The sequence below is a fragment of the Vanellus vanellus genome (assembly GCF_965231255.1).
Source record: "Vanellus vanellus genome assembly, contig: HAP1_SCAFFOLD_45, whole genome shotgun sequence".
In the NCBI taxonomy this organism is placed as follows: domain Eukaryota; kingdom Metazoa; phylum Chordata; class Aves; order Charadriiformes; family Charadriidae; genus Vanellus; species Vanellus vanellus.
Genome location: NW_028128545.1, coordinates 1,124,976 through 1,195,306, shown reverse-complemented (window position 1 = coordinate 1,195,306; position 70,331 = coordinate 1,124,976). Strand labels below are relative to the sequence as shown.

General features: G+C 52.2%; 4 protein-coding genes across 4 annotated transcripts; 3 read left to right on the top strand and 1 right to left on the bottom strand.

Moving 5' to 3' along the window:
• Positions 1 to 7,954: 7,954 nt before the first annotated feature.
• On the bottom strand, positions 7,955 to 8,890 carry LOC309684230 (olfactory receptor 14A16-like; the record flags this gene model as incomplete). The annotated part of the gene is made up of 1 exon (XM_082500169.1): positions 7,955 to 8,890. One exon carries the CDS (start codon positions 8,888 to 8,890, stop codon positions 7,955 to 7,957), a length of 936 nt encoding a protein of 311 aa, XP_082356295.1.
• A 27,083-nt stretch (positions 8,891 to 35,973) lies between these two features.
• On the top strand, positions 35,974 to 49,013 carry LOC309684229 (olfactory receptor 2B2-like; the record flags this gene model as incomplete). Its single annotated transcript, XM_082500168.1, has 2 exons — positions 35,974 to 36,885; positions 48,066 to 49,013. The coding sequence occupies 2 exons, from the start codon at positions 35,974 to 35,976 to the stop codon at positions 49,011 to 49,013; spliced, it is 1,860 nt and encodes a 619-aa protein (XP_082356294.1).
• A 7,470-nt stretch (positions 49,014 to 56,483) lies between these two features.
• On the top strand, positions 56,484 to 57,458 carry LOC309684228 (olfactory receptor 14C36-like; the record flags this gene model as incomplete). The annotated part of the gene is made up of 1 exon (XM_082500167.1): positions 56,484 to 57,458. One exon carries the CDS (start codon positions 56,484 to 56,486, stop codon positions 57,456 to 57,458), a length of 975 nt encoding a protein of 324 aa, XP_082356293.1.
• A 7,925-nt stretch (positions 57,459 to 65,383) lies between these two features.
• LOC309684227 (olfactory receptor 14A16-like) lies at positions 65,384 to 66,322 on the top strand (the record flags this gene model as incomplete). Its single annotated transcript, XM_082500166.1, has 1 exon — positions 65,384 to 66,322. The coding sequence occupies one exon, from the start codon at positions 65,384 to 65,386 to the stop codon at positions 66,320 to 66,322; it is 939 nt and encodes a 312-aa protein (XP_082356292.1).
• Between the last annotated feature and the right edge of the window lie 4,009 nt (positions 66,323 to 70,331).

Genomic DNA, 70,331 nt, shown 5'->3' with positions numbered 1-70,331 from the left:
GAAGGTGAAACACCCTCAAAGGTGAAGTCCCTCAAAAGTAAAGCACTGAATTGGGATACCCACAAACAAGTTCCATGGGAGTCAGTGGACACCCAGCAGGAAGAGGGAAGGGACACTGGTGAGATCATAGAATCATAGAATGGTTTTGGTGTGAAAGGACATTTAAGATCATCTAGCTGCAACCCTCTGCCATGGGCAGGGACACCTCCCAGTAGACCAGGTTTCTCAAAGCCTCATCCAGCCTGGTCTTGAACACTTCCAGGGATGGGGCATCCACAAGTTTCCTGTGCCTCACCGCCCTCAGAGTGAAAAATTTCTTCCTAATACCTACACTGTCTCCCGTTTTCTAGTTTGAAGCCAATACACCTCATCCTATCCCCACATGCCCTTGCAAAAATTCCCTCTCCAGCTTTCTTGTAGGCACCCTTCAGATACTGGAAAGCTGCTATAATATGGGATACGAGATACGGGAGCTGCCTGCGGAAGCCCAGGGTGCTCGTGCTCTTCTGCAGAGTTTTGCCAGTGGGGGCAGAAAAGAGGGCATATGCTGTCGGGATTGAGCATCATCTACAATACGAACGTAGTCCCAGCTCTCCCAGGGTCTCCTTGTCCATAATGTGCTCCAGGCCACAACCATCCTTCCGGCCTCTGCAGGACTCGCTTCAGTCTGCCAGAGTCTGTCTTGTGCTGGGGAGCCCCATACTGGGCACAGCAGAGCTGATGCCGTTCTGTGGAGGGTTATCTTTGACCAGCAGCCAGCCAGCCAACCAGCTGCTCACTTGCTCCCCCTCCTCAAAATGATACCAGGAGAAGAAGATGATCCTCTCCTTGATGTAATGTCTTCTACAAATCTTATGAATAAGCACTCTTGACTCCTCTGAGTCATTAAAAACACATTAACCAGTGCAGGTTGTGGTATAGACCCCTGCAGGACCCTACAAGTTACATCCCTCCGTATTCTGTATGTATTTCCAAGCAGAACCTTGATCAACAAAGATGTTGAACAGCACTGGTCCCAGTACCAGCCCCTGAGGAACACCACTCGTAACTGGTCTCCACTTGGACATGGAGCTCTTGACCACTACTCTTTGAGTGTGACTTTGAGAAGTCGTGGCAGTCTGGTGAGGTTCCTGCTGACTGGAAAGGGGGAAACATAACCCCTGTTTTCAAAAAGGGAAAAAAAAGGAAGACCCAGAGGTGAGGTGTATGGTCACAGACAGCAATGGCCAGTGTGTGGGACTGTTGGGACAATTTTCCTGGGGCAGGTTCTCTCGGGTGTCCAAGAAACTGGCACAGACCAGGCCTCTCTCTTTTGCACTCTTTCTTCCTTGCTTCCTTCACCATCTGCCAGCAGATCCAAGACTTTTGTCTTTGCCCCATTGGAGGGTCAGAAGCAGAAGAGCATAGAGCGGTTGCACCTGCGGAGAGGAGCAGAAAGGAGAGGTGTCCTCAAACTGACCATCAGGGTAATCTATCCCATCTGCCTCATGCCCAATATAAAAGCTGAGGGATCAAAGGCTCAGCTCTCTTTCTTCAATGGTTGGTGTCCCAGGAAGACTCTGGCTGTTTGTCTGCCTTTGATCCCGATCTGTACATCCTGAATCCACTTCCCATCCATCACTGAGTTGAGTCTGGGAATTTCCCCATGCCTGCTGGTGATGTGATCATCATCATTCTGGGAGCTTCATCCAGTTTAGTATATATTTATTTTTTTTAAAATACTATTATTTATATTTCATTAAAGTAGTTGAGTTCCTTCTGAATCCATAAGTCTCTTTCTCTCTCCCTCCTCCCCTTAGAGAGAGAGGTGAGGGAGAGCCTCTGTCATTTGCTGCAGTGGCCAGCGTGGTCCAAACCACAGTAAAAATAAGGGAACTGCACTGTTGGACTCAAGGCAGTCCTTGCTCCTGCACACAGAATTCCATCAACAAATAACTCATGTTCATTTAATATTTGGTCTGCTGCCTCGAGGAATTGTCCCCGACACACCCTTGGCTGGACTGCAATAGCGTTTTGTCTGGGAAGCCGTGTGAAGGAACAGCCTCATCCCAACTTCATTGCGTGGTCTGTAAACTGAGGGACAAACCCTGCAGTCAAAGTGGAAGGTTCGTGGGTGATGGTGGCGACTGCAATGACCCACCATGCAGCTTTTTGGTCTGGCTCGCTGGACGCTCCGAACCAACGGAACTCTGAAGGGCAGTAAATCTGGAAATGGAGCTTACAGAAAACAGTGAAAATGCTTTATCTGGTTGGAGCAGCAAAATTTCTGTGAGTGTTTGCCCCTTTAAAGAGAGTATAGGAATTACACGGCATCAAATAGACCGTGCAGATTGAGCGGTGTGAGTAGAATGGTAGAATCATAGACTCACAGAATAGTTTAGATTGGAAAGGAAATTAATGATCCCCTACTTCCAATCCCCCCTGCCCTGGGCAGGGACACCTTCCACTAGACCAGGTTCTCCAAGGCCCATCCAGCCTGGTCTTGAACACCTCCAGGGGTGGGGTAACCACAGCTTCTTGAGGCAACCTGGGCCAGGGGCTCACCACCCTCACAGTGAATTTTTTTTCTTAATATCTATTCTAAATCTCCCCTTTTCCAGTTTAAAGCCTTTCCCCTCGTCCTACCCCTACATGCCATTGTAAAAAGTCCCTCTCCAGCTCTCCTGTAGGCTCCCTTCAGATACTGGAAGGCTGCTATAAGGTCTCCCAAGAGCCTTCTCTTCTCCAGGCTGGATGCTGATAATTCAGGACCAGGCGTCTGGCTGGGCATCTCTGCCACCCACCAGTCTTTTCCTCCATTTTAACAGTTAGAGAGGGAGCAGCCAGAAACAGACAGATAATGCACATGAACTCCAGGCTATGTGGCTGGTGCCATCGTGAGGGTTTTTGCTTTTATGACAATAAAATATGAATATGGCCTTTTAGAGAGGGATGGGATCCACCCTTCTAGAAGAGGCAAGGGAATCTTTGGCAGCAGGCTGGCCAGCTTGGTGTGGTGGGTGTGAAACTGCCACATCCAGCTGGGCAATAACCACAGCCAACCAGAGCAGTGACAAATATTCCTTAGTGGACTCCCAAGGTGATATCCAGAAAGCCACCCACCTCCAGGGTGTGTATGACTGTGATGGATCCTCTTGCTCTCCTCCAGGGAAACCTGCATGGAATAGCTCTCATGACTGGAATGCTGTCACAGATGGCTGTGTACTTTTGCGGAAAGACAGGCCAGCAGGGTGAGGTGGTGGAGTTGCTTTCTACGGGACAGAGCAACTGGAATGTATTGAGCTCTGCCTGAGGGTCGATGAAGTATGTGTTGAGAGCTTATTGTTAAGAATTAAGGGACAGGCTAATCTGGGAGACACTGCTGTGGGTGTTTACTACAGACCACCAGATCAGGAAGAGGAAGGTGATGAGGCCTTCTACAGAGAGCTGGAAATAGCCTCACAATCACAGGCCCTGGTTCTCATGGGGGACCTCAGCCACCCCGATATTTGCTGGAGAAACAACACAGCCAGGCACACACAGTCCCAGAGGTTTCTGCAGAGCAGTGATGAGAACGTTTTGACACAGTTGGTGGGGAAACCAAGGAGGAGAGGTGCCCTGCTGGACATGTTACTGACAAATAAAGGAGGACTAGTTGGGGATGGGAAGGCTGGGGGGAGCCTTGGCTGCAGTGACCGTGAGATGGTGGAGTTCCAGATCCTGCGTGGAAGAAGCAGAGCAAAAAGTAGAATTACAAACCCGGACTTCAGGAGAGCTTTGGCCTCTTCAAAGACATACTTGGAGGAATCCCATGGGCAAAGGCTGTAGAAGGAAGGGGGGTGCAGGAGAGCTGGTTAATAGAAAAGCTCCACTTCCTCCAAGCTCAAGATCGGTGCATCCCTATGAGTAATAAATCATTCAGAGGAGGCAGGAAATCTGCATGGATAAGCAAGGACCTTTTGGAAAATCTCAGGTGCAAGAGGGAAGTTTACAGAATGTGGAAAAAGGGACTGGCCACTTGGGAGGAGTATATAAACGTTGCGAGAGTATGTAGGGATGCAACGAGGAAGGGTAAAGTCCACTTGGAATTAAACCTGGCAAGGGATGTCAAGGACAATAAGAAGGGCTTCTCCAAGTACATCAGTAGTAAAAGGAAGACAAGGGAAAATGCGGGCCTGCTACTGAATGAGGTGGGTGCCCTGGTGACAGAGGATGCAGAGAAGGCGGAGTTACTGAATGCCTTCTTTGCTTCAGTCTTTACTACTAAGGCCGTCCCTCAGCAATCCCAGCCCCTGAAGTGACGAGAAAGAGTCTGTGAAAAGGAGGACTTTCCCTTGGGCAAGGAGGATCGGGTTAGAGATCATTTAGGCAAACTTGACACCCACAAATCCATGGGCCCTGATGGCATGCACTCAGGAGTGTTGAGGGACCTGGCAGATGTTATTGAGAAGGTGCTCTCCATCATCTTTGAAAGATTCCACTTCTAAAGAGGCATTAGCCCATTATCTCTCCACTAGTGCCTCTATAACAGTGTCTAACACTAGGTCAGAACTGAAACTCTCACAGCCTCTCTATAACAAAATGGCATCTCCTTTGTGCTATGGACAAACACTGGTCCTTTCTTCCAAAGCTGGTCTCAGGAGAAGGCTTGAGTGCTTGCATCCCCAAAAGGACTGTTGCTTTTGGGTTCTTTTAGAGCTTGAGGATTGGATTTAGGACTCACTCGTCAGCATGTAGTGATAGTAGAAGCAATGGCTGGTCACTGAGTGGCATAGCCAAGGCTGTCACGTACAAGCCATGACCGACAACTTTATTCTCAAGTGGGAAACTGAGCCGCCTGGAGATCCCCTGGGCTCTCAAAGAGCCGTGTATGTCTGGGGAAGGTACGGAATGGAGCCCCACAAAGTGAGAAATCACCCAAGATGGAGCCACCAAGCTGAGTGGTGCGTTTGACAAGCGTGAGGGACGGGATGCCATCCAGAAGGACCTGGACAAGATGGAGAAGTAGGCCCGTTTGAACCTCATGAAGTTCAACAAGGCCAAGTGCAGGGTCCTGCACATGGGCTGGGGCAGCCTCTGATATCAGTACAGGGTGGGGGATGAAGGGATTGAGAGCAGCCCTGCTGAGGAGGACCCGGGGTAAGGGGCAATGAAAAGCTGGACATGAGCTGACAATGTGCGCTCGCAGCCCAGAAATCCAGCCATGTCCTGGCCTGCCTCAAAAGAAGCATGGCCAGCAGGGAAAGGGAGGTGGTTCTGCCCCTCTACTCTGCTCTCTTGAGACCCCACCTGGAGTGCTGCATCCAGCTCTGGAGTCCTCAGCACAGGTGTCGTGGTTTAACCCCAGCCAGCAGCTAGGGCCATGCAGCCGCTGGTGCAGTTCTCCCCCTACCCCCAGAAGCAAATGGAGAAGAGGGAGAAAAAGAGGGGAAAGGGAAAGAAAACAAACAAACAAAACCACCCCAAACTCGTGTTGTGGTAAAGACAGTTTAATAGAACAGTAACGAAAAAGGAAAACAACAAGAGCAACAACAATACTACTCCTGCTGCTACTAATGACAATACACATCACTCTCTCCACTCAGTGAATCGGTACCTGCCTGAGCAGTCTTTGCGTGTACCCGCCCCCTGGCTGAACCCATCCAAATACTGAGCATGACCTCTGTGGTGTGGAATATTTCACTGCCCATTCCATTGTTCTCTCCAGGCCCCTTTGACCTTCTACAGAAAGCTGAAAATAAAGTCCTTGAAAAATATGAACAACACCTGGCGACAACTAAAACAGTATGGATTACTGACATTCCTTTCCTACCAAATCTGAAACACAGCAGCCACTGGAAAGAAAATGAGAGTTGCGGTCAAGGGCTCCATGTCCTAGTGGCGAGCAGTGATGACTGGCATTCCTCAGAGGTCCGTACTGGGTCTGGTGCTGTTTAACATCTTTGTTGGTGACATGGATGTTGGGATGGAGTGCACCCTCAGTAAGTTTGCCAATGACATCAAGCTGTGTGGAGCAGTCAACACGCTGGACGGGAGGTAACCCATCCAGAGGGACCTGGACAGGCTGGAGAGGTGGGCCTGCACAAATCTCATGAAGGTCAACTACGCCAACAAAAGAAGGACATGGACCTGTTGGAGAGGGTCCAGAGGAGTCCACGAAGATGATCAGAGAGCTGGAGCACCGCTGCTATGAGGACAGGCTGAGAGAGTTTTGGTCCATCAGCCTGGAGAAGAGAAGGCTCCGGGGAGACCTTATAGCAGTCTGTCAGTACCTAACGGGGCCTATGGAAAAGGTGCAGAGGGACTGTTTATGAGGGAGTGTCGTGATAGGACGAGGGGTAATCATTTTAAACTGAAAGTGCACAGATTTAGATTAGATGTTAGGAAGAAATTCTTAATTCTGAGGGTGGTGAGGCACTGGAACAGGTTGCCCAGAGAAGCTGTGGTTTCCCCAACCCTGGTTCAAGGCCAGGTTGTATGGGGCGGTGATCAACCTGGTCTAGTAGGAGGTCTCCTTGCCCAGGGCAGTTGAACTAGATGATAGTTAAGGTCCCTTCTCTCTAACCATTCCATGAGTCTATGATTCTAGCCTTCCAGGGATGCCTCCTTCCACTCACAGCTTTTCCCCAGGATTTCAGTTCTGCTGGGGGGTCACAGCCCCAACAAAGGGGCCATCCTTCCACCTACCTGCCCCCCCTCCCCACAGGCTGTCCTACACTTCCCTATGCCTGTGCCTGTTTCTTTGCAGATTTAAGCCACCACCCCTGCTCCCCACCCCACTCTGGCCCCATGCTCTCACAAGTTTACTGATGACTCTGTCTTCACCAACTATTTCCTCAAAATCAAAGCCATGATTTTCTGAGCTTTTGCCAATGGCTGTGAGTTCCCCATAACCTGTGCAGCTTCTTCCAAAGCTCTGCTAATGCTCCTCAGACACCAAAGACGTCTCAGCCCATAGACTCCTTTGAATCCTCTATTTAGCTCCATGTCCCAGCACTGAACTGCACATCCTCCTTCTGCTGCTGCCTCAAAGTCAAAACTAGACCTATTTCACTTCCGTATGGCACCCTCCTGTTATCCCAAATCTGGGTTCCTTACCCGGTGAGCAAGCCAATAACACACAGAGCAGTGGTATTTCCAAGTTTATTCCATTAATGCGCAGAAATGGGGTGCTCAGCCTGAAACGGGAGCACGCCTTGCTTTCAAAAATCTCCACTTTTATGCATTGGTTATTACATATTCAAACAATTAATACATATTCATTGTTATTCTCTTGAAGGATTGGTCAAGGTTTCTTTGCTTCCCATGTAAATTAGTGCACAAACTCTGTCGTCTTCTTCCAGTGTCCTCTTTTGAATAGGAGTTATCATTTGGTTATGCAGACACTGAGTCGATGGTCGTGATCTCCCCCTGCCGGAATTACCTTTTACCTACTGCTCCTCTCATCTTGGCAGTTCCAAGCGGTTTTCTCGCTTTGCTGAGCAGGCCCACAGTTCATGGCTCTCTTGACAGGAATCCCCTGCTTATCAACAATGCTCCATTGTCTGCTGGTTAGTTCCTTAATTGAATCGTAGATAAATCATGTCTAGTTACTATTTCTCTACTTCAATATGAGGTAAATAATTAAATAGGGCTGGGGTCAGTACAGAGGGCTCGAGCAGCAGCAGGTTTCCTTGGTTGCTTCAATTACAATGATATTTTACATTTCATTTTCCTAGTTTATGTCAATTTTACTGCAACAGAGAGCGCTGCTCTTTTATTACATAGATGCTCCTCAGGAAGGCAGTTCTGATACTGTGATGACACATTTCCAGAAGGCGTCACTATTACTGGGCACAGTAGGGTCATGCCTCTGGAGATGTGGAGTGAATACAAACATTCCTGTACGAACAGGATCATCACAGATGAAAAACAAATAAAGCCTAATCCTGCCCTGAGAAGAGCTACGAACACCCTGTGAGGAGACACGGGCAGCTTACTGCTGCTGAAGGTGAACCCATGGAATCCATTTCTTCAATGCTTCTTTCATCTCCTGGTTCCTCATGCTGTAGTTGAGGGGGTTCACTGCTGGAGGCACCACCGAGTACAGCACTGCCACCATCAGATCCAGGAATGGGGAAGAGATGGAGGGGGGCTTTAGGTAGGCAAATATGCCAGTGCTGACAAAGAGGGAGACCACGGCCAGGTGAGGGAGGCACGTGGAAAAGGCCTTGTGTCGTCCCTGCTCCAAGGGGATCCTCAGAACGGCCCTGAAGATCTGCACATAGGACAGCAGGATGAAAACAAAACACGCAAAGACTAAACACGCACTAACCACAAGAAGCCCAACTTCCCTCAGGTAAGCATCTGTGCAGGAGAGCTTGAGGATGTGGGGGATTTCACAGAAGAACTGGTCCAGGGCATTGCCCTGGCAGAGGGGCAGTGAAAATGTATTGGCTGTGTGCAGGACAGAATAGAGAAACCCACTGCCCCAGACAGCTGCTGCCATGCAAACACAGGTTCTGCTGCCCAGGAGGGTCCCGTAGTGCAGGGGTTGGCAGATGGCAACATAGCGGTCATAGGACATGACAGAGATAAGAATAACCTCTGCTGAAATAAAGAAGACAAACAGAAAGACTTGAGCAGCACATCCTGCATAGGAAATGACCCTGGTGTTCCAGAGGGAATTTGCCATGCCTTTGGGGAGAGTGGTGGAGATGGAGCCCAGGTCTATGAAGGAGAGGTTGAGGAGGAAGAAGTACATGGGTGTGTGGAGGCGGTGGTCGCAGGCGATGGCGATGATGATGAGGCCGTTTCCCAGGAGGGCAGCCAGGTAGATGCCCAGGAAGAGCCAGAAGGTCAAGAGCTGCAGCTCCCGCGTGTCTGTGAATGTCAGGAGGAGGAACTGTGTGATGGAGCTGCTGTTGGACATTTGCTTCCTAGCTGTTATTATTAACAGTGGTTATCTGTTAAGGAGGAAAAGGCAGTACTGAGTCAGACCAGACTTCTACCATCAAACTTTACTGCACATGTCTTTGCAGCCCCACATTCAGACTCTCTGTCCAGGAGCACCTCTCTGCAGCTCCCTCACTTGAGCTCCGGGTTTTGCTGGCTGAGGCTGCCACTGGGAGCCGGGACTGCAATGGGCTCCCAAGAATTACTCCTTACTCTGCCGCAAGAGGGAATTAGGAAAGCAGAGCGATCTCCAATTAAATGTAATCATGTTATATCAAAGAGCTTTTCAGCATCGTTGTCTGAAATTTGCCCAACTGCACAGACAGGCAGAGGGGATTTTGTTTTCTCTATTTTGTTCTGGTTGCACCTGCCCCATTTCTGAGGGGTTTGGGATGGCTGAAATCTCTGACATTTCTAATGCACTCCAGGTGAAGTCTTGTGGGTCCTGAGAAGTAAAGGGACTAAGGGAGCCTTAGTGCAGAGAGAGTAGAGATGTTCTGCCCATCAGCTCTCTTCTCCGCTGCCCTGTGCTGGCAGCTTGCAGCAGGAGGAGGATCCCTCTCGGGTGTTCCCATCAAAAGAAGCAGAACACTGCAGAGAGGAGAGGAATCCAGGTTCAAAGGGCAGATATACAGACTCATGGCCTTTTCTCATCTCTCCCCTCCCAGACTGGGACCAGGACGGGTCATTGCAGCTGCCCACGTACAGCTGCCCAGCAGCATTTCCATGGCCTGAGCACTGAGATGTCTTCTCCATGTGGATCCGAGGGAGCACAGAGAGACTATGGGAGAGCTGTGCCCTTCTGGAGAGCACACTGCTGCCAGGCAGGACTCCCCAGGGAAGTAGTTAATGTCCTGAAGTTGCCTGGAGGAGACCTGGGCGCGTTGCTGCCATAGACATGACTGCAGAGCAGGACCCAAAGGCTCGGCATCTGAACGGGAGCCGAATCTGCCACCCACAACCCCCAACACCCGCACTGACTCAGTTTATCCAACGGTGAGAACAAGGGCAGCTCAGGCAGGAGGGGACCGCAGTGAAGTGCCACAAGGCTCCTGACAAGGGAGGAGGGACATGCAAAGCAGATGGCAATCCGGGGTTCGTCCTTTGCTGGGCTCTGGCTGCTGCAGGGACAATGCGTGCCCGAGACCCCATGGGCTGGAGGGCAGAGCTGTGCCCAGGCTGGGAACTGAGACCAGGCAGGAGCTGCCCAGGGGAAGGTGCCTGTGCTGCTGGGACAGCACAGACGTGCCCACATCCCCCTCGCCAGTGTTTCAGGCAGCAGCTCCCTCTCAATCCCTGCCCGTGTCTCTGCTGCCGGCAGCCGTCTCCCTGTCCCGAGCTCAGCTCCCGCTCAGTGCTCACAAACGCCGTCCCACTGCTGTGCGCCCACCTCTGCCTGCAAACACCTCCCAGGGACGGGGCGCTGCCCAGGGGCATCTCTGAGTGTGCGGGGGCTAAAGACCAGTTCACAGCAAACCTGGTGTGGCTGCAAAGGGGAAGATGCTGCTGAGTTGGTGTGCTGCCCCACAGGTCCTCTGAAAAATGGCATGAGGTAGAGCTGACTTGTGCTGCACTCTCTTGAGAGCAGAAGCACCATGCCCTGACCTGCTCATCCCTACGTTACTGTGCTGGGGGTCACTCCTTCCACCCACAGCTTCTCCCCACAGCGTCGTGGGAGCTCCCCAGGCAGGCACAGAGCTGACCCTGGCAGGCGGCAGAGTCCCTGCCCCGGCACACAGCCCCCAGGGTGCAGGGACCCTGCTGGCAAGGACAGCCCTGCCCACCCCTGCCTGCACACCTATCTTCAAACCTCAGAGCCATCCCTGGGAGAGGCAGCTGACCTTCATTGTCCCTCTGAAGGTGCAGCAGGGCATCCCTGCTCTGAAGCACATATTCCTGCTCCACACCAGAAAAGCCAGGAGAGCCGTCCTGACAGCTCCTATCAGCCATGGCATGTGCCAGGTGTAGGAGACACTGCCAGGAACTCATCTGCATTGCCCCATAGCCACAGACTTACCATGTGAAAGGCTGTGAAGGGTTCTTCCCCGGTGTGCTCTCTCCTGTCCTCCCACCCCAGACCTCCTTTTCCTCTCTCACCCTCCCCTGCTCTGCCCTCGCTGCCTGCAGGCAGTACCCTCAGCTCTGCTGCGCTGTGCAGAGGAGCTGCTCCTGGGCAGAGCTGTCTCTCTGCAGCGCTGCCCGCTTGCCAGGAGCTCCCTTTGGCCCAGCAGCCCGGCCCAGCTCAGCAGCAGAGGACCAGCCCACGGTGGCACCGTCTCTGTCCCCTCTGGGCTCCCTCAGAGATGTCCCTGGGGCTCCAGGGGAACCTGCTGGGAAACAAGCTGAAGTCAGCACTGATCTTTTCTCCCTTTGCTGGGCAGAGAAACTTCTTTCCATCAGTGTCATTTCCCCTGTCAAAGACAGTTAGTTCCAAGAATCCCCTCTTCTTCTCCCCCTTGGAGACAGCACACCCAGGCAGTGAAAGGCAGGAATTTCATGTTCTTCCTGTAGCCATGCAAAGCACAGGTGACACTTGAGGTGCCAGAGGTGCTGCAAGACAGTTTCAGGAAGCTGGTGGAGTAATTAAGACGGACAGGGCAGCAACTGGGGTCATTATTTTGGAGGCTGCTGAAGTGTCAGCAGATGTCCAGCTTTAGGACAATGAAGCCTGATCCTGCTCATGATGTCCAGGGCAGCCTATAGACGTATTCCTCTGAGCCAATGGAGCCATTGCCATCAGGAGAGCTGAGTCTCTCTCCCTTCTCCACCACCTGTCTTTACCACGTCTCCTTTGGCACCCATGGCTGTTTTCTCACAGACACCCCGACAGTGCCTAACCTCCTTCAGGGCTGCTGCTCCACTGCAAGGTTACCTACACCCTGTGGTGCCACGGGAGGTGCCAGGGCTCTCCAGCACAGCCGCAGGCAGCCTGCAGGGACAGCACAAGACCTGCAGGAACACCATCGCCATTCAGAGCAGCCGTGTAACGCACCTCAAAAGAACCTCAGGGACGTTCAGTGCTTTTGTTGAGGCAGCTGCAGTGAGGCAAGTTCTGTCCCATCTCCATCCAGTAGATGTAGGCAGTGCTTCTCCCACAGCCTTCAGTCATCCCTTTGATGATGCAATCAACGAACAGAGCAATGATTTTCCCAGTGTTGTTGGATCATGGGATGTACATTGCTGAGGACATTTTCCAAAGCACCCTGTCCTTCCTGGAGATCAGCTTCCCCTGCACCACAGGCCTTGCAGGGCTGCAAAGATGTCCAAGACAGCAAAGCCTTCTCCTGACAGGGCTGTACAGTCCAGCCCTGCCTCTCCCTGGTCCCGAGGGTTTGCTCTCCTTCGGGTCACCTCATTTCCTCTTTCCATTGCCATCTGCCATCCACCCCTGCATGCTCTGAACAAAACCTTTGCCAAAGGAGGTTACCCCTCTGGCTCCTTTTCTCCAAACAAGACAAGCTGAAGTTTCTTAGCTGCTCTCCATAGGACATTTCTTTCCAGCCCTTTCACCAGCACGCAGTCAAGGGTATTCACATCTTTCACCAATGGTGAGGCCCGTGACTTCACACAATATTCAAGCTGATGCTGCACCAACACTGAATGCAGTGGAACAATCACCTCTCTTGACCGGCTGGTGATACTGTGTTTGATACACCCCAGGATGTGGTTTGCCCTCTTGGCTGCCAGGGCACACTGCTGACTCCTCGTGAGTCTGCTGCCAACCAGCACCCCCCATCCCTTTCCCAGGGCTTCCACTCCTCTCCCAATTTATATTTATGCCCAGCATTACTCCGTCCTATGTGCAGGATCCATCATTTGGACATGTTAAATTCCATCGCATTAATCACTGGACAATGCTCCAGTCTATCTAGGTCTCTCTGGAAAGCATCTTGTCCCTCAAGAAAATCAACAGCACCACCCAGTTTGGGATCATCAGGAAACTTGCTCATGCTGCATTCAACTCCTGCATCCAGATCATTGATAAATATCTTGAACAGAACTGGCCCTAGAATTGAACCCTGAGGAACACTGCTGGTGATCGATCCCCAGCCGGATGTAGCCCCATTCTCTCCAGCCCTTGGAGCTCTGTCCTTCAGCCTGTTCTTTACCCAGTGCACTGTGAACTCGCTCGTCCAGAAGGCTGTGGTGAGGGGCAGTATTAAAAGCCTTACTCAAATCCAGAAAATTGACATCTACCACCTCCTCTTCATCCATCAGGTGGGTAACCTTATCACAGAAGGATATCAGATTAGTTGGGCAGGACTTTCCCTTTGTGAACCCATTTTGACTGTGCCTCATTACCACACTATTCTTTAAATGCCTTTCAATAGTACCCAGTATAATCTTCTCCATAATTTTTCCAGGAACAGAGGTTAGACAACAGGTCTGGAGTTCTCTGGGTCTTCCCTCACACAGTTTTTGCAGATTAGAGTGACCATTGGCTTGCTTCCGCTCAGTAGGGACCTCCCCAGTCTCCCAAGACCTTTGGCAGATGATTGATCCTGCCAGCACATCCGCCAGCTCCTTCAGTACTCTGGGATGAATCCCATCAGGCCCCATGGACTTGTGAACACTCAGCTGATACATCTGCTCCCTGGCGACTTCCTTGCCCACAAAGGGAAAGTCACTCTTCCCACATTTTTCGTCCTCCCATTCAGGGGACCGGGCAGCCCAAGCTCTCGATGCGTGATTAAAGAGTGAGGCAAGAAAAGCATTGCATGCCTCTGCTTTTTCTTCATCCCTGTTAGTCAGATGACCATCTTCAACAAGTATCAGTCCAATGCTTTCTTTAGACATCCTCATTCTATTAACATATTTAAAAAAGGCTTTCTTGTTTTCTGAACCATTGTCCAGTTCCAACTCTAACTGAGCTTTGGCCTTTCCTGTCTTCGCCCTGCATCTATGAACAACAGCTTTGCCATCTTGCTGTGCAGCCTGACCTTGCTTCCAGGGATCATACCATTTCTTACTCCTCCTGAGCTCCAAGAGGAGCTCCCTGTTCAGCCAAGCAGGTCTTCTGCCCCTCCTGCTGGACCAAGAACACAGTGGAATTACCTGCTCCAACACTTCGAAAATGTGTTTCTTCCAGACTGACCAGCACTGCGGGGGAAGAGGGGAGGGTTTGTGCACCACATCACAGAATCACAGAATCACAGAATTTTCAGAGTTGGAAGGGACCTCTAGAGATCATCTAGTCCAACTCCCCTGCTAAAGCAGGATTGCCTAGAGCACATTACTCAGGAATGCATCCAGGCGGGTCTTGAAAATCTCCAGAGAAGGGGACTCCACAACCTCCCTGGGCAGCCTGGGCCAGTGCTCTGTCACCCTCACCGTAAAGAAGTTTTTCCGTGTATTTGAACGGAACTTCCTGTGTACTAACTTGTACCCGTTACCCCTCGTCCTGTCACTTGGAACCATTGAAAAGAGCCTGGCTCCATCCTCCTTCAACCCACCCTTTAGATACTTGTACGCCATAATAAGGTCTCCACTCAGCCTTCTCTTCTCCAGGCTAAAGAGTCCCAGTGCTCTCAGCCCTTCCTCATAAGGGAGATGCTCCATGCCCTTAATCATCTCAGTTGCCCTTCGCTGGACTCTCTCCAGCAGTTCCCTGTCCTTCTTGAACTGGGGAGCCCAGAACTGGACACAGTATTCCAGTTGTGGCCTCACCAGTGCAGAGTAGAGGGGGAGAATGACCTCCCTCGACCGACTGGCCACACTCTTCCCTATGCAGCCCAGGATTCCATTGGCCTTTTTTGCAACAAGGGCACATTGCTGGGCCATGGATAATTTACTGTCTACCACAACCCCCAGATCCTTCTCCTCCGAGCTACTTCCCAGCAGGTCCGCCCCTAACCTATACTGGTGCCTAGCATTCTTCCTCCCCAGGTGCAGGACCTTGCACTTGCATGGGAGTACAGAGAGAACAGTGGGTGTGCAGCATTGTGTGTGTTAAAGGTAGGAAGAAGACCTGAAAGAACATGGCTGAGGTGGGCTAATGTTGAGTTGAACGAGTCTGATGTTTTAATGTGTGGCAGCAGCAGAAGGTGTGTGTGCATTTTTGTGCTGGAATATGGAGTGAAGATTCAAATGAGTCTGGAGGAAATGAAATCTCGGGTGGTACGGGAGCATTAGGAGGGCCTTGGAAGAATGTGGGTGAGTTGTTCGAAACTCGCAGGCACTGGCAAATACTCAGGAAACTTTCTGTTTGAAGACACAGCCAGTGTCTTATGTTCCTTACGTCCCCAGAGCTTCCGTACCTCCTCAGCTCCACAGAGGCCGGGAAGTGGCCCACTGCTGTCCTGCACTCAGCATTGCACAGCCCCACCTCTCCCTGCCCCCAGGAAACGCCCTGAGACTCCCAGGAGGGAAGAATGCCCTTTCACAGGGGACAGGGCTCCGGGTTTGCTCTCTTCATTCATGACATGCAGCAAAGGTTTTCAGAGCCACCTCCACAGTTGCGTTTCTGCCTCGAACCACTGCTTCTGACTTTCTGCTGCACATAGATGGGAATCTTGCCTGTGCATTTCCTCCACTGTCTCTACAGTGACGGCCCTCAGTGGGGTCCGCAAACACCCTAAGAATCTTGGAGCGTTGCTGCTGATTGTTTCTTCTCCAGAGGCTTGGTCAGTCTTTCAGGAGCTGCACGTGGAACGTGGCACCAGAGGGCGCATGAACATGCAAAGCACCCCAACAAGCCAAGGCTCTGGGCAGAGTTTCCCTGAATTCTTCACTTCTTAGGTGGTTTATGAGAGAGATTTCAGATGGGAAAGTATTCCAGTACTAAGCAAGAATAACGAACAATTTCTTCTTTTTCTATTTTTTTCTGTACTTTTTTCTTACACATGAAGGGACATCAGCAATCTCCAGTCAATGTTCATCCTGACTGACTCCTCATGTAGTCTGAAGATAGAAGTCAAGACCCTTTCCCTCAGACCCTGCTCGGGCAGTCTTTGTTCCTGTCCCTACAACCCCACCATTCCTCTCAGCAGGTACCTTGGATTTACAGTAGCCCTCTTCAAGTCTGAATTTTTTCCCAGTAAAATCTGTAGCTGCAAGTTTCAGCTCGCTGGCACCAATTCCCACCTGCTTTACTTGGAGAAAAAGCTGCACCCGGAAACAGGGGGATGTTTCAAAATGCCCACAAAGAAGAACAAAGGGAGGCAGAGTTCAATCAACCATCAAAGACATTCTTCAGCTGTTGATTAAGGCCACATGACCTCCACTGAAATCCACTTCCCACAGTGGAGAGATTTTCACCAACAGAAAACATAGTTCTGTGTCAAGCACAGACCCCAAAGTCTCCCAAAACACTCCCTGCCCCAGAATTTGATTGTTTGTCCGTCGTCCCTCTTTGCGCACGAGTCACACGCTGAAGTCAGAAGCTGCTTTGCTTCACAGAGGGAAGGAAAGAGACAAAGTGAATTAAACTCTTTCTTTTGAATAGCCAAAACTGTGCTAATCCTGATGCATCTGGGTCACTGGACCATCTTCAGGCATGACAACCCACACCGAAGTACACATCCAAAGCAGTTCAGATGAAGGGTGGTCTTGCAAAAGTCACCGGTTGTGTCCCCAGGTGGCATGGACACTGCCAGTTTCCCTCTCCAGGGAGTGGCAGAGGCTGGATCCCCTTCCCAGGACAGTCTCCTTGCCAGGAAGCCACAGGCATGGGGGGAGCTCACCTGGTCCTCACTGGCACTTCCCTCCGCTTTTTTTTGGATCTATTTGGTGCTTTTCTCTGACTGCTTTTTCTGCACAGATGATCCTAAAAAGACAACCATTTCCTAAGAGATGGTCAAACAGGCCCGGTTGTTGCCAGGAAAGCTCACCACGGCCATTTATAAAAATGCACCTGGGAGATCCCAAATACTTAAGAGCTCTTCTGAAGAGTGGCTGGCCTTGAGCAGCACTGAGTGGTTATGTGTAGGCGTGGGAGAGAGGGTCGGGGGATGTCAGTGAGAAACATTGGGATGGCTGATGGCTTTAGCGAAACCTTAAAACTCTGTCTGAAACCAGTGGTGCAAAAGAGTTGATGTCAGAGGAGGGTGGTGGAAGATGAGGATTGTCCTGGGAAGATGGCAGGAAGGAAGACCCCTCCCGTGCAAACCAGGGATGATAACAGACATTTCCATCCTGTGTGCATGGCTCAGCCTGGCAGGGGGCAATGCCCGCTGCTGGGGGTGGCTGTCATCAGTCATGCCCCATGAGCTGACTGTGCTCTTTTCTTCCTGCACTCCCCGCACTTGGATGGGCCTCGGGAAACATCCACGAGCCTGGAGGATGCACAAGCCTCCTGGGCTGAGGTGCCATCACTGCAGGGGAAGTGGAAGGGGTTTTGAAGCACATGGGTGTGCAGGGAGAGAGCAGTTGTCGTGGTTTAGGCCAAAATCCACTACTGGCGACCTGAGGGACCCCAGATGGGACCGACAGATGCTCCCCTCTACCCTTCTTCAAAGAGAGAGGCAGAGGAGGAAAAAGAGACTTATGAGTTTAGAAGGAACTAAACTACTTTAATGAAATGTGAATAATAAAATAAAAAAAAAATAATGAAATATATACAAAACTGTATCAAACTCCTGAGATGACAATAACGTCACTGGCTGACACTGAGGAAGTCCCAGGCTGGACTCAGTGATGGACGGGGACTGGATTACGGATATGCCTTCAGGATCAGGATCACAGGCAGACGAACAGTGTCTTCCCCAGACATCAGCCATTGAAGGAAGAGGGCTGACCCTTTGATCCCTCAGCTTTTAAACTGAGCAAGAGGCAGATGGGATGGAATACCCTGTTGGTCAGTTTTGGATCACCTGTCCTGTCCGCTTCTCCCTGCAGGTGGGACCCCTCTATGCTTTTCCGCTTCCGACCCTCCAACAGGGCAAATAACAAAATTGGTTGGCCTTGGGGCTTGTAGCAATAAGTATAAGCAAGAGGCTCTCTGCATACCATGCCTGGGCATCAGCTGTAAACTATTGGTCTTATCACTCTGAGAGAGTGAACACTGTCTGCACAATATGCAGTTAATTTCAGTAGTTAGAAGAGGCCCAGCTAAGAAGCGAAGTTATTGAACAAAATTGGTTGTGTTTTACTTCAAACCAAGACAGCAGTGTAGGTGTAGCAGTGAGTGCCTTAGAGGCAGGAAGAAGATATGAAATATCAGGGGGAATCAGGCTGAAGTGAGATAGGTTGAGTTTTGATTGTGAGGCAGCAGCAGAAGCAGGAGGTGCCTTCCAGTGCTGGATGGTGCGTTCCAGAGCAGATTCTAGTATGTCTGGGGCTTGGAAATCTTGGGTGATAAATGAGGATTAGCAAGGCTTTGGAAGAATCCCGAGGGGTTGTGGGGAACACACACACATTGGCAAGTCCTCAGGAAACCACAGCTTGGTGTTGGAAGCAAGGCAGCAGGCAGAGCAATAGGGCAGCATGGCTGTGGTCACGAGGGCCAAGGGCCTTGGCAGGACTTTGACCCCCCCAACAGCACTGAGACCCTTGTCTGCTCAGCTATGGCTTCTGTCTCTTCCACTGAGCCCCTTGAGAGGACACCTGATCCTGACAGCTCCCACACCTTGTTGCCTTCGCACCTGTACCCCACAGAGCCTGGACATGTCCTACTGCTGAGCTGCACCTGGCACAACAACTTTTCATATCACATTGGCCCCAGAAAGAGCCCAGAAAATCCCAAGAGGCAAAGGATACCCCTCCCCAGAAGATGGGGAGCTGGGCTCGGCCAACCTACTTGGTGAAACACATCAAGGACTTTCACAGTCATCTCCACATTTCAATTTGTCCCTGTACCAAATCTCTCCAACTTCCTGATTCACCAGTCCCCAGAGACAGCAAACTTGTCTTCTCATTCCCTCCACAGTCTCTTCAGTGAGAGATGTCAGCAGGATGTGCTAACACCCTCAGAAACCTGCTGGTTTGCTTCTTTTACTTCCTCAGAAGCTTGGTCAGTCTTTCAGGAGCTGCAGTTCAGGAACTCGGCCCCAGAGGGCTCATTCCCACATAAAACACCCGAAGGAACCAAGTCTGGGCATAATTTTCCTTTAGTCATCAGTTCTGATGTGACTTAGTAGAGAGATTTCAGGGGTGCAGTCAAAGTGAAAAAATGTCAAAACAGAGGGACAGACAGAATAAAATGCTTGATTTGTAAAAGCCAATTCTGCATTAATCCCCAAGTGTTTGCGTTACAAGAATATCTTCAAGTGGAGGCATTTTTCCTCAGCCGGGTCCATCTCACAACATGCATACAATTTGAATGCTTAGGTCTCATCTCTACAATGCAAAGATGGACTTCTGGCCTTGCCATTTGGTGTCTCTCTAAATGGAGTGACAAAGAACCTCTCTGAGTTGGGTGAGAAGCTGTTGCTGGACATGGAGCTTGTTCTTGGCTAGACCATGGTGGTGGCCCCGGAGCAAATGCCCCAGGGTGTCCCATGGGCATGTTACTCTCCTAGTGAAGTGACCTCATCTGTCACACTCGCCTTCATGGCACCCCCAGGAACAGCTGATGGCATTTATGCTCACCCTTGTCTATCTCCCCACACGCACACGCTGTGCATACTTAGGACGCATCTGTACAATGCAAAGGTGGACTTCTGACCTCCTCATTCGGCGTCCCTCTATCTGAAGGGACAAAGAACCTCTCCGAGCTGGGGTGAAAGGCCATTGCTAGAAATGGAGGTTTTCTTGGCAAGAGCATGATGGCGGCCTTGGGGCAACTTCCCCGGGTTGTCCAGTGTGCACAGGCACAGCCCAGACGCTGCTCTGCTGGTCCGTCATGTCTCTCGCAGGATCCTGGCTGTGCCAGGACACTGCTGTGTGCCCCCAGCCTGCACACTCCCACACGTCAGCTCTTCCCTGGGGTTTCCGTCTCCGGGGCAATTGCCAGCCCTGTAAGCCCAGACCCTCCCTGAATCTGGCCACCTCCTGCCCTCTCCCCAGCCCAGCAGAGCAGAGCCATTGGGACTGGTCCCACAGCAGCACATGGAGGCCACTGAGAATGTCCACCCAGCTGGCATGCTGAGGAGATCTCCTCCCCAGGCAGCTTGCAGACCCAGCTGACAACCTTCCTGCCCAGGGTGGCATGAGAGAATTGGCCCAGGGCATCCTCAGGAAGGTCCTTTTTCCCCAGGGACAGGGCAGCCTGTCCAAGATGCCCCACCACAGCAAAGGGTTTCTCTGTGCATGTCTGCCCTGCTCTGCTCCCGGCACAGCCCATCTCCCTTCAGAGCCTCTTCCTGAGAGAGCTCATCTGTGCTGGCCTGGCCAGCCATTCCTGCACCCCCTCCCCAGGTGTCCCACAGCCCCCAAGGTGTTGGTGTGGCTCTGCAGAGCCGGGGGCTGTGGTGCCCAGGGCCATGCTGGTCAGGCTGGGAGGCAGACCCAGCTCAGGTGGCTCCTTCCCCTTCCACCTCAGCACACAGATGCTGCCCCTGCAGCTCCAGAGAAGATCTCGGAGAAACGATATCTGACAAGCAAGATGGTGCAGGGTCTTTTATTTTGTTTAAACACACTGAGAGAACAGGTCCTTCTTTATAAAAAGTCTCCAGCTCACATAAGACAGTCAGATGCTGACACAGAAATAGGATACAGGGTGACTCTTCTCTTTTGTTTACAGCATTAACAAAACCCAGGAAAGATAAAAAAACAAAGAAAGAAAGGAAAAAACCTAGTCAAGAGAGTCTGGGCCTGTAACGAGTTACATCATGTGTGATCTGTAGAAGAAGATTGGATATTTAATTGCTGCTTCTGAAAAGAAACCAGTCATAAGTTTCCTTAGGGCATCCTTGAGCTCCTGGTTCTTCATGCTGTAGATGAGGGGGTTCACTGCTGGAGGCACCACCGAGTACACAAATGACACCAACAGGTTCAGGGATTTTGAGGAGATGGAGGGGGGCTTCAGGTGGGCAACCATGCCAGTGCTGAGAAAGAGGGAGATCACAGCCAGGTGAGGGAGGCATGTGGAAAAGGCTTTGTGCTGTCCCTGCTTTGAGGGGATTTTCAGCACAGCCCTCAAGATCTGCACATAGGACAGCACAATGAAAACAAAACACCCAGATACAAAACAGGCACTAACCACAAGAAGCCCAGCTTCCCTGAGGTAAGCATCTGTGCAGGAGAGCTTGAGGATGTGGGGGATTTCACAGAAGAACTGGTCCAGGGCATTGCCCTGGCAGAGGAGGAGTGAAAATGTATTGGCCGTGTGCAGGAGAGAATAGAAAAACCCACTGCCCCAGACAGCTACTGCCATGCGGACACAAGCTCTGCCTCCCAGGAGGGTCCCGTAGTGCAGGGGTTGGCAGATGGCAACGTAGCGGTCATAGGCCATGACAGTGAGAAGAAAAACCTCTGCTGAATTGAAGAAGACAAACAGAAAGATTTGAGCAGCACATCCTGCATAGAAAATGACCCTGGTGTTCCAGAGGGAATTGGCCATGGCTTTGGGGAGAGTGGTGGAGATGGAACCCAGGTCCAGGACAGAGAGGTTGAGGAGGAAGAGGTACATGGGTGTGTGGAGCCGGTGGTCGCAGGCGATGGTGGTGATGATGAGGCCATTTCCCAGGAGGGCAGCCAGGTAGATGCCCAGGAAGAACCAGAAGGTCAAGAGCTGCAGTTCCCGTGTGTCTGCGAATGCCAGGAGGAGGAAGTGGGTGATGGAGCTGCTGTTGGACATCTGATCTCTTTGCACATGAGGTTCTGCTAAAGGAGGTAAACCACACTTACAAGTTAGAACTGCTCTGAGCAAATCTCCTCACATTCCCTGTGTCCCATTCCCTTCTATCCTTCTCAAACACACGTTAGCTTCCTCTTTCCTTTCAGGAACTTTTGACTTCCCCAAGTTCCAAGCTCTGCTTTGTGCTGGCCAAACAAGACACAAGGAGGAAGATTCTGCCCATGGGCTAACAAGCAGTCACCCCTGCTCGACAGCAGTGGGCATCTGGGAAAGGTGTGGCAGCTTCCGAAAGTCACCGTTTGCCTCATCGGTAATCCATGTGTCATGAAGACAAGCTGGTCATCATTTTCTATGAGGAGAATGCCAGATAAACTTTCACCTGAACCCCCTTGTCCCCGTAGAGTACGAGGGTAAGAACAAACGCAGCATGAAGAGGAGTGGAAGATGGAGAAACGCTCCTGCTGAGGGAGGAAAGGGACCTATAGACAGTGCTCAGGAGTTTCTCCTCCTTGGTGTGTGGCTGCTGAGGAGGCACCTCTGCCAGAAACCCCACAGCCTTGATGTCAGCAGCTCTGCTGGGTGAGAGAGTAAAACGGGAGTTTTCAGTTGAAGGCGCCCTCATTACAGGAGATGGCAGGAAGGTGCCCGAATCACCCTCCCAAGGCACATGGGAGCTGCTCCCTCTCTCCCTGCCCAGGGCTCTGCTGCCTGGAGCTGTCCCTGCTGGGAGCTCTTTCTCTGGCAGCACGTCTCCTCCCCGGCAGTGCACACAGAACCCATCATAGACGCTGTGTGCTCAGCTCTGCCCCGCAGACAACTCCTGGCAGCAGAAGACTGCCCAGGAGCATCCCTGTGGGTGCAGGCTCTGACAGGAGCATCTGACCTACCCTGATAAGGCTGGAAAGGTGATGCTGGGTGCTGTCTGTAAGCTGTAGGGCATTGATTTTTCTTGATCCCAGAATTATTCCCCTCTCAAATTTGGAGACTCAGTGCCTTCTCAAGAATGGGGAAATGAATCTCTATGTCTCACTCCTCACACAGAAACAGAAAAGCAGAAGACTGAAAGCACAAAATCCTTCCCTTTTCAGGTACCCCTGCCTTGATGTTCTTCTTGAAAAGTGTCCTCTGCCACTGCCCTTGAGCTGTGAGCAGCCCTGACCCACGCAGTTCTCCCTCTCAGAAGCAGAACCCTGCCATGCAAGGAGTTGCTCCTTCCACCCACAGCTTCTCCCCAGAGCGCCGTGGGAGCTCCCCAGGCAGGCGCAGAGCTGACCCTGGCAGGCAGCAGAGTCCCTGCCCCGGCACACAGCCACCGGGGTGCAGGGACCCTGCTGGCAAGGACAGCCCTGCCCACCCCTGCCTGCACACCTATCTTCAAACCCCAGAGCCCTCCCTGGGAGAAGACAACTGACCTTCATTGTGCCTCTGAAGGTGCAGTGGGGCATCTCTGCTCTGAAGCACATCCTCCTGCTCCACACCAGAAAAGCCAGGAGAGCCATCCTGACAGCTCCTATCAGCCATGGCATGTGTGAGGTGTAGGAGACACTGCCAGGAACTCACCTGCATTGCCCCACAGCCAGAGACTTACTATGGGAAAGGCTGTGAAGGGTTCTCCCCCGGTGAGCTCTCTTCTGTCCTCCCACCCCAGACTGCCTTTACCTCTCTGTCCCTTCTCTTGTCTGCCCTCGCTGCCTGCAGGCAGTGCCCTCAGCCCTGCTGCGCTGTGCAGAGGAGCTGCTCCTGGGCAGAGCTGTCTCTCTGCAGCGCTGCCCGCTTGCCAGGAGCTCCCTCCGCCCCAGCAGCCCGGCCCAGATCAGCAGCAGAGGACTAGCCCGTGGTGGCACTGCCTCTATCCCCTCTGGGCTCCCTCAGAGATGTCCCTGGGGCTCCAGGGGAACCTGCTGGGAAACAGGATGAAGTCATCACTGAAGTTTTGTCCATCAGCTGGGGAGAGAATCTTCTATCCAGCATTTTCAATTCTCAGTCAGAGAAAGACTGAGATCCAAAAATACCTTTATTTTGTTGTTGTTTTAGTATTAAGAGAACACCCAGACAATGCCAGGGAGAAATCTCCTTTTCCTGTTAGGAGGGAAGGCATTTAGTTGAGTCAATGGAGGCTTCTCAGCCTGGGTTTGTAGTCCCTGGGGCTACAACAGGAGTTAGCTCCATCCCATGCCCACCACAAACCCCCAGCAGGTGGCATTCCTCTGGCCTCACTTCACAAGGGCACAAAAGCGGCTCCTGCATGTGAGCTCCTGGTCTCAGCTCCCTTGTGAAGTAATGGAGAGGGAGGGCAGGAGGAAGATGTTCGGACACAGACACCTGGGGACATCTTTGGTGTAAGGGGTGACCAAGAGGCATGTTGGGAATGGCAAGCTATAGTGGAGCAGTTCATAGAGACAGGGCAGCATCTGGGGGCATCTTGGTGGAGGCTGGTGGGAAATCCCTTTGGCCAACTTCAATGACACAAGGTGGCCACGTGGAGGACAAGTGCCCCTGTATCTCTTCCTTCTGCCCAGGGCAGCCCATAGAGGGATTCAGCTGACCAAATGGAGTCACGTGGCACAGGCAGAGCTCAGTCTCTCTCTTCTCCATCAGCTGTCTTTTCCACATGTCCCCGGAGTATGATGGCAGTTTTCTCACGTGCATCCCTTCATTGCCTGACCTAATTCAGGGCAGCTGAACCTCAATTTAGTTTACAAATTCTGTCCTGCAGTGCTCAGGGAGGTGCCAGGGCTGTTCAGAAAAATTTCATGCGCCGGACAGGGACAGCAGAGGTCCTGTACAGGAGCCCCGTCCCCACCCAGCCTGGCTGTGTGACAGGCATTACCCAGGGCATCTCAGACAGAGTGGGTGCCTTTGGGCCAGTGACTGAATCCCACCCCTGCAGTGGCACAAGCTCTGTCCCTTCTCTCTCCAGAGACACTGGGCAGCATCTGAACAGCAAGCACATCACACCAGGGCCTCGTATCATGTTCCTTCACTCTCAAACTATGCTGGTTCTTCTCTCCTGAATTTTTTAGCCATCCCCTTGACGATACAATCATGGATCAGGCCAATGATTTTCACAGTGAGCCTGAATCACAGCATGTCCACACCAAGGACATTTTCAACATCATCTTGTTCATCTTGAGACCAGCTTCATCTCCACCACAGAGCTTGCTCCCTTTATGTGCACCTCATTTCTTCTTCACACTGCCATCTGCCACCCACTCCAGCATGTCTCTGCTCTGAAGAAAAGCCTTTGCACAGCTGAGGTCTTGGGGCCTTGGAAGCAGGTTTCCCTCTTGTGAGTCTGTGCTCAGCCCAAGTGTGCTACAGCTGAGGTGCTGCAGCCCAGCCAGGCTGCTGCCCGAGGGCCTTCAGGCTGGGCACAGAGAGGAGGGGCTGGAGCTGTGTGTGCCATCTCTTCATTGCACTTGGAGGGAAGAAGAGCTGAGTGGTGTTTGGACATCTCCCATGACTGTGGTGCTGTGATGGGTGGGTACAGGATGATCCGGAGGGCAGAAATTTTGAGAGAGGCTTGCCCTCGTTGTGAAGGACCTGCTTAGATTTGTGGAGCTCCTCTAGGTGATAAATAAACTGGGTGAACCCCTGTGTGTAAGGGTCAGAAAAGAGACTAGCGAGGGTTACATTGTGATGGGAGACAATGAACATATTTACATCACCTTGTGAACTTTAATTGCCCTGGCATTCACTGGAAGGGGACCATGACTGCATGCAAACTGTCCTGGAGGCTTCTCGAGAATATTGGTCAAGACACAGCTTAGGATCCCAATCTCTATAGCACAGCTGCCAGATTGGCCAACAATGGTAATACTCATCTGCACCTGTTAATTTCATAGAAGGTAGAGCTGGATATGGATGTTACAAGAATGTCAGCTTTGGCTATCGTGTCCATGAAATAGTGCGGTCTGTCTTTGCAAAAGGAAGGAAAAGAATGTAGTTGCTAAACCTCGGAGGAGCAGCCCTTGGCCTAGTCGTGTGACTTTTAGTCGGGGAGCCCATGTGAGCGGCAGAGAAGGGCAGCAGAGCTCAATATACCTCATCTGCAAGGACAGCATCTGTCAAGTAGGAGAGTGTATTCATACCAATAGTCAGAAAAAACAAGCCCAGCTGTCAGGAGAGGAGCTTGAGGAAACAGGAAATTCATGGGGAAGCTCCATAGAGATAATGAAGCATGCGAGATGTGGATGCACATGTCAAAACACAGGAAGAATTCAGAAATATAGTTGGTTTTAGAAAAGCCACAGGTATTATAGAGCTGACGCTTGCATGGAAAGTTCAAGGGCACAAGGATGAGCTGTCACTGCTCCAGGAACTTTTAAAGAAGAATTGAACATAATGTGCGGCCGCTGCTGAATTTGGTAAGAGCATGTGTAGATAGATCTGAGATTTTCTGTGTTCTCTTCTCTCCTCCTTCTTCACCAGCAAGGCCTCCCAGTTCCATGTGACTAAGAGGCAAAACCCCACGCAAAAGCCAGCAGTGGATGGAGATCAAGTCTGGGGGTACTTATCTAAGGTCAACCCTTAGTAGTCCATTGGAGCAGATGGGATGAATCTAAAGATGTTGGGAGAGCAGCCCAATGTCACAAGAGGGCTGCTGTGATACATTTTGGAAGGTCTTCATGACTGAAGAATCCACATGCATTGTAGGGAAGTCACAGGCATTGGCAAAGCCTCAGAAACCCACAGTGCTGGCAGGAAGGAAGCAGGCACAGGCGTAGGAGTGTGTAGCTGTGGTAGGGATGGCCAAGGGCCTTGGTGGGGCTTTGACACCCCAACAGAACTGAGACCCTTGTCTGCTTAGCTATGGCTTCTGTCTCTTCCACTGTGCGCCATGAGAGGACACCAGATTCTGACAGCTCCGGTGCATTTTTTCTCCTCGCCTGCCCTCCACAGAGCCTGGGACATGTACTACTGCTGATCTGCACCTGGTGTTACACAGCCCCACATTGCATTGCCCCCAGGAAGTGCCCAGAGTATTTGGAGAGGCAAAGGATACCCCTCCACAGGGGATGGGGCTTTGGGCTTGACCACTCTGCTTGGTGAAGCACATCAAGGGCTTTCACAGGGGTCTTCACCTTTAAATTTCCTCCTGTACCAAGTGCCTTCAACTTCCTGCTTTACCAGTCCCCAGAGACAGGTGCTTTGTCTGCTCCTTCCCTCATTGGTCTCTTCAGTGAGGGATGTCAGCAGGGCCTGCTAACACCCTCAGAAACCTGCAGGTTTGCTTCTTTTACTTCTTCAGAAGCTTGGGCAGTCTTTCAGGAGCTGCAGTTCAGGAACTCGGCACCAGAGGGCTCATTCCCACACAAAACACCAGAAGGAACCAAGTCTGGGCATAGTTTTCCTTTAGTCTTCAGTTCTGACGTGGCTTATTAGAGAGATTTCAGACATGCAGTCACAATGAAAAGAAACAAGAAGCAAAGTCACAACCTTAGACTTCTTGAGGGTTAACTTTGATCTCTTCAAGAAACTGCTTGGGGAGATCCCGTGGACTAGAGCTCTGGAAGGCAAAGGGGCTCAAGAAAGCTGGCTGGTATTCAAAGACCACTTCCTCCAAGCTTAGGATCGTGCACCTGGAAGAGCAAGAAATCGGCCAAGGGACGCAGGAGGCCTGCCTGGTTGAGCAGGGAGCTTCTGAACAAGCTCAAGTGGAAGAAGGAAGTTTACACTCAGTGGAAGAATGGCCTAACCCCTTGGGAAGATTACAAGAACGCTGCCAGAGTGTGCAGGGATGAAACAAGGAAAGCCAAGGCCACCTTGGAACTAAACCTGGCAATGGATGTCAAGCTCAACAGGAAGGGCTTCTTCCAGTATATTGGAGGCAAAAGGAAGACCAGAGAAGCTGTGGGCCCACTGTTGACAGTGGAGACAGGAGCCATGGTGACAGAGGATGCGAAGAAGGCGGAGTTATTGAATGCCTTCTTTGTGTTGGTCTTTACTACCATGCCAAGACCTCAGGCGTCCCAGGCCTTGGAGAAAGTAACGGGGAAAGAGGAAGACTTCCACTGGGTTGAGGAGGATCAAGTGAGGAATCAGTTAGGTCGATTAGATATTCACAAGTCCATGGGCCCTGATGGGGCCTCAATGTCCTTCTTGTGCTGATGGGCCAAAAATTGAACACAGTACTCTAGGTGGGGTCTCACCAGTGCCGAGTACAGGGGGACGATCATTGCCCAAATCCTGCTGGCCACACTATTTCTGATACAGGCCAGGATGCTGTTGGCCTTCTTGGCCACCTGGGCATACTGCCGGCTCATATTCAGCCTGCTGTCCACCGACACCCCCAGGTCCTTCTCCCCCGGGCAGCTTTCCAGCCCCTCTGCCCCAAGCCTGTAGCGTCCATGGGGTTGTTGTGCCCCAAGTGCAGGACCCGGCACTTGGCCTTGTTGAACCTGAAACCGTGTTGAACCTGAAACATTGTTGAACCTGTGCTTATGATAATAAGCACAAAGAAAGAGCTGCCTGAAGACAGAATTCCACAGATTACTCAAAGACAGGCGACTTTTAACTGCCCGAAGCTCAAAGCAGAAACGGGATTGTGGAGAGGCTTCTGAATGATGAAAGAGGAGGGGAAGGGAAATGTAAAGCGTAATCGCAAGCGCTTCTGTGCATGTGCACTGCTGGAAAGGTGCCTTCAGACATGGTCAGGTTAGTTAGGAGAGGTGGAAATACATGGAAGATGAGGGAGATTAAATGCAGAGCCTGAGAGAGAGAGCCCTGACAATGCAAATAGAGGGGGAGGTCCATAGCTCTCCTCTTGCTATCAATGAACATCCTGAAAACTCCTCATTTTGATCTCATGGGAGAACACCAAATCTTTATTAAAAGTATTCATGTGTGTCAGGTGATGAGGTGGTGCTTATACACATCAAAATGTCTCAGGCTTTCAGGCAGCGCTCTGCTGTCTGACCATCAGTACCCAGTGGTACCTCCAGAGGACCCCGTGTCTCTGAAGCACATGCCTGGGCCTGGCTGCTGTCCCAGAGAAGCTGCTGGAGACCAGAGCCCCTGGGAAGCTGCAGCTGGAGCCTGGGCAGAGGGTTCCAGGCACCTACAGTGGCACCACCCATCCGTGTCCCTGTAACTGCATCCCAACCCAGTTTTATAATCACTTGCCTTTGCAAACAGAGGCAGCACACAAAATCCCCCAGAGATCAGTATCTTAAAATAAGATAAAACTAAGCAAGGAGGAGAACACCACCAACAATGTTTGAAATTTACGGTTCTAAGAGAAAGTTTCATTCACTCTGCATCTTTCATTCTATTTCTTGGTTGTTTTCTCTTATTAAAATGTTCTTATCATTTCCATCATACTGGGACCTACAGCATTACGAAAGCTAATTTTTGTGTCTGGCACAGTCCCCAGGACCCCCCCAGCATAGCTCCCTTCCCTGGACTGTTTATGCGACCTCCAAGTCTTGGCACAGAGTGAGTCCCACTCGGTGCTTTGGACCACTCTTGCCTGATGGAGGAAAGCAGGTGGTGTGGTTTAGGCTGGGCTGGACACTAAACAAATGACAGATACTGCCTTTAAGCTCTTTCTCTTCCCAGAAGAGAAGAGAGAAAAACAATGAGAGATATATGGGTTTTAAGGAAAACTAAAACTACTGTAATGAAGTATTAAAATAGAAACAAATGATAATATTATCAATAAAAAATTAAAGATAAACCGTATATAAAAATCCAGCATCGAGCTCCCAGGGTAACGATCATGTCACTGGGAGACACTGGGAACATCCCAGCCCAGTTTCAGTGATGGACGGGAACGAGATTCCAGATCTGGATTCAGGAACACACAGAACAGTGTCAAAGGCAAATGAACACATAGACTCCTCCTTGGACACTGTCCACTGAAGAAAGAGGGCTGACCCTTTGATCCCTCTGCTTTTATACTGAGCATGAGGCACTGTCCGCTCCTCCCCGCAGATGCAACCCGTCTACGCTGTTCTGCTTCCCACCCTCCAACGGGGCACATGACAAAGGTCACTGCCCTTGGGTGTTATAGCAATAAGTATAAGCAAGAGCCTCTCTGCGCATCATTCTGTGGCATCAACTACAAACATCAGACTTTATTGGCTAGAAGCAGACACTGTCTGAAGAATATCCCATTAATTTAGAGAGTGCAGTTAGTTAGAATAGGCTTAGCTGAAAGGTAAAATTCTGAAAAAAAATTGGTAATGTTTTACTTCAAAGCAGGACATCAGCCCAGCTGTCAACAACTGGCTATAAGGAGACTGCAGGAGACCACGTTCATGAGGAATCTATGGAAGAGTGGGCTAGATGAGGAGACAGTGAGGTAGACTGAGAGCTGACTGTGTGACAGAACTCAGAGGGTTGTGGTTAATGGAGCAGTGTCAAGTGGGAGGCCTGTAACCAGTGGTGTCCCCCAGGGGTCAATACTCGGTCCAATTTTGTTGAATATATTCATCAATGACCTGGATGAGGGGATAGAGTGTATCCTCAGCAAGTTCACTGATGATACCAAACTGGGTGGGGTGGCTGACACTCCAGAGGGCCTTGCTGCCATCCAGTGTGACCTTGACAGTCTGGAGAGCTGGGCAGAGAAGAACCTAATGAGGTTCTACAAGAGCAAGTGTGGGGTTCTGCACCTGGGGGGAAGAATGCTAGGCACCAGTATAGGTTAGGGGTGGACCTGCTGAGAAAGCAGTTTTGAGGAGAAGGATCTGGGGGTCCTGGTAGATAGTAAATTATCCATGAGCCAGCAATGTGCCCTTGTAGCCAGGAAGGCCAATGGCATCCTAGGCTGCATAGGAAAGAGTGTGGCCAGTAGGTCGAGGGAGGTCATTGTCCCCCTCTACTCTGCCCTGGTGAGGCCACAACTGGAATACTGTGTCCAGTTCTGGGCTCCCCAGTTCAAGAGGGACAGGGAACTGCTGGAGAGAGTCCAGCATAGGGCAACTAAGATGACTGAGGGGTTGGACCATTTTTTTTATGAGGAAAAGCTGAGAGAGCTGGGACTCTTCAGCCTGGAGAAGAGAAGGCTGACGGGAGACCTTATTATGGCATACAAGTATTTAAAAAGTGGGTTGAAGGAGGATGGAGCCAGGCTCTTTTCAGTGGTTCCCAGTGACAGGACAAGGGGAAATGGGCACAAGTTAGAACACAGGAAGTTCCATTCAAAAACAAGAAAAAACTTCTTTAAATATGAAGAAAGGTGACAGAGGTGACAGAGCACTGGCCCAGGCTGCCCAGGGAGGCTGTGGAGTCCCCCTCTCTGGAAATTTTCAAGACCCGCCTGGATGCAGTCCTGAGTAATGTGCTCTAGGCAATCCTGCTTTAGCAGGGCAGTTGGACTAGATGATCTCTAGAGGTCGCTTCCAACTCTGAAACTCCATGATTCAGTGATTCCGTAACCCCTGTGAAAGCCCTTGATGTTCATTCACCAAGCAGAGTGGTCAAGCCCAGAGCCCCATCCCCTGCAGAGGGGTATCCTTTGCCTCTTCCAAATTGTCCAAATACTCTGGGACCTTCCTGGGGGCAATGCAATGTGGGACTATGTAACACCAGGTGCAGATCAGCAGTAGTGCACATCCCAGGCTCTGTGGAGGGCAGGCGAGGAGAAAAAATGCATGGGAGCTGTCAGAATCTGGTGTCCTCTCATGGCGCACAGTGGAAGAGACAGAAGCCATAGCTAAGCAGACAAGGGTCTCATCATCTTTAGATTCATCCCATCTGGTCCATTGGACTACTAAGGATTGACCTTAGGTAAGTAACCCCAAACTTGGTCTCCATCCACTGCTGACTTTTGCGTGGGGTTTTGCCTCTTAGGCACATGGAACTGGGAGGCCTTGCTGGTGAAGAAGGAGGAGAGAAGAGAACACAGATAATCTCAGATCTATCTACATGTGCTCTTACCAAATTCAGCAATGGCCACCCATTAATTTCAGTTCTTCTTTAAAAGTTCCTGGAGTAGTGACAGCTCATCCTTGTGCCCTTGAACTTCCGTGCAAGTGTCAGCTCTATAATACCTGTGGCTTTTCTAAACCAACTGTATTTCTGAATTCTTCCTTTGTTTTAACCCTTTCATCGACATCTATCATGCTTCATTTTCTCTATGGAGCTTCCCCATGAATTTCCTGTTTCCCCAAGCTCCTCTCCTCACAGCTGGGCTCGATTTTCTGAGTATTGGTATGACTACACTCTCCTACTTGACAGATGCTGTCCTTGCAGATGAGGTATACTGAGCTCTGCTGCCCTTCTGTGCTGCTCACATGGGCTCCCCGACTAAAAGTCACAAGACTAGGCCAAAGGCTGCTCCTCTGAGGTCTAGCACCTACACTCTTGTATTCTCCTTCCCTTTGGGAGGGCAGACCCCACTATTTCATGGACACGATAGCCAAAGCTGACATTCTTGTAACGTCCATATCCAGCTCTACCTTCTTTGAAATTAACAGGTGCAGATGAGTATTACCATTGTTGGCCAATCTGGCAGCTGTGCTATAGAGACTGGGGTCCTAAGCTGTGTCTTGACCAATATTCTCGAGAAGCCTCCAGGACAGTTTGCATGCAGTTGTGGTCCCCTTCCAGTGAATGCCAGGGCAATTAAAGTTCACAAGGTGATGTAAATAGGTTCGTTGTCTCCCACCACAATGTAACCCTTACCGGTCCCTTTTCTGACCCTTACACACAGGGGTTCACCCAGTTTATTTATCACCTAGAGGAGCTCCACAAATCTAAGCAGGTCCTTCACAACGAGGGCAAGCCTCTCTCAAAATTTCTGCCCTCCTGATCATCCTGTACCCACCCATCAGAGCACCCCAGTCATGGCAGATGTCTCAACACCCCTCAGCTCTTCTTCCCTCCAAGTGCAATGAAGAGATGGCACACACAGCTCCAGCCCCTCCTCTCTGTGCCCAGGCTGAAGGCCCTGGGGCATGGCTGGGCTGCAGCACCTCAGCTCTGGCACACTTGGGCTGAGAGCCGACTCGCAAGAGGGAAACCTGCTTCCAAGGCCCCAAGACCTCAGCTGTGCAAAGGCTTTGCTTCAGAGCAGAGACATGCTGAAGTGGGTGACAGATGGCAGTGTGAAGAAGAAATGAGGTGCACACAAACGGAGCAAGCTCTGTGGTGGAGAGGAAGCTAGTCTCAAGAAAAACAAGATGATGTTGAAAATGTCCTTGGTGTGGACATGCAGTGATTCAGGCTCACTGTGAAAATCATTGGCCTGATCCATGATTGTATCATCAAGGGGGTAGCTAAAAAATTCAGGAGAGAAGAACAAGCATAGTTTGATGGTGCAAGAACACGAGAGGAGACCCTGGTGTGATGGGCTTGCTGTTCAGGCGCTGCCCAGTGTCTCTGGAGAGAGAAGGGACAGAGCTTGTGCCACTGCAGGGGTGGGATTCGGTCACTGGCCCAAAGGCACCCACTCTGTCTGAGATGATCTGGGTGATGCCTGTCACACAGCCAGGCTGGGTGGGGATGGGGCTCCTGTAGAGGACGTCTGCTGTCCCTGTCCGGCGCATGAAATTGTTCTGAACAGCCCTGGCACCTCCCTGAGCACTGCAGGACAGAATTTGTAAACTAAATTGAGGTTCCCCTGCCCTGAATTAGGTCAGGCAATGAAGGGATGCACGTGAGACAACTGCCATCATACTCCGGGGACATGTGGAAAAGACAGCTGATGGAGAAGAGAGAGACTGAGCTCTGCCTGTGCCACATGACTCCATTTGGTCAGCTGAACCCCTCTAGGGGCTGCCCTGGGCAGAAGGAAGAGTTACAGGGGCACTTGTCCTCCACGTGGCCACCTTATGTCATTGAAGTTGGCCAAAGGGATTTCCCACCAGCCTCCACCAAAATGCCCCCAGATTCTGCCCTGTCTCTATTAACTTCTCCACTATAGCTTGCCATTCCCAACATGCCTCTTGGTCACCCCTTCCACCAAAGATGTCCCCAGGTGTCGGTGTCCAAACATCTTCCTCCTGCCCTCCCTCTCCATTACTTCACAAGGGAGCTGAGACCAGGAGCTCACATGCAGGAGCCGCTTTTGTGCCCTTGTGAAGTGAGGCCAGAGGAATGCCACCTGCTGGGGGTTTGTGGTGGGCATGGGATGGAGCTAACTCCTGTTGTAGCCCCAGGGACTACAAACCCAGGCTGAGAAGCCTCCATTGACTCAACTAAGTGGCTTCCCTCCTTAGAGGAAAAGGAGATTTCTCCCTGGCATTGTCTGGGTGTTCTCTTAATACTAAAACAACAACAAAATAAAGGTATTTTTGCATCTCAGTCTTTCTCTGACTGAGAATTGAAAACGCTGGATAGAAGATTCTCTCCGCAGCTGATGGACAAAACTTCAGTGATGACTTCATCCTGTTTCCCAGCAGGTTCCCCTGGAGCCCCAGGGACATCTCTGAGGGAGCCCAGAGGGGATAGAGGCAGTGCCACCACGGGCTGGTCCTCTGCTGCTGATCTGGGCCGGGCTGCTGGGGCGGAGGGAGCTCCTGGCAAGCGGGCAGCGCTGCAGAGAGACAGCTCTGCCCAGGAGCAGCTCCTCTGCACAGCGCAGCAGGGCTGAGGGCACTGCCTGCAGGCAGCGAGGGCAGACAAGAGAAGGGACAGAGAGGTAAAGGCAGTCTGGGGTGGGAGGACAGAAGAGAGCTCACCGGGGGAGAACCCTTCACAGCCTTTCCCATAGTAAGTCTCTGGCTGTGGGGCAATGCAGGTGAGTTCCTGGCAGTGTCTCCTACACCTCACACATGCCATGGCTGATAGGAGCTGTCAGGATGGCTCTCCTGGCTTTTCTGGTGTGGAGCAGGAGGATGTGCTTCAGAGCAGAGATGCCCCACTGCACCTTCAGAGGGACAATGAAGGTCAGTTGTCTTCTCCCAGGAAGGGCTCTGGGGTTTCAAGATAGGTGTGCAGGCAGGGGTGGGCAGGGCTGTCCTTGCCAGTAGGGTCCCTGCACCCCGGTGGCTGTGTGCTGGGGCAGGGACTCTGCCGCCTGCCAGGGTCAGCTCTGCGCCTGCCCGGGGAGCTCCCACAGCGCTCTGGGGAGAAGCTCTGGGTGGAAGGAGCAACTCCTTGCATGGCAGGGTTCAGCTTCTGCGAGGGAGAACTGCGTGGGTCAGGGCTGCTCACAGCTCAAGAGCAGTGGCAGAGGCGACTTTTCCAGAAGAACATCAAGGCAGGGGTACCTGAAAGGGAAGGATTTTGTGCTTTCAGTCTTCTGCTTTTCTGTTTCTGTGTGAGGAATAAGACATGGAGATTCATCTCCCCATTCTTGAGAAGGCCCTGAGTCTCCAAATCTGAGAGGTGAATAATTCTGGGATTAAGAAAAATCAATGCCCTACAGCTTACAGATAGCACCCAGCATCACCTTTCCAGCCTTATCAGGGTCGGTCAGATGTTCCTGTCAGAGCCTGTGCCCACAGGGATGCTCCTGGGCAGTCTTCTGCTGCCAGGAGGTGTCTGCAGGGCAGAGCTGAGCACACAGCATCTATGATGGGTTCTGTGTGCACTGCCGGGGAGGAGGCGTGCTGCCAGAGAAGGATCTCCCAGCAGGGACAGCTCCAGGCAGCAGAGCCCTGGGCAAGGAGAGAGGGAGCAGCTCCCATGTGCCTTGGGAGGGCGATTTGGGCACCTTCTTGCCATCTCCTGTAATGAGGACGCCTTCTACTGAAACCCCCCCGGTCTCCTCTCTGGCCCAGCAGAGCTTCTGACATCAAGGCTGTGGGGCTTCTGGCCAAGGTGCCTCCTCAGCCGCCACACACCAAGGAGGAGAAACTCCTGAGCACTGTCTATAGGTCCCTTTCCTCCCTCAGCAGGAGCATTTCTCCATCTTCCCCTCCTGTCCATGCTGCTCTTGTTCTTACTCTCGTACTCTCTGGGGAGAAGGGGTTCAGGTGTGGCTCACACACCAACACTGCCATGCAGCTGTGTCCGTGGGACCAAAGTCCTTCAAACCACCCAAACCTGTGGGGCTGTGGAAAATGCAGTGTGGAGCTGGGGGGTGAGCTGCCTCTAATTAGATCGGTAAAATTTTTGCACTTCTGAGAGTTTCCCTGGCATTCTCCTGCCCGAAATGCTGACCGGATTCTATTCATGGATTACTTATGAGAGAAATGGTGATGTTTAGAAGCAACCATGTCTTTAAAAGATGCCCACTGCTGTCGAGCATGGGTGACTGCTTGGGAGCCCGTGGGCAGAAGCCTCCTGCTTGTGTCTTGTTTCGCCAGTACAAAGCAGAGCTCGGAACCTGGGGGAGTAAAAAGGTCCTGAAAGGAAGGAGGAAGGTCATGTGTGTTTGGGAAGAACAGAGGTAATGGGACACAGGGAATGTGAAGAGATTTGCTCAGAGCAGTTCTTACTTGTGAGTGTGGTTTCCTCCTTTGGCAGAACATCATGAGCAAAGGAATCAGATGTCCAACAGCAGCTCCATCACCCACTTCCTCCTCCTGGCATTCGCAGACACACGGGAGCTGCAGCTCTTGACCTTCTGGCTCTTCCTGGGCATCTACCTGGCTGCCCTCCTGGGAAACGGCCTCATCATCACCGCCATCGCCTGCGACCACCGCCTCCACACCCCCATGTACTTCTTCCTCCTCAACCTCTCTTTTCTTGACCTGGGCTCCATCTCCACCACTGTTCCCAAAGCCATGGCCAATTCCCTCTGGAACACCAGGGTCATTTCCTATGCAGGATGTGCTGCACAGGTCTTTTTCTTTTTCTTTTTCATGTCAGCAGAGTTTTATCTTCTTGCTGTCATGGCCTATGACCGCTATGTTGCCATCTGCCAACCCCTGCACTACGGGACCCTCCTGGGCAGCAGAGCTTGTGTCCGCATGGCAGCAGCTGTCTGGGGCAGTGTTTTTCCCTATGCTGTGCTGCACACGGCCAATATATTTTCACTGCCCCTCTGCCAGGGCAATGCCCTGGACCAGTTCTTCTGTGAAGTCCCCCAGATCCTGAAGATCTCCTGCTCACATTCAGACTATCTCAGGGAAATGGGGCTTCTTGTGTTCAGTGCCTTGATTGCTTTTGTTTGCTTTGTTTTCATTCTGGTGTCCTATGTGCAGATCTTGAGGGCTGTGCTGAAAATTCCCTCGGAGCAGGGACGGCACAAAGCCTTTTCCACGTGCCTCCCTCACCTGGTCGTGATCTCCCTCTTTATGAGCACTGTCATGGTTGCCTACCTGAAGCCCCCCTCCATCTCCTCAAAATCTATGAACCTGTTGGTGTCATTTTTCTACTCGGTGGTGCCTCCAGCAGTGAACCCCCTCATCTACAGCATGAGGAACCAGGAGCTCAAGGATGCCTTAAGGAAACTGATGACTGGTTTCTTTTCAGAAGCAGCAATGAACTGCCCATCTGGTTCTGCATATCACTCATGATATACCTCATTTCAGTCCCAGACTTACTTTTGGTATATTTTTCTTTTTTTGTTTCTTTGGTTTTTAGCTTTTCTGGGTTGTATTAATGTTGTGAACAAAAGAGAAGAGTCACCCTTTATACTATATCTATGTCAGCATCTGCCTGTCTTGTGTGAGCCAGAGACTTTGTGTAAATAAGAAGCTGCTCTCTGTGTGTTTAAACAAAATAAAAGACCCTCTGATGATTATTTTGTCCGGTATCCTTTCTCCGAGATGTTCTCTGGACCTGCAGGGGCAGCGTCTGTGTGCTGAGGTGGAGGGGGCAGGAGCCACCTGAGCTGGGTCTGCCTCCCAGCCTGACCAGCATGGCCCTGGGCACCTCAGCCCCTGGCTCTGCAGAGCCGCACCACCAGCTCGGGGGCTGTGGGACACCTGGGGAGGGGGTGCAGGAATGGCTGGCCTGGCCAGCACAGATGAGCTCTCTTGGGAAAGTCTCTGAGGGGGATGGGCTCTGCTGGGAGAAGAGCAGGCCAAACATGGACAGAGAAACCCTTTGCTGTGGTGGGGCAGCTCAGGGCAGGCTGCCCTGCCCCTGGGGCAAAAGGACCTTCCTGAGGATACCCTGGGCCAATTCTCTCATGCCACTCTGGGCAGGAATGTTGGCAGCTGGGTCTGCAAGCTGCCTGGGGAGGAGATCTCCTCAGCATGCCGGCTGGGTGGACATTCTCAGTGGCCTCCATGTGCTGCTGTGGGACCAGTCCCAATGGGGCTTCTCTGCTGGGCTGCGCTGGCGAGAGGGCAAGAGGTGGCCAGATTCAGGGAGGGTCTGGCTGGTGGGGCTAGCAAGTGGCCCGGAGAGGAAAAATACCCTGGGAAGAGCTGAAGTGTGGCAGTGTGCAGGCTGGGGTCACACAGCAGTGTCCTGGCACAGTCAGGCTCCTGCAAGAGACATGACGGAGCAGCAGAGCAGGGTCTGGGCTGTGCCTGTGCCCTCTGGACACCCCGGGGAAGTTGCCCCAGGGTCACCATCATGGGCCAGCCAAGAACAACCTCCATTTCCAGCATTGGACATCACCCCAACTCAGAGATGTTCTTTGTCCCTTCAGATAGAGGGACACCAAATGAGGAGGTCTAACTTTGCATTCTACAGATGAGACTTAAGCATGCACAGCGTGTGCATGTGGGGAGATGGACCCGAGTGAACACAAAAGCCATCAGCTATTCCTGGGGGTGCCATGAAGGCGAGTGTGACAGACGAGGTCACTTCACTTGGAGAGTAACATCCCCTGGGGAAACACCTGGATGCAGCACTGGGATGTGCTTCCTTGAACCGAGGTCCCCATGTCCATTCCTCAGGAGGAGAGCAGAGCAGGGCGACACACCGCAGGGCTGCGGTGCCTCCCAGACTCTGGGGGTGGCGGCAGGAGGTCAGAGAGACACTGTGACCGCTGCCGTGCACTGCCTCTGCATGGGCAAGGGAAGGACTTGTGTCTCTGATCAGCCATGTGTGTATGAGGAGTGTCCGAGGCCAGCGGAGGTGTGGGCACCTGACAGAGCTCTGACATTTCTGTGTGTGACTGCAGGAACAAATCCCCACCATCCCAGGGACGTTCACCTCCACTGCCGTGGACAGGCTGACTGCAACTGCTCATGTCTGCTATGCCACCCTGTCCTGTGATTCTGGATTATGCCCTCAAATGTGCCAGAGCAGCCAGACACGTCCCGAGGTCTGTGGAGAAGGCAGATGTCAAACCCATCTTCAAGAAGGGCAGGGGTGAGGATTCGGGTAATTACAAACTGGTCAGCCTTCCTCAGTCCCTTGGAGGGTGATGGGGTCCGTCCTCCTGCAGCCACCTCCAGGCAGTGGAAGGACAAGAAAGGCTTTGCTGGACCAGAATGGTTAGGGGAAACAGGGGCATGTTGTGTAACCGGAGTTGTGCATGGCCTTTGACATCATCTCCTTATAGCAATATTAATGCTGTCTGGGCTGAAACAGTGAATGGTGGGAAGTTGGCTAGATGATCAGGCCGAAATGTCCACAGTGATACAAAGTCCTCACAGAAGCCAGTCGTAACCAGAATCCCTCAGTGATCAACATTTGGGCCAACACTGTTGAATGTCCTTATTACTGCCCTGTATGGTGGAGCCCCATCCAGGAAGAGGACATGGGTATGGGTTGGCATGTCCCTTCTGCCTGAGTATCTGAAGGGACAGCAGCAGGCAGATGGCTTGCCTACGTCTACCCACAAAGCTGAAAGGCCATCAGCAGCAGCCAGGGGGTTTAGAAGATCACAGTGAGGTCACTTCTATCTGGTCAGCTTAAAGGCCTGTTGATGTAAGTTGCTGATGAATGAGGTCACCTGCCTGGAGGGTGCTTTCTGAGATTTTTTTGAGCTTTCGTTGGAAGTGGGAAAGTGCAGGAGAGAGAAAAATGCTGTATAATGCAGCTGGGAAAGTGGAGACTGGACAGGAGGAAGAAGAAATGTCCCTGCAAGGGTAGAGCTGTAGTGCAAGAGAACGCCCAGAGAGAGTTGGTGACGATCCCATGGCTTTGTGTTCCAAGAAACAGCCTGTTAGGGCACAGCGACATCAGTGAAGGTACAGAAATTCCCAGGGGAGAGCAAAGGGGGAAAGCACCATGGGTGTCTACAGGCTGGAGGAAAACTGGGGCAGCAGTGGGACAACCTGCACTGGAAATGGCCAAGGCCGCTGGCAAAGCTGGAAGGCACAAACAGAACCAGGTCTTTGCCGTCTGGGTGATTGCATTTCTCTTGGCTACCAAGGGCTATGAGACTATCCAGGTCTTAGCTCAAGTCCCCCATGAGGACCGGGACTCGCAGAAGGCCTCATCTGCCTCTTTCTCCTCCCCTGCAGATCAGCAGGTCTGTAGCAGACACCCACCATAGCATTGCCCATGTTGGTCTGCATGATAATCCTCAGCCATCAACTCTCAGCTGACTCATTGTCCATCCCCAAGCAGAGCTCCATGTGTTCCTGCTGCTCTCTCATACAGTCCCTTACCCTCCTGGTCCAGACCTATAACCTTACCAGTACCAGAGTCCCAAGACCCCACAGTTTCTCTTGCAGAAGCTTTGGACCACCTGCTCCCTCCACTAGCCAGCTCCCAGAGCCTCTGGTCTCTCCGGTATCCAGTCATGGTCTCTCTCATGCTCCCAGGTCTCTGTCCTACCGGCTGGCTTCTCCAGCCTCATGTTTACCAGCAGTTACACACACTGACCCACCCAGCAACACGAGAAGGATGCACGCTGGGCTCTCCATTTCTGCCCCCTTAGGTGCACAAGCCCCTGTGACTTGTCATCCCCACTCCAGTGGCTGACGCTCACAGCTCCATACCTACCAAGAGCAGAGAGCCCCCTCACCCCCGCAGCACTTTGGTGGAATTGGAGAAGAAGACCGGAGAGGCTGGGCTGATCACTTGCAGGCCAGCCACACAAGGGGCTTTACCAGCAACCTCTTTAAACATAATGGGCTATTTTTAGCCCCTTTTCTTGAGGTTTTCTCAAACTTGTCCATTCCCAAACAACCTTCATTCCTCCTTTGGCATTTCCATGACATTTAGTGGTAAGTCTTGCACAAGCCCAAAGTGCTGTTTCTGTCAACACGCAATGAGCGTCACACTCCCAGAGGCAGTAACCCCCACCCTCAGTCTGGAAGGTCACCCCAGGAAGCTCTCCCATTGACGCGTGTCACTTGGCCTGTCTGGAGTGCAAGTTAATTTTCCTCACAGCAGTCTGTGTGGTGTTGTATTTTGGGTTTCTGAGCCAAACACACCCAAACACACTGCTGGTTTGGTTGTTGTGTAGCAGTGCTTACACAGTGTTGAGGTTGGGGTGTTTTTGTTGGCTTGTTGATTTTTCAGATTTTTTTCCCTGGTCACGATGAGGCTGTTTCCCAGGAGGGCAGCCAGGTAGATGCCCTGGAAGAGCCAGAAGGTGAAGAGCTGCAGCTCCCGTGTGTCTGTGAATGCCGGGAGGAGGACCTGGGTGATGGAGTTGCCACTGAACAGTTATTTGTTGGACTCTGAGCATGGAGCACTGTTGTAAAAGAAGGAAACAGTGACAAGACACAACAGACTTCTTTGAGCCTCCATTGACTCAGCTGAATCCCTTCCCTCCAAACAGGAAAAGGAGATTGTATCCTGGAATTGCCTGGGTGTCTTGTCTAATAAGAAAAGAAAAAAGATATTCTTGGCCCTCAATCTGTCTCTGATTGAGAAATGAACTGCTGGACCAGAAGTGTCCCTCCCAAGGTGAGGGAGAGAACATCAGGGATGACTTCAGGCTGTTTCCCAGCAGATTGCCCTGGAGCCCCAAGGACACCCCCAGGGAGCCCAGACGGGGCAGAAATGCTGCAGTGCTACAGCCCAAATATGCGCTCTTGCCCTCAGGCAAGGGCATAGCCAGGATAAGCTGGAGTATGTGCTTTTTGACATCCATTGCGTAACTGCCAAGGCATGGTGAGACAAGGCAGACCCCTGGGCGAATGGGATGGGAACTGGCTTTTCAGGAGAGACAGACAGGAAGGATCTGGCGTGGGGTACCCCCAAAGCGATGAAGTTTCTTTGATGTATGGAGCTCCTTCATGATGAAGGCTACAAGTTGGGTGAGCCCTTGCGAATGAGGGTCAGAGGAAGGGCCAGTCAAGGTGACATGGTGGTGGGAGACGAGGAACCCGCAGTCAAGGTGGGGAAGCTGGCACAGTCTTGTTTAAGGAACCCAATGGAAGTGTCTGGATGTAGGATCCTGGGCCTCACTGGGGACGTTAAAGGCCCTGGCATTTCCTGGAAGGGGTACACAGCAGTGTGAAACAGTCCAGGAGGGTTCTGGAGTGTCTTGGGATAACTTCTCAGCACAGATGCTAGCGGGGCCAACAAGGGCAATACAAGCCTGGATGTGATCCTTGCCAGCGTGGAAGAGATGGTCAGGGACTTGAAGTTCATTGTAAGCCTTGGCTCTCGTGACACTGAAACAGTTGCAACGCAGCTCTAAAGGAGAGTGAGGAAGGAAAGGCAAATGCCAGACATCAGAGGAGCAGACTTCAGCCTGGTGCTGGGAGTTTGAGTGGGGATCTCATGGCTGGCAGCATTGAAAGGCAGCCAAGCACATAACAGCTGGTCTTCAAGGACAGCATCTTCCAAGCACAGAAATGGCCTATATCAAAATTCAGCTGAAACTTCAGAGTCAATTCAAGGGCACCATAACGACCTGGTACTACTTCAGGGACAGTGGAAAAAGAAGCACAGATAAGATGGTATCACTGCTAAAAAGTGGGCATAGATAGATCTATGTTGTGTGCTCTCTGACTGCGTTATCACCAGCAAGGTCTCCCAGGCCTCTGTGCCTCAAGGCAGGACTCTAGAGGAAAACATCCAACGGTGGATAGGAATCAAAGCAGGGGCTACTTGAGCAAAGTCAAATGTTACCAGTCAGAAGGGACCAGATGCATAATTTTGTACTTCCAGAGAGGGAGAGAAAGGGCCATCAGCTTGCTGGTGCATGTCCATGGCCTATGAACCAATAATGACAATTTACAGACCAGCATCAAAGTTGAGAATATGAAGACTTCTCACACACTTCTTATACCACGTTGTTTCAGATTCTGCTTAACATCTTCCTTAGGGATTGATGCAGTTGCCCAGAGAGAAGTGGCCACTGCCTCAGAGATACCCGTGGGTAGGTGATGTCCCCACATGGCACTGGGAAAGGTGACTCAGGGCAGCTGGGAGACTTTCTGGAGCAGGAGCTGGTGGACATGTGGGGTAGGCCAAAGCATCTCACTTGAGACAACTCATTTCTCTCCCTTTGAGTAAAGGGAGTTCTTGACAATTGCACCCAAGCTGTCCAGCGCTGGAGGGGAATGAGTAACGAGTGTGTCTAGATGCTGCAGAGTCTCCTAAAGGTGCTCCTGTAACCCAGATACACTGGGATTACTGCAGATTTGGCTATTCAAAAGAGAGCATTTTGTTCACTTTTTCTCTTTGCTTCCCTCTGTTGATCGAGGGAGCTCATGACATCACCGTGTGCCTCACTGTGAGCAAAGATTGAATATGGAGAAACAGAGTCCATTACAGGGAGGGCTTTGGGTTCTTTGGATCTGGGCTTGGCAGACACATGTGTTTTCTGTTGGTCTAATGCCATCTGCTGTGAACAGTGGACTTGAGAGGAAGTAATGTGGACTTCATTTAAAGCAGAAGAGTGTATTATATTTTTTATTGAACCATCTCCTCCTTTGTTTTTGTTTCTGTGACATTTAAGAAACATCCCTCTGTGTCTGCGTGCAGCTTGTTCTCTAGGTAAAGCAGGTTGGAACCAGTGCCAATGGACTGCAGTGGAGGAAGCTCAGCTGTGAACAAGGCTGCTGTAGTCCCGGGTGGCTGAAGAGAGAAATGGGGTTGGGGGTTGGGACAAAGACCGCCCACAGAGTGTCTGTCATAAAGGATCTTGACTGCCCTACACATTCAGCCTCCATTTGGAGATGTTCACTTTCAGTAGCGTTTGGAGATTGCCAATATCACTTAATGTGTAAGAAGACAAATGAAGACAAGTGGGTAAAAAAGGAAGTCCTTCCTTACAGTTTTTTAGTATTGAAATATTGTCACTGTTGACATCTCTCTCATTAAGCAGATAAGAACTGAGGAGTGGAGGAAATCATGGTCAGAGACCTGGCTTGAGAGCTGTGCATGTGAATGAGCCCTCTGGTGCCACGTTCCTGAACTGCAGATCCTGACAGACTGACCAAGCCTCTGGAGAAGGAAAAGGCAGCAGCAAAGCTGCAAGTTTCTGAGGGTGTTAGCGAGCCCCACTGAGGGCCATCACTGGAGAGACCATGGAGGGATTGACCAGGAAAGGGACCATCTGTGGGGGCTGATGAAGCAGGAAGTCAGAGGCACTGGTTACAGGTTGAAAATCCAATGTGTATGTGACTGTAAAAGCCCTGGATGTGTTTCATCAAGCTGGATGTTCGAGCCCTGACCCGCTTCCCCTAGCAATGGGGATCCTTTCCCTCAGGAATGGGATTTCTTTCCCTCATGGGACACTCAGGGCTCCTCCTGGGGGCAGTGAGATTTGGGGGTGTGTGATGCCCAGTGCAGGACAATGCGAGGGCTCCTCCTTGGCTCTATGGAGTAAGTGGGTGAGTGAAGTGGTAGGAAAGTGCTGGAGCTGAAGGGACCTGGTGTCCTCTCGGGATCCTGAGGGGAAGAGACAGCAGCCATAATTGGTTGCACGAGGATTTCAGTTCTCTTGAGCAGTTCCAGCCCCCACAAGGGGCCATCCCCACCACAGGATGTCCTACACTGTCCTATGCCAGTGACTATTTTTCAGCAGATACTGACCACCAACCCTGCGTCCCAACCTAAGCCTGACCCGATGACATCCCAAGCTCTAATGATGACTCTCTGTCCTCACTGAGTATAGCACAGAGAAAACCACTATGTTTTGTGTCTCTGCTGCCCTGCGGGCCTGTGGTGGAGGTGAAGCTGATCTCAGGAAGGAAGAGATGATGTTGAGAGTGTCCTTAGTGTGGATATCATGTGGTTCAGGACCACTGTGAAAATCATTGGCCTGATCCATGATGGTGTCATCAATGGTTAAACACTGTAGGAGAGAAGAACCAGCAGAGTTAGAGAGCGAAGGAACACAGTAGGAGAGCCTGGTGTGATGTGTTTGCTGTTCATGCACTCTACTGGAGAGAGAAGGGCCAGAGCTTGTGCCACTGCAGGGGTGGGATTCAGTCACTGGCCCAAAGGCACCCACTCTGTCTGAGATGCCCTGGGTGATGCCTGTCACACAGCCAGGCTGGGTGGGGACAGGGTTCCTGTCCTGGACCTCTGCTGTCCCTGTCAGGCACATGCAGTTGTGCTGGAGAGCCCTGGCACCTCCTCGAGCACTACAGGACAGAATCTGTAAACTAAATTGAGGTTCCCCTGCCATGAATTAGGTCAGGCAATGAAGGGATGCACGTGAGACAACTGCCATCGTACTCCAGGGACATGTGGAAAAGAGAGCTGATGGAGAAGAGAAAGAGAGAGACTGAGCTCTGCCTGTGCCACGTGACTCCATTTGGTCAGCTGAATCCCTCTAGGGGCTGCCCTGGGAGGAAGGAAGCGTTTCAGGGGCACTTGTCCTCCACATGGACACCTTGTGTCATTGAAGTTGGCCAAAGGGTTTTCCCATCAGCGTCCACCAAGATGCCCCCAGATGCTGCCCTGTCTCTATGAACTGCTCCACTACAGCTTGCCATTCCCAGCATGCCTCTTGGTCACATCTTGCACCAAAGATGTCCCCAGGTGTCTGTGTCTGAACATCTTCCTCCTGCCCTCCCTCTCCATTACTTCACAGGAGAGCTGAGACCAGGAGCTCACATGCAGGAGCCGCTTTTGTGCCCTTGTGAAGTGAGGCCAGAGGAATGCCACCTGCTGGGGGTTTGTGGAGGGTATGGGATGGAGCTAACTCCTGTTGTAGCCCCAGGGACTACAAACCCAGGCTTAGAAGCCTTCATTGACTCATCAGAATCTCTTCCCTCCAAACAGGAAAAGGAGATTGCTCCCTGGCATTGTTGTGGTATCCTGTCTAATAAAAAAAGAAAAAAGTTATTCTTGGACCTCAACTCGTCTCTGATTGAGAATTGAAACTCCTGGACAGAAGTGTCTCTCCCCAGCTGAGGGAGGAAAACAAGTGATGACTTCATCCTGTTTCCCAGCAGGTTCCCCTGGAGCCCCAGGGACACCCCCAGGGAGCCCAGAGGGGACAGAAAAGCTGCTGCCCTGGGCTGGTCCTCTGGTGCTGAGCTGGGCCGGGCTGCTGGGCCGGAGGGAGCTCCTGGCAAGCGGGCAGTGCTGCAGAGAGACAGCTCTGCCCAGGAGCAGCGCTGGGGGCACTGCCTGTAGGCAGCGAGAGGAGACCTGCGAGGAGGAGAGAGCTTAAAGGCAGTTGGGAGTGGGGGGTGCTGAGAGCTCAATGGGGCAGGAATCTTCACCGCCCTCTGCGTGGTAAGTCTGTGGGTGCCGGGCAATGCAGCCCCGATTCCTGGAGGGATCTCCTCAAGCTGCTCCATCTGACAGCGGCTGGGCTCTGTGTAGGAGGATACTCTCAGTTTCTGTGCTGTAGAGGAGGAGGATGTGCTCCAGAGCAGGGCTTCCCTGCTGCCCGGTGAGAGGGACAGCTCCTGAGAGCTGCCTTCTGCCGGGGATGGCTGTGGAGGTGTGCGTAGGGGTGTGCAGGCAGGGGTGGGCAGGGCTGTCCTTGCCAGCAGGGTCCCTGCACCCCGGTGGCTGTGTGCTGGGGCAGGGACTCTGCCGCCTGCCACGGTCAGCTCTGCGCCTGCCCGGGGAGCTCCCACGGCGCTGTGGGGAGAAGCGGCGGGTGGAAGAGTGAGCGCCAGCAAGGCAGATGCCTTCTGCTGCGGAGAGGGACCTGTGTTGGTCTGGGCTGCTCCCGGTTCCGCATCACCCCCAGGACATTTGCAGAGGGTCCTTCTCAAAAAGGACATCAGGTCTGCATTGCACTGAAAGAGAAGGAGTGTGTGCTTGGAAATTCCTCCTCTTGGCTGGCTGGGTGGGCAGTGCGAGGTGGGAATGGATTTCTCCTTTGTGGAGCTGGCATGGAGACCCCATTTCTCTTTAGCACTTGTCTGAGCCTCTCCTGATCCCCCGCAGACCCAGAGATGCCCCTGGGCAGTGCCCTGCTGCCAGGAGGGGTCTGCAGGGCAGAGCTGGACAGAGTGTGGGATGGGGTCTGGGAGCAGTGACAGTGAGGAGACATCGGGACAGAGAAACAGGTCCTGACAGGGATAGCTGCAGGCAGCGAAGACATAGGCAGGGAGAGAGGGAGCTGCTGCCAGAAATGCCCAGGCAGGGGGGATCCCAGACACCTTCACTGGAGCCACCCCCTGCTCTCCTCTCCCACCCAGCCCAGCCTCTGCCCTGATGGCCATGGGGCACCTGCCCAGCGGCCTCACCCTTGCAGAGGGGAAATGACTCAATCCCCGACCGCCTGTCCCTTTCTGCCGCCCTCAGCAGCAGCACTGGGGCATTTCTCCAGTTTTCCCCTCCTCTGTCTGCTCCCCTTCTTGTCAGCACTTGACTTGCTGGGATGAGGGCTGGGGCTAAGCTGCAGTTAACAGACCAACCCTCTGGCTCCTGCCGTGATGATATGTCCATGGGAGTAAAGTCTCCTCATAATCTGTGGGCTCAGGGCAAAACAAATGACCCAATTCTCCCTTCCAGACACCCCACCCATAGGACATTTAAATCCTTCTCGGAGGGGCTCGTGCTAGGCTGCAGCTGCTCTCCAGATCGGCACAGCATTCCCGTGGCATCTCTGTGTTATCCAGCAGCCCCACGGAGGACACCCCTCAGTGCTCAGGTCATGGCAATGCTGCCGGGCGTCTTGGCGCAGTCAGCTGCAGGGAGTCCTCTGTGTCCCTGGCTGGGAGGGGAGGGCTGAGATCCTCCTCAGGTACGATGAGGCGGGCTGAGGGCTTTGGAGAGGGGTACAGGGAAACTGCATTCCTCTGGTCCCAGCAGTGGCCAGTTCCTTCTCAGGGGAACAGCTGAGTCCATCATCATCCAGCTCCAAGAGGTGCCAGCACAGGGCAGCTGAGAGCAGGGCTGCTGGACAGACCGACTGCCCTCACCCCACACGGAGGGACAGCCCCTCAGCCTCTCAGGACCCACACGGCTTCACACGGAGTGCGGCAGAAAGTCCAAATATTTCTGCCATAAAACACTCCTCAGGTGCGTGGGGGAAACAAGAACAGTACAAACAAAACAAAATCCCCACAGCTCTGCTCTGCAGTCAGGTGAACTGGGAGCAACAATGCTGAAAAGCTCTTTGACGTTATTAGTGGATTTAATCTGAGATAATACCATGTTCCTATTTGCCTATTTCTGCAGGGTATGACTGACCCCTCCAGAGCTCACAGCAGAGTTCTCTGCTCCTTGGGGCACCCTCAGCCACCACAAAGCAGAGCTCACAAGAAGGACGTGCCAAAGATCGTCTTTAAGAGGGAAAGGCAGTCTCTGATGCTTCAGAGAGACACAGAGCAGTTTTTTTATTCTTAGTAAAGTCTTCACTATCTTTGAACTGCCTTTTCTTATTTGGACAGTGCCCCATGCTCAGAGGAAGCAAATGTCCAACAGCAGTTCCATCACCCACTTCCTCCTCCTGGCATTCGCAGACACAAGGGAGCTGCAGCTCTTGACCTTCTGGCTCTTCCTGGGCATCTACCTGACTGACCTCCTGGGAAATGGCTTCATCATCACCACCATCGCCTGCGACCATCACCTCCACACCCCCATGTACTTCTTCCTCCTCAACCTCTCTGTTCTTGACCTGGGCTCCATCTCCACCACTCTCCCCAAAGCCATGGCCAATTGCCTCTGGAACACCAGGGCTATTTCCTACCAGGGGTGTGTTGCGCAGGTCTTTGTCTTTTTCTTTTTCATGTCAGCAGAGTTTTATCTTCTCACTGTCATGTCCTATGACCGCTATGTTGCCATCTGCCATCCCCTGCACTACGGGACCCTCCTGGGCAGCAGAGCTTGTGTCCGCATGGCAGCAGCTGCCTGGGGCAGTGGGTTTCTCTATTCTCTCCTGCACACGGCCAATACATTTTCACTGCCCCTCTGCCGGGGCAATGCCCTGGACCAGTTCTTCTGTGAAATCCCCCACATCCTCAAGCTCTCCTGCTCACATTCAGATTACCTCAGGGAAGCTGGGCTCCTTGTAGTTAGTGCCTTACTAGGATTCGGGTGTTTTGTTTTCATTCTCTTTTCCTATGTGCAGATCTTGAGGGCCGTGCTGAGGATCCCTTCACAGCAGGGACGGCACAAAGCCTTTTCCGCGTGCCTCCCTCACCTTGCCGTGGTCTCCCTCTTTCTCAGCACTGGAATGGTTGCCTACCTGACGCCCCGAACCATCTCCTCTCCATCCCTGAACCTGTTGGTGTCCATTTTGTACTCTGTGGTGCCTCCATCAGTAAATCCCCTCATCTACAGCATGAGGAACCAGGAGCTCAAGGATGCCCTATGGAAACTGGCTCAATGGACATTGTTTCACCAACCCTAACCTCTCTCCACTTCTCTGCACCTTTTTCCGAGTTTATCTTTGGCTGGGTGCTCATTTTTTTTCCCTTCTGATAATCTTTCTTATAGATCATATTCTAGGCTTATACTACTTCTCCTCAGGCTTGATCATGTTGTGTCTGACACTTGCACATTACTGAATTAGACGAGCAATGTCCAATAGCAGGTCTTCAATAAAAGGGCATCTCCTGGGTGCAGTGCCTGAAGCCTGGACTCTTCCTCCAGAGTTACTGCCAAAAAAATGCTGCACAAATTTCTCTTTTAAAGTGTCTGCTCTCTTTGCGTTCTTCCTGTGTTTGGGGTTAAGCACACGGTACCCTTGGGTTCTATTGTATCAAGAGTTCTGTTTTTACAGGCTCTCTGCTTGGTGTCCGATGGCAGAAGGTGCTGCATGAGCTCCCAATTACCTCTGGCCGCATCCTGTATGACAGGACTGATGGCATGTAGAGGTCTCTCTGGAAATGAATTTGGAGGGGTCAGGAGAGGATGGGCACTGGCCACTTGTCCTGAGCTGGGAGTGAATGGAGACTCAGAAGGTGATACACCCTCGAAGGTGAAGTTGCTCAAAAGTAAAGAACTCAATCGGGATACCCACAAACAAGTTCCACGGGAGTCAGTGGACAAACAGCAGGAAGAAGGAAGGGACACTGGTGAGATCATAGAATCATAGAATGGTTTTGGTGTGAAGGGACATTTAAGATCATCTAGCTGCAACCCTCTGCCATGGGCAGGGACACCTCCCAGTAGACCAGGTTTCTCAAAGCCTCATCCAGCCTGGTCTTGAACAATTCAAGGATGGGGCATCCACAACTTTCCTGTGCCTCACCGCCCTCAGAGTGAAAAATTTCTTCCTAATAGCTACACTGTCTCCCGTCTTCTAGTTTGAAGCCAATACACCTCATCCTATCCCCACATGCCCTTGCAAAAATTCCCTCTCCAGCTTTCTTGTAGGCCCCCTTCAGATACTGGAAAGCTGCTATAATATGGGATACGAGATACGGGAGCTGCCTGCGGAAGCCCAGGGTGCTCGTGCTCTTCTGCAGAGTTTTGCCAGTGGGGGCAGAAAAGAGGGCATATGCTGTCGGGATTGAGCATCATCTACAATACGAACGTAGTCCCAGCTCTCCCAGGGTCTCCTTGTCCATAATGTGCTCCAGGCCACAACCATCCTTCCGGCCTCTGCAGGACTCGCTCCAGTCTGCGAGGGTCTGTCTTGTGCTGGGGAGCCCCATACTGGGCACAGCAGAGCTGATGTGGTTCTGTGGAGGGTTATCTTTGACCAGCAGCCAGCCAGACAACCAGCTGCTCACTTGCTCCCCCTCCTCAAAATGATACCGGGAGAAGAAGATGATCCTCTCCTTGATTTGTCTTCTACAAATCTTATGAATAAGCACTCTTGACTCCTCTGAGTCATTAAAAACACATTAACCAGTGCAGGTTGTGGTATAGACCCCTGCAGGACGCTACAAGTTACATCCCTCAGTACTCTGTATGTATTTCCAAGCAGAACCTTGATCAACAAAGATGTTGAACAGCACTGGTCCCAGTACCAGCCCCTGAGGAACACCGCTCGTAACTGGTCTCCACTTGGACATGGAGCTCTTGACCACAACTCTTTGAGTGTGACTTTGAGAAGTCGTGGCAGTCTGGTGAGGCTCCTGCTGACTGGAAAGGGGGACACATAACCCCTGTTTTCAAAAAGGGAAAAAAAAGGAAGACCCAGAGGTGAGGTGTATGGTCACAGACAGCAATGGCCGGTGTGTGGGACTGGTCTGGGACAATTTTCCTGGGGCAGGTTCTCCGGGGTGTCCAAGAAACTGGCACAGACCAGGCCTCTCTCTTTTGCACTCTTTCTGCCTTGCTTCCTTCACCATCTGCCAGCAGATCAAGGACTGGCTCCAAGCCTGGTGCTACCAGCAGGGCTTCGGGTTCTTCCACCATGGCCTGATTCACACAACACCAGGCCTGCTGGTAGCGGGTGGGAAAAGCCTGTCTCTCAGGGGAAAAACTGTTCTAGGACTTGAGTCATCAGGGCTCATTGAGAGAGCTTTAAACTAGGTTGGAATGGGGATGGGCACATAACTGGGCTCGCTAGAGAGGCGCCTGGGGGTAGGAGCTCAGCACTTGTGGGTCAGAGTGCTAGTATTTTTGAGGATCGGAAGGCCCACCACCCCTCAAGGGCAAAAACTACACACTTAATGGCCTCTCTGAAATGCTTATACTCTAATGCACGCAGCATGGCAAAGAAAGAAGAATTAGAGATCTGTGTGTGGTCACAGGGCCATGATCTCATTGCAATTACTGAGACATGGTGGGATAGCTCATCTGATGGGAACACTGTCATGGAGGGCTATGTTCTCTGTAGGAAAGATAGGCCAGCGAGGCGAGGTGGTGGGGTTGCTCTTTATGTGAGAGAGCAACTGGAATGCATAGAGCTGTTTCTGAGGTGGACGAAGAGCCAGTTGAGAGCTTGTGGGTAAGGATTAAGGGGCAAGGTAACAGGAGAGACACTGTTGCGGGTGCTTATTACAGGCCACCTGATCAGGATGGGGAAGATGAGGCCTTCTACAGACAGGTGAGAATCGCCTCACAATCACAGGCTCAGGAGAAATGGCTGATATTCAAGCATCACTTCCTCCAAACTCAGCATTGGTGCATCCCTAAGAAGTAGAAATCAGGAAAGGAAGCAGGAGACCCGCAGTGCTGATCAGGGAGCTTCTGAAAAAGCGCAGGTGGAAGAAGGGAGTTTACAGTAGGTAGAAGAAGGGACTGACCCCTTGGGAAGAGTAAAAGAATGCTGTCAGGGTATGCAGGGGTGAAACAAGGAAAGCCAAGGCAACCTCTGAATTGAGCCTGGTGAGGGATGTCAACGTCAACAGGAAGGGTTTCCTGAAGTACATAGGAGGCAAAAGGAAAACTAGGGAAAATGTGGGCCCACTGTTGAATGACACAAGTGCCATGGTGACAGATGATGGAGAGAAGGTGGAGTTGCTGAATGCCTTCTTTGCTTTTGTCTTCACTGCTTGGGCCAGTCCTCGGGAGTCCCCGACTTTGCGTGTAACAGAGAAAGTCTGGATGAAGCAAGACTTCACCTTGGTTGAAGAAGTTAGAGAACAATTCAATACACTGGATACCCACAAGTCCATGGGGCCCGATGGAATGCACCTGTGAGTGCTGAGGGAGCTGTGGGAAGTCACTGCTGGGCTGCTCTCCATCATCTTTGATAGGTCCTGGAGAACAGGTGAGGTGCCTGAGGACTGGAGGAGGATGACCTGGGAAACTAGAGGCCAGTCAGCCTCACCTCCATCCCTGGAAAGATGATGGAATAGCTTGTTCGGGGTGTCATCTTCAAGCATCTGGAGGAAAGGAAGGTTATCAGAAGTAGTCAGCATGGATTCACCAAAGGGAATTCATGTTTGACTAATCTGATAGCCTTCTATGATGGCGTGGGTGGATGGGGGGGGCAGTGGATGTTGTCTACCATGACTTCAGCAAGGCTATCGACACTGTCTCCCCCATCATCCTCACAGGCAAGCTTAGGAAGCGTGGGTTAGATGAATGGACAGTGAGGTGAATTGAACAGTGGCTGGCAGATAGAGCTCAGAGGGTTGTGGTTAGTGGTGCAGAGTCTGGTTGGAGGTCAGTAACAAGTGGTGTCCCTCAGGGGTCAGTACTGGGTCCAGTCCTGTTCGGTATATTCATCAATGACCTGGATGAAGGGACAGAGTGTACGATCAGCAAGTTTGCTGATGACACAGAGCTGGGAGGGGTGGCTGACACGCCAGAAGGCTGTGACCTGGCCAGGCTGGAGAGTTGGGCAGAGGGGAACCTCATGAAGTTCAACAAGGGCAAGTGTGAGGTACTGTACGTGGGGAGTAATAACCCCATGCACCAGTACAGGTTACGGGTTCCACTACTTGATAGATGCTCTGCTGAGAGCAGAGTCCTGGTGGACTACAAGTTGACCATGATCCAACAACGTGCCTTTGTGGCAAAGAAGGCCAATGGTATCCTGGGGTATAATGTAATATAATATAATGGGGTGCATTCAAGAAAGACAGGGATCTACGGGAGAGAGTCCTGCAGAGGGCTACAAAGATGATCAGGGGACTGGAGCACCTCTCTTGTGAGGAAAGGCTGAGAGAGCTGGGTCTGTTTAGCCTGTAGAAGAGAAGGCTGAGAGGGGGTCTCCTCAATTCCTCAATGCTTATCAATATCTAAAGTGTGGGTGTCAAGAGGATAGGGAAAGACTCCTTTTTGGTAATGCCCAGTGACAGGACAAAAGGCGACGGGCATAGACTGGAACATGGGAAAGTCCATCTCAACGTGAGGAAAAACTTATTTACTTTGATGGTGCCAGAGCACTAGAAGAGGCTCTGGAGTCTCCTTCTCCAGCAAAACTCAAAATCAACCTGGATGTGTTCAAGTCCAACCTGCTCTAGGTGACCCTGCTTTGGCAGGGTGTTGGACTAGATGATCTCCAAAGGTTCCATCCATTCCCTTCCATTCTATGATTCTGGGATCCTTTGATCTTCTATCATTTCAGCTGGCCAAAAGGATTCCCCACCAGTGTCCAGGACAATGCCCCCAGATGCTGCCCTGTCTCTCACAATTGCTCCGTTAGAGCTTGCAGTTCCTGGCACATGTCCTGAACCACCTCTGGCACCTCAAATGTCACCCGGTGCTTGCATCGGACAAGCTCCTTCCTGGCCTCTGTCTCCGTTACTCACAGAGCAGCTCAGATAAGGAGCTCACACCGATTTTGGGCAGCTGAGCTGAGGTAAGACGAATCCACCTCCTGTGGGTCTGTGGGGTGCCCTGGAGAAGCTGAATGTCCCTCCGGCCTCAGGAATACTGCTGAGAGCTGAGGTGCCTCCATTGACTTGGCTCCATCCCTGCCCTGCACCGGTGGGAATGTCACTGCCTCCGTGCCCTGCCTGGCAATGGGACAGCAATGGGGTTTTTCCAGAGGGGAACATGGACACCTCCTGTAGATCCGCACACCCTGGCAGAGCAATTCCCACTGCAGGAATCACTCTGTCCAGGGGTCAGAGAGGGACGGTCGGTGATGACTTCCTTCTGCTTAAACTCTGCTCCCCAGGAGAGACCCCGCTGCCTTTGAGGAGCTGTCAGCCCTGGAGGCGCAGGGACACCTTGACGGATTGGGGCACGGCGGGGAGGAGGCTTCATTGACTTAAAGATAAGAATGTGCTGACATTTCAGCTGGCCAAAGGCATGACCGACCAGCCTCCAAAATGATGACCCCAGACACTGCCATTTCCCTCTGAATTGCTCCATCAGTTACCTGCAAGTCCCTTGGAGCACCTCTGGCACAAGAAATGTCACCTGTGCTTTGCATGGCTACAGGAGGAACATGAAATCCCTGCCTTTCACTACCTGAGTGTGCTGTCTCCTAGTGGGACAAGAAGAGGGGATTCGTGGACCTAACTCTGTCTCTGACAGGGGAAATGACACTGCTGGAAAGAAGTTTCCCTGCCCAGCAGAGGGAGAAAACATAAGTGCTGACTTCAGCTTGTTTCCCAGCAGGTTGCCCTGGAGCCCCAGGGACATCTCTGAGGGAGCCCAGAGGGGACAGAGACAGTGCCACCGTGGGCTGGTCCTCTGCTGCTTAGCTGGGCCGGGCTGCTGGGACGGAGGGAGCTCCTGGCAAGCGGGCAGCGCTGCAGAGAGACAGCTCTGCCCAGGAGCAGCTCCTCTGCACAGCGCAGCAGGGCTGAGGGCACTGCCTGCAGGCAGCGAGGGCAGAAGAGAGAAGGGAGAAAGAGATAAGGACAGTCTGGGGTGTCTTTCGTATAGCTGAGAGCTCCCTGGGAGAGACATCTTCACAGCCTTTCCCATGGTAAGTCTCTGGCTCTGGGGCAATGCAGATGAGTTCCTGGCAGTGTCTCCTACACCTGACACATGCCATGGCTGATAGAAGCTGTCAGGATGGCTCTCCTGGCTTTTCTGGTGCCAAGCAGCAGGATGATTCAGAGCAGGGATGCCCTGCTGCACCGTCAGATGGACAATGAATGTCAGCTGCCTTCTCCCAGGGATGGCTCTGAGGTGTGAAGATAGGTGTGCAGGCAGGGGTGGGCAGGGCTGTCCTTGCCAGTAGGGTCCCTGCACCCTGCGGGCTGTGTGCCGGGGCAGGGACTCTGCCGCCTGCCAGGGTCAGCTCTGCGCCTGCCCAGGGAGCTCCCACGGCGCTCTGGGGAGAAGCTCTGCATGGAAGGAGCAACTTCTTGCATAGCAGGGTTCTGCTTCTGAGAGGGAGAACTGCGTGGGTCAGGGCTGCTCACAGCTCAAGGTCAGTGGCAGAGGACACGTTTCAAGAACATCAAGGCAGGGGTACCTGAAAGGGAAGGATTTTGTGCTTTCAGTCTTCTGCTTTTCTTTTTCTGTGTGAGGAGTGAGACATGGAGATTCATCTCCCCATTCTTGAGAAGGCACTGAGTCTCCAAATTTGAGAGGTGAATAATTCTGGGATTAAGAAAAATCAATGCCCTACAGCTTACAGACAGCACCCAGCATCACCTTTCCAGCCTTATCAGGGTCGGTCAGATGTTCCTGTCAAAGCCTGCACCCACAGGGATGCTCCTGGGCAGTGTTCTGCTGCCAGGAGGTGTCTGCATGGCAGAGCTGAGCACACAGAATCTATGATGGGTTCTGTGTGCACTGCCGGGGAGGAGACGTGCTGCCAGAGAAAGAGCTCCCAGCAGGGACAGCTCCAGGCAGCACAGCCCTGGACAGGGAGTGAGGGAGCAGCTCCCATGTGCCCTGGGAGGGTGATTCGGGCACCTTCCTGCCATCTCCTGTAATGAGGGTGCCTTCTACTGAAACCACCCCCGTTCACCTCTCTGGCCCAGCAGAGCTGCTGACATCAAGGCTGTGGGGTTTCTGGCTGAGGTGCCTCCTCAGCAGCCACACACCAAGGAGGAGAAACTCCTCCTAAGCACTGTGTATAGGTCCCTTTCCTCCCTCAGCAGGAGCGTTTCTCCATCTTCCCCTCCTCTTCATGCTGCTTTTGTTCTTACCCTCGTACTCTACGGGGACAAGGGGGTTCAGGTGAAAGTTTATCTGGCATTCTCCTGATTGAAAATGATGACCAGCTTGTCTTCATGACACATGGATTAGCGATTAGCGATGAGGCCAACGGTGACTTTCGGAAGCTGCCACACATTCCCAGATGCCCACTGCTATTGAGCAGGGGTGACTGCTTGGTAGCCCATGGGCAGAAGCCTCCTCCTTGTGTCTTGTTTGTCCAGCACAAAGCAGAGATCGGAACTTGGGGAAGTCAAAAGTTCCTGAAAGGAAAGAGGAAGGTCATGTGTGTTTGGGAAGGACAGAGGAGAATGGGACACAGGGAATGTGACTAGTTTTGCTCAGAGCAGTTCTAACTTGTGAGTGTGGTTTACCTCCTTTGGCAGAACCTCATGTACAAAGAAATCAGATGTCCAACAGCAGCTCCATCACCCACTTCCTCCTCCTGGCATTCGCAGACACAGGGGAACTGCAGCTCTTGACCTTCTGGCTCTTCCTGGGCATCTACCTGGCTGCCCTCCTGGGAAACGGCCTCATCATCACCACCATCGCCTGCGACCACCGCCTCCACACACCCATGTACTTCTTCCTCCTCAACCTCTCTGTCCTGGACCTGGGCTCCATCTCCACCACTCTCCCCAAAGCCATGGCCAATTCCCTCTGGAACACCAGGGTCATTTCCTATGCCGGATGTGCTGCTCAAATCTTTCTGTTTGTCTTCTTCATTTCAGCAGAGGTTTTTCTTCTCACCGTCATGGCCTATGACCGCTACGTTGCCATCTGCCAACCCCTGCACTACGGGACCCTCCTGGGAGGCAGAGCTTGTGTACGCATGGCAGCAGCTGTCTGGGGCAGTGTTTTTCTCTATTCTCTCCTGCACACGGCCAATACATTTTCACTGCCCCTCTGCCAGGGCAATGCCCTGGACCAGTTCTTCTGTGAAATCCCCCACATCCTGAAGCTCTCTTGCACAGATGCTTACCTCAGGGAAGTTGGGCTTCTTGTGGTTAGTTCCTGTTTTGTATCTGGGTGTTTTGTTTTCATTGTGCTGTCATATGTGCAGATATTGAGGGCTGTGCTGAGGATCCCCTCAGAGCAGGGACAGCACAAAGCCTTTTCCACGTGCCTCCCTCACCTGGCTGTGGTCTCCCTCTTTCTCAGCACTGCCGTATTTGCCTACCTGAAGCCCCGCTCCATCTCCTCCCCATCCCTGGACCTGTTGGTGTCATTTCTGTACTCGGTGGTGCCTCCATCAGTGAACCCCCTCATCTACAGCATGAGGAACCAGGAGCTCAAGGATGCCCTAAGGAAACTTATGACTGTTTTTTTTTCAGAAGCAGCAATTAAATTTTCAGTCTTCTTCTGCAGATCACACATGATGTAACTCGTTACAGGTCCAGACTCTCTTGACTAGGTTTTTTCCTTTCTTTCTTTGTTTTTTATCTTTCCTGGTGTGTGTTAATGCTGTGAACAAAAAGAAGAGTCACCCTGTATCCTGTTTCTGTGTCAGCATCTGCCTGTCTTATGTGAGCCGGAGACTTTTTATAAAGAAAGACCTGCTCTCTCAGTGTGTTTAAACAAAATAAAGACCCTGCCCCATCACGCTGATCTGATATCCTTTCTCCGAGATCTTCTCTGGAGCTGCAGGGGCAGGATCTGTGTGCTGAGGTGGAAGGGGAAGGAGCCACCTAAGCTGGGTCTGCCTCGCAGCCTGACCATCATGGCCCTGGGCACCACAGCCCCCAACTCTGCAGAGCCGCACCACCAGCTCAGGGGCTGTGGGACACCTGGGGATGGGGTGCAGTAATGGCTGGCCAGGCCAGCACGGATGAGTTCTCTTGGGAAGAGGCGCTGAGGGGAGATGGGCTGTGCCGAGAGTATAGCAGGGCAGACATGGACAGTGAAACCCTTTGCTGTGGTGGGGCATCTTGGCCAGGCTGCCCTGTCCCTGGGACAAAAGGACCTTCCTGAGGATGCCCTGTGCCAATTCTCTCACGCCACCCTGGGCAGGAAGGTTGTCAGCTGGGTCTGCAACTGCCTGGGGAGGAGATCTCCTCAGCATGCCGGCTGGGTGGACATTCTCACTGGCCTCCATGTGCTGCTGTGGGACCACTCCCAATGGGTCTGCTCTGCTGGTCTGCGCTGGGGAGAGGGCAGGAGGTGGCCAGATTCAGGGAGGGTCTGGGCTGGCGGGGCTGGCAAGTGCCCCGGAGAGGAAAACCGCAGGGAAGAGCTGAAGTGTGGGAGTGTGCAGGGTGGGGGCACACAGCAGTGTCCTGGCAAAGCCAGGCTCCTGCGAGAGACATGACGGAGCAGCAGAGCAGTGTCTGGGCTGTGCCTGTGCCCACTGGACAACGCGGGGAAGTTGCCCCAAGGCCGCCATCATGCTCTTGCCAAGAAAACCTCCATTTCTAGCAATGGCCTTTCACCCCAGCTCGGAGAGGTTCTTTGTTCCTTCAGATAGAGGGACACCAAATGAGGAGGTCAGAAGTCCACCTTTGCATCGTACAGATGAGTCCTAAGTATGCACAGCGTGTGCGTGTGGGGAGATAGACAAGGGTGAGCATAAATGCCATCAGCTATTCCTGGGGGTGCCATGAAGGCGAGTGTCACAGAAGAGGTCACTTCACTTGGAGAGTAACATCCTCTGGGGAAACACTTGGTTGCAGCACTGGGATGTGCTTCCTTGAACCGAGGTCCCCGTGTCCATCCTCAGCAGGAGAGCAGAGCAGGGCGACACACCGCAGGGCTGCGGTGCCTCCCAGCCTCTGGGGGTGGCGGCAGGAGGTCAGAGAGACACTGTGACTGTTGCAGTGCACTGCCTCTGCACGGGCAAGGGAAGGACTCGTGTCTCTGATCAGCCATGTGTGTATGAGGAGTGCCCGAAACCAGCTGAGGTGTGGGCACCTGACAGAGCTCTGACATTTCTGTGTGTGACTGCAGGAACAAATCCCCACAATCCCAGGGATGTTCATCTCCACTGCCCTGGACAGGCTCACTGCAACTGCTCGTGTCTGTTATGTCACCCTGTCCTGTGAATCTGGATTATGCCCTCAAATGTGCCAGAGCAGCCAGACAGGTTCCGAGTTCTATGGAGAAGGCAGATGTCAAACCCATCTTGAAGAAGGGCAGGGGTGAGGATTCGGGTAATTATAAACAGGTCAGCCTTCCTCAATCCCTTTGAGGGTGATGGGGTCCGTCCTCCTGCAGCCATCTCCAGGCAGTGGAAGGACAAGAAAGGCTTTGCTGGACCAGAATGGTTAGGGGAAACAAGGGCATGTTGTGTACCCGGCATTGTGCACGGCCTTTGACATCATCTCCTTATGGCCATATTGATGCTCTCTGGGCTGAAACAGTAGATGGTGTGGTGGGTGGGAAATTGGCTAGATGATCAGGCCCAAATGTCCACAGTGGAACAAAGTCCTCCCAGAAGCCAGTAATAACCAGAATCCCTCACTGATCAGCATTTTGGCCAATGCTGTTTAATGTCCTTATTACTCACCTGAACGAGGAAGCCCCATCGAGCAAGAGGACATGGGTATGGGTTGGCGTGTCCCTTCTGCCTGAGTATCTGAAGGGACAGCAGCAGGCAGATGGCTTGCCTACGTCTACCCACAAAGCTGAAAGGCCAGCAGCAGCAGCCAGGTGGTTTAGAAGATCACAGTGAGGTCACTTCTATCTGGTCAGCTGAAAGGCCTGATGATGTAAGTCGCTGATGAGTTAGGTCGCCTGCCTGGAGGGTGCATTCTGAGATTTTTTTGAGCTTTCCTTGGAAGTGGGAAAATGCAGGAGAGAGAAAAAATGCTTTATAGTGCAGCTGGGAAAGTGGAGACTGGACAGGAGGAAGAAGAAATGTCCCTCCAAGGGTAGAGCTGTAGTGCAAGAGGACACCCAGAGAGAGTTGGTGACGATCCCATGGCTTTGTGTTCCAAGAAACAGCCGGTTAGGGCACAGCAACATCAGTGGATGTACAGAAATTCCCAGTGGAGAGCAAGGTGGGGAAGCAAGATGGGTGTCTGCAGCCTGGAGGAAAACTGGGGCAGGAGTGGGACAACCTGCACTGGAAATGGCCAAGGCTGCTGGCAAAGCCGGAAGGCACAAACAGAACCCAGGTCTTTGCCGTCTGGGTGATTGCATTTCTCTTGTCTACCAAGGGCTATGACATCATCCAGGTCTTAGCTCAAGTCCCCCATGAGGACCAGGACCCGCAGAAGGCCTTGTCTACTACCTTCTCCTCCCCTGCAGATCAGCAGGTCTGTAGCAGACACCCACCATAGCATTGCCCATGTTGGTCTGCATGATAATCCTCATCCATCAACTCTCAGCTGACTCATTGTCCATCCCCAAGCAGAGCTCCATGTGTTCCTGCTGCTCTCTCATACAGTCCCTTCCCCTCCTGGTCCAGGCCTATAACCTTACCAGTACCAGAGCCCCAAGACCCCACAGTTTCTCCTGCAGAAGCTTTGGACAACCTGCTCCCTCCACTTGCCAGCTCCCAGAGCCTATGGTCTCTCCGGTATCCAGTCATGGTCTCTCTCATACCTGGCTCCCAGGTCTCTATCCTACTGGCTGGCTTCTCCAGCCTCATGTTTGCCAGCAGTTACACACACTGACCCACCCACCAACACGATAAGGATGCATACTGGGCTCTCCATTTCTGCCCCCCTCAGGTGCACAAACGCCTGTGACTTGTCATGCCCACTCCAGTGGCTGGCGCTCACAGCTCCATACCTACCAAGAGCAGAGAGTCCCCTCACCCCAGCAGCACTTTGGTGGAATTGCAGAAGACAGGAGAGTCTGGGCTGATCACTTGCAGGCCATGGCCACACAAGGGTCTTTACCAGCAAGCTCTTTAAACATGATGGGCTCCTTTTGCCCTTTTCTCGAGGTTTACCCAAACTTGTCCATTCCAAAAAAAACTTTATTCCTCCCTTGGTGTTTCCATGACATTTAGTGGTAAGTCTTGCACAAGCCCAAAGTGCTGTTTCTGTTAACACGCAATGAGCGTCACACTCCCAGAGGCGGTAACCCCCACCCTCAGTCTGGAAGGTCACCCCTGGAAGCTCTCCCATTGACCTGTGTCACTGGGCCTGTCTGGAGTGCAAGTTCATTTTCCTCACAGCAGTCTGTGAGGTGCTGTATTTTGGTTTGTTGCCTAAACAGTATTGACAACACACTGCTCGTTTGGTTGTTGTGTAGCAGTGCTTGCACAGTGTTGAGGTTGGTGTTGTTTTGGGTTGTTTTTTTGTTTGTTTGTTTGTTGATTTTTGAGGTATTTTTCCTCACTCTGCCCCACCAGCGATTAGGCTGGGGATTCTCAGGATGATGAGAGGGAACACAGCCAGGACAGCTGACCCAGACTGACCAAATGGATACTCTGTACTCTTTGACATCATGCTCAACCGTAGAAGCCAAGAGAAAGGAGGGGGAAGTGGGGCAGGTTCAGAGTCATGGCATGTGTCTTCCCACATAACTGTTATGCATGACGAAGCCCTGCTTGCCTGCAAGTTCTTCTCACGGAAGTGTGGGGGAATATAGGTCAGATTAAAAGGTTGACATGGGATATGTGTGAAACCAAGTGGACTCAGTGCCTCCCACCTGACTGTGACCCCGACCTGAGGACATGGACTCCACAAAGCTTTTCCTTGCACGGATCATGCATGATGCAATGGGTCTGGCTGGGATGGAGTTACTTTTCTTCATAAAATGTCCCTGGTGCTCTTTTTCAGATTTGTGACCAAAACAATGCTGATAACAAACCCATGTTTTGGCTGTTGCTGAGCAGTGTCTGCACAGCACCACGGCCTTCTCTGTTCCTCACTCTGCTCCCCCCACAGTGAATAGACTAGGGGTGCACAAGAGGTTGGGAGGGGACACAACCAGGCAGATGACCCCAACTAACCAAAGCGATATTCCCTGCCATATAATGTCATACTCAGCACTAAAGCAGAGAGGAGAAGTTTTGGGGAAGCTCAGCCATCTTTTGCTGCGCTCTACCTTTGGGAGGTTGTGAGTAGTTACCTTTGCATTGCTTGTTTTGTTTTCTTTTCTCACTTTTTTGTTCTTCCACTTCTTCTTTGCTTATTAATCTAATTTTATTCTGAGTTATGAGTTTCCTGCTTGTACCTTTTCTTTCCTCTTTCATCGTCCCACTTGGTGGAAGTGAGTGCATGGCTGCGTGGTGTTGAACTGCCTACCGGGCTGATCCCCATCCATCCCTGGGTGTTCTCCTCCAGGATCTTCCCTCAAACCACAGAGGCCTGCAAGACCTTGCTGGGGAAGACTGAGGCAAAGAGGCCATGGACAATCTCAGCTCTCCCTACACCTGCTCTTGTGAAACTCAGCAGTGGCCACACAGTAGCTTTGTTGCTTCTTTACCTGTTCCTGCTGTAGTAAACACTCCTAGTGGTGCCCTTGAATTGCCTTTCGAGTTTAGACTGAGTTTCAATCCTTACTGTGCTTGGAGGATGCTGTCCTTGAAGACCAGCTGTGGCACCAGAAAAGCTGTGACACGCCTCGAGGAATCCTTGTACCAAGTGTCTGAGACCTCACCTATGCAAATGCTTTTCTTCAGAGCAGATACGGTACATTGACAAACAACAACTGAATGTCTTTCTGGCCCTGGGACCACAGACCCAGAATGAAATGCCCCAATTCACACAACGGAATTGCCCCCCGCCCCAGCTTGGAAATATTACATCCTCCTCTTACACCCCCCTGGTGCCCTGTCCAATACTAGGAGAGGCGATTCTCACATCCAGCTCTTTTTCCAATAAAAGGAATGCCGCGGGAGCTAAGTCTCCTTCAGCTGAGGGAGGGAACATCCGTGATTACTTCAGCAGGTCCCCTGGAGCCCCAGGGATGCCTGTGGGAGCCTGGAGGGAGAGAAGAAAGTGCCTCCTTGGGCAGGTCCTCTGCTGCTGAGCTGGGCCAGGCTCCCGGGAAGGAGGGAGCTCCTGGCAAGCGGGCAGCACTGCAGAGAGACAGCTCTGCCCAGGAGCAGCTCCTCTGCACAGCGCAGCAGGGCTGCTGCTTGGTCCTGAAGGCACCGAGGGGAGACAAGGGAGGCAGAGAGAGCGTAAATGCACTCTGGAGTAGGAGGACAGCTGACAACTCACTGGAGGAGAAATCTGCACAGCCCTTAACAGGGTAAGTCTCTGGGTGCAGGGCATTGCAACTGTGGTTCCTGGAAGGATCTTGGAAAGATGGTATAGCCCACAGCCTATGGGATCTCTCTCCAGTGTAGAGGAGACATGCTCCAGATCAGGGATCCCTTGCTGCACCATCAAAGGGACAGGGCAGTAGGATTGCCTTCTCCCAGCAATGGCTGGAGGGGTGTGCGTAGGGGTGTGCAGGCAGGGGTGCGGAGGGCTGTCCTTGCCAGCAGGGTCCCTGTAACCCGGGGACTGGGGGGGGAGGGGGGGGGGGGGGGGGCAGGGACTCTGCCGCCTGCCAGGATCAGCTCTCAGCCTTTCTGGGGAGTTCCCCACCATGCTGTGAGAAATATCTTTGGGGAGAAGGAGTGACCCCTGGCAAGGCAGGGCAGGGCAGGTTCCTTCTGCTTTGAAGATGGTGCTTTGAGGGTCAGGGCTGCTCACCGCTCCAGATCACCCCAAGGTCATGTGCAGTGGGTCCTTCTCAAGCATGACATCAGGGCACCTTTCAGCTGAAAAGGAAGGTGTCTGTGCTTGGAAATGCCCCCTCTTGGCTGGCTGGGTGGGCAGTGCGAGGTGGGAATGGATTTCTCCACTCCAGAGCTGGCACAGAGACCCCTTTTCTCGTTAGCACTTGTCTGAGCCTCTCCTGATCCCCCGCAGACCCAGAGATGCCCCTGGGCAGTGCCCTGCTGCCAGGAGGGGTCTGCAGGGCAGAGCTGGACAGTGTGGGATGGGGTCTATGAGTAATGACAGTGAGGAGACATCGGGACAGAGAAACTGGTCCCGACAGGGACAGCTCCAGGCAGCAGAGACATAGGCAGGGAGAGAGGGAACTGCTGCCAGAAATGCCCGGGCAGGGGGGATCCCGGCACCTCCCACCATCCCCTGCAGGGCAGACGCCTTCCCTGGAGCCACCCCCTGCTCTCCTCTCCTACCCAGCCCAGACTCTGCCCTGATGGCCATGGGGCACCTGCCCAGCGGCCTCACCCTTGCAGAGGGGAAATGACCCAATCCCCGACCGCCTGTCCCTTTCTGCCGCCCTCATCAGCAGCACTGGGGCATTTCTCCAGTTTTCCCCTCCTCTGTCTGCTCCCCTTCTTGTCAGCACTTGCCTTGCTGGGATGAGGGCTGGGGCTAAGCTGCAGTTAACAGACCAACCCTCTGGCTCCTGCCGTGATGATAAGTCCATACAGTCCCCTCATAATCAGTGGCTCAGGGCAAAACAAATGACCCAATTCTCCCTTCCAGACACCCCACCCATTAGGACTTTCAACTCCTTCTCGGAGGGGCTCGTGCTAGGCTTCAGGCTGCTCTCCAGACAGGCACAGCGTTCCCGTGGCATCTCTGTGTTATCCAGCAGCCCCACGGAGGACACCCCTCAGTGCTCAGGTGATGGCAATGCTGCCGGGCGTCTTGGCGCAGTCAGCTGCAGGGAGTCCTCTGTGTCCCTGTCTGGGAGGGGAGGGCTGAGATCCTCCTCAGGTACGATGAGACGGGCTGAGGGCTTTGGAGAGGGGCACATGGAACATGCATTCCTCTGGTCCCAGCAGTGGCCAGTTCCTTCTCAGGGGAACAGCTGAGTCCATCATCATCCAGCTCCAAGAGGTGCCAGCACAGGGCAGCTGAGAGCAGGGCTGCTGGACAGACCGACTGCCCTCACCCCACACTGAGGGACAGCCCCTCGGCCTCTCAGGACCCACAAGGCTTCACACGGAGTGCGGCAGAAAGTCCAACAATTTCTGCCTTAAAAACACTCCTCAGGTGCGTGGGGGAAACAAGAACAGTACAAACAAACCAAGATCCCCACAGCTCTGCTCTGCAGTCAGGTGAACTGGGAGCAACAATGCTAAAAAGCTCTTTGACATTATGAGTGGATTTTATCTGAGATAACACCATGTTCTTATTTCCTATTTCTGTAGGGTATAACTGACCCCTCCAGAGCTCACAGCAGAGTTCTCTGCTCCCTGGGGCACCCTCAGCCACCACAAAGCAGAGCTCACAAGAGGGATGTGCCACAGGTCGTCTTTAAGAGGGAAAGGCAGTCTCTGATGCTTCAGAGAGACACGGAGCAGGTTTTTTTCTTATAATAGTCTTCACTATCTTTGAACTGCCTTTTCTTTCTTGGACAGTGCCCAATGCTCAGAGGCAGCAAATGTCCAACAGCAGCTCCATCACCCACTTCCTCCTCCTGGCATTCGCAGACACACGGGAGCTGCAGCTCTTGACCTTCTGGCTCTTCCTGGGCATCTACCTGGCTTCCCTCCTGGGAAATGGCCTCATCATCACCGCCATCGCCTGCGACCACCGCCTCCACACCCCCATGTGCCTCTTCCTCCTCAACCTCTCTGTTCTTGACCTGGGCTCCATCTCCACAACTCTCCCCAAAGCCATGGCCAATACCCTCTGGAACACCAGGGATATTTCCTACCAGGGGTGTGTTGCACAGGTCTTTGTCTTTTTCTTTTTCATTTCAGCAGAGTTTTACCTTCTCACCGTCATGGCCTATGACCGCTATGTTGCCATCTGCCATCCCCTGCACTACGGGACCCTCCTGGGCAGCAGAGCTTGTGTCCGCATGGCAGCAGCTGCCTGGGGCAGTGGGTTTCTCAACTCTCTCCTGCACACGGCCAATACATTTTCACTGCCCCTCTGCCGGGGCAATGCCCTGGACCAGTTCTTCTGTGAAATCCCCCACATCCTCAAGCTCTCCTGCTCACATTCAGATTACCTCAGGGAAGCTGGGCTCCTTGTAGTTAGTGCCTTACTAGGATTCGGGTGTTTTGCTTTCATTCTCTTTTCCTATGTGCAGATCTTCAGGGTGGTGCTGAGGATCCCTTCACAGCAGGGACGGCACAAAGCCTTTACCACGTGCCTCCCTCACCTTGCCGTGGTCTCCCTCTTTCTCAGCACTGGAATGGTTTCCTACCTGACGCCCCGAACCATCTCCTCTCCATCCCTGAACCTGTTTGTGTCCATTTTGTACTCTGTGGTGCCTCCATCAGTAAATCCCCTCATCTACAGCATGAGGAACCAGGAGCTCAAGCATGCCCTATGGAAACTGGCTCAATGGACATTGTTTCACCAACCCTAACCTCTCTCCCCTTCTCTGCACTTTTTTCTGAGTTTATCTTTGGCTGGGTGCCCATTTCTTTTTCCCTTCTGATAATCTTTCTTATAGATCATATTCTAGGCTTATACTACTTCTCCTCAGGCTTGATCATGTTGTGTCTGACACATGCACATTACTGAATTAGACGAGCAATGTCCAATAGCAGGTCTTCAATAAAAGGGCATCTCCTGGGTGCTGTGCCTGAAGCCTGGACTCTTCCTCCAGAGTTAATGCCAAAAAAATGTTGCACAAATTTCTCTTTTAAAGTGTCTGCTCTCTTTGGTTTCTTCCTGTGTTTGTGGTTAAGCACACGGTACCCTTGGGTTCTATTGTACCAAGAGTTCTGTTTTTACAGGCTCTCTGCTTGGTGTCCGATGGCAGAAGGTGCTGCATGAGCTCCCAATTACCTCTGGCCGCATCCTGTATGACAGGACTGATGGCATGTAGAGGTCTCTCTGGAAATGAATTTGGAGGGGTCAGGAGAGGATGGGCAGTGGCCACTTGTCCTGAGCTGGGAGTGAATGGAGACTCAGAAGGTGATACACCCTCGAAGGTGAAGTCCCTCAAAAGTAAAGAACTCAATCGGGATACCCACAAACAAGTTCCATGGGAGTCAGTGGACAAACAGCAGGAAGAAGGAAGGGACACTGGTGAGATCATAGAATCATAGAATGGTTTTGGTGTGAAGGGACATTTAAGATCATCTAGCTGCAACCCTCTGCCATGGGCAGGGACACCTCCCAGTAGACCAGGTTTCTCAAAGCCTCATCCAGCCTGGTCTTGAACACTTCAAGGATGGGGCATCCACAACTTTCCTGTGCCTCACCGCCCTCAGAGTGAAAAATTTCTTCCTAATAGCTACACTGTCTCCCGTTTTCTAGTTTGAAGCCAATACACCTCATCCTATCCCCACATGCCCTTGCAAAAATTCCCTCTCCAGCTTTCTTGTAGGCCCCCTTCAGATACTGGAAAGCTGCTATAATATGGGATACGAGATACGGGAGCTGCCTGCGGAAGCCCAGGGTGCTCGTGCTCTTCTGCAGAGTTTTGCCAGTGGGGGCAGAAAAGAGGGCATATGCTGTCGGGATTGAGCATCATCTACAATACGAACGTAGACCCAGCTCTCCCAGGGTCTCCTTGTCCATAATGTGCTCCAGGCCACAACCATCCTTCCGGCCTCTGCAGGACTCGCTCCAGTCTGCGAGGGTCTGTCTTGTGCTGGGGAGCCCCATACTGGGCACAGCAGAGCTGATGTGGTTCTGTGGAGGGTTATCTTTGACCAGCAGCCAGCCAGACAACCAGCTGCTCACTTGCTCCCCCTCCTCAAAATGATACCGGGAGAAGAAGATGATCCTCTCCTTGATGTAATGTCTTCTACAAATCTTATGAATAAGCACTCTTGACTCCCCTGAGTCATTAAAAACACATTAACCAGTGCAGGTTGTGGTATAGACCCCTGCAGGACCCTACAAGTTACATCCCTCCATATTCTGTATGTATTTCCAAGCAGAACCTTGATCAACAAAGATGTTGAAGAGCACTGGTCCCAGTACCAGCCCCTGAGGAACACCACTCGTAACTGGTCTCCACTTGGACATGGAGCTCTTGACCACAACTCTTTGAGTGTGACTTTGAGAAGTCATGGCAGTCTGGTGAGGCTCCTGCTGACTGGAAAGGGGGACACATAACCCCTGTTTTCAAAAAGGGAAAAAAAAGGAAGACCCAGAGGTGAGGTGTATGGTCACAGACAGCAATGGCCGGTGTGTGGAACTGGTCTGGGACAATTTTCCTGGGGCAGGTTCTCCGGGGTGCCCAAGAAACATGGAACAGACCAGGCCTCTCTCTTTTGCACTCTTTCTGCCTTGCTTCCTTCACCATCTGCCAGCAGATCAAGGACTGGCTCCAAGCCTGGTGCTACCAGCAGGGCTTCATGTTCTTCCACCATGGCCTGATTCACACAACACCAGGCGTGCTGGTAGCAGGTGGGAAAAGCCTGTCTCTCAGGGGAAAAACTGTTCTAGGACTAGAGTCATCAGGGCTCATTGAGAGAGCTTTAAACTAGGTTGGAATGGGGATGGGCACATAACTGGGCTCGCTAGAGAGGCGCCTGGGGGTAGGAGCTCAGCACTTGTGGGTCAGAGTGCTAGTATTTTTGAGGATCGGAAGGCCCACCACCCCTCAAGGGCAAAAACTACACACTTAATGGCCTCTCTGAAATGCTTATACTCTAATGCACGCAGCATGGCAAAGAAAGAAGAATTAGAGATCTGTGTGTGGTCACAGGGCCATGATCTCATTGTAATTACTGAGACATGGTGGGATAGCTCACCTGACGGGACCACTGTCATGGAGGGCTATGTTCTCTGTAGGAAAGATAGGCCAGCGAGGCGAGGTGGTGGGGTTGCTCTTTATGTGAGAGAGCAACTGGAATGCATCGAGCTGTCCCTGAGGTGGACAAAGAGCCAGCTGAGAGCTTGTGGGTAAGGATTAAGGGGCAGGGTAACAGGAGAGACACTGTTGCGGGTGTTTATTACCGGCCACCTGATCAGGATGGGGAAGATGATGAGGCCTTCTACAGACAGGTGAGAATTGCCTCACAATCACAGGCTCAAGAGAACCAGCTGATATTCAAGCATCACTTCCTCCAAACTCAGTATTAGTGCCTCCCTAAGAGGTAGAAATCAGGAAATGAAGCAGGAGACCTGCATGGTTGAGCAGGGACCTTCTGAAAAATCCCTTTTGGAAGAAGGGGCTGTCTGCTTGGGAAGAGTAAAAGAATGCTGTCAGGGTCTGCAGGGGTGTAATGAGGAAAGCCAAGGCAACCTCTGAATTGAGCCTGGTGATGGATGTCAACGTCAACAGGAAGGGTTTCCTGAAGTACATAGGAGGCAAAAGGAAAACTAGGGAAAATGTGGGCCCACTGTTGAATGACACAAGTGCCATGGTGACAGATGATGCAGAGAAGGTGGAGTTGCCGAATGCCTTCTTTGCTTCTGTCTTCACTGCTTGGGCCAGCCCTCGGGAGTCCCCAGCTTTGCGGGTAACATAGAAAGTCTGGAGGAAGCAAGACTTTGCCTTGGTTGAAGAAGAAGAAGTTAGAGAACAATTCAGTACACTGGATATCCACAAGTCCATGGGGCCTGATGGGATGCACCAGTGAGTGCTGAGGGAGGTGAGGGAAGTCATTGCTGGGCTGCTCTCCATCATCTTTGGTAGATCCTGGAGAACAGGTGAGGTGTCTGGCTGGAGGAGAGCCCCTGTCAGAGCCATCTTCAAAAAGGTCAGGGAGGATGACCTGGGAAACTAGAGGCCGGTCAGCCTCACCTCCATCCCTGGAAAGATGATGGAATAGTTTCTTCGGGGCATCATCTTCAAGCATGTGGAGGAAAGGAAGGTTATCAGAAGTAGTCAGCATGGATTCACCAAGGGGAAGTCATGTTTGACTAATCTGATAGCATTCTATGATGGCGTGACTGGATGGGTGGATGGAGGGGGGGGCAGTGGATGTTGTCTACCTTGACTTCAGCAAGGCTTTTGACACTGTCTCCCCCACCATCCTCACAGTCAAGCTTAGGGAGTGTGGGTTAGATGAATGGACAGTGCAGTGGATTGAACAGTGGCTGGCAGATAGAGCTCAGAGGGTTGTGGTTAGTGGTGCAGAGTCCGGTTGGAGGCTTGTAACAAGTGGTTTTCCCTAGGGGTCAGCACTGGGTCTGGTCCTGTTCAATACATTCATCAATGACCTGGATGAAGGTGTTACAAGTTGATCACACAAATTGATGCGAGACAGAGTCAATTAAAAATTTGGAATATTTATTTAGCAAGCGGCAGCAAGCAAAACAGCGCTGGGCGGCCCAAGAGTCTCACTCCGCCGACGGCTCGCGCCTGGTTCCCGAAAGTCCCTGGTTTTATACTCTTCTTTTTCCGGTAGAGAGGTACTCTGCATCTGCACGACACGACTTGTTGCTAGGGGGTCGTTTTCTGCTTTCCT